Here is a 72,089-nt window from a genome sequence, read left to right on the forward strand (position 1 = left end):
TAGAGAGAGAAAGTCCAATTTCAGAGAGAGAAAGTCAGAGTTCAGACTGAAAAGAAGAGAGAGAAGAGAGAGAAACTCTCTCTCTCATCAATTTCAATTTTTCTTTATTTATTTATTTATTTATTTATTTATTTACTTACTTATTTATTCATATATATATATATAAATATATATATATATATATATTTTATTATTATTATTATTATTATTATTTTCTTTTCTTTTCTTTTCTTTTCCTTTTTTTTTTCTCTTTTCTTTTTCTTCTTTTTTCTTCTTTTTCTTCTTTTCTTTTCTTTTTCTTTTTCTTCTTCTTCTCGGTTCTTCCCGCGCCGGAACAGGGGACCCGCGTCCCCTCGGCCTTGACCGGCCGTTCGGGCCACGGCCGCCACGACGGAGGCCGGCGGCCGACGGGGGCCACTCCCCCGGTCACGAAGGAGCGGTGGCCGGCGATCAATTTCGATCGCCGGCGCCGGAAAAATCCAAGGAAAATGCCCAAAAACAGGATTTCTTTTCCGATCGAAAATCGGTGACTTTCATCGCCGGCAGCCGCGCACAATGCACGGAGAGGAAGGAGAAGAAAGAGGGGAAGAAGAGGGAAACTTACCTCAGCCTCCGGAGACCTCGTCGGCGGCGATCACGGCGAGAAATCAAAACGGTGACCGCGGCTTTATTTCGGGAAACTCAAAGGAAAGGAGAGGGAGAAGAGGCCGATGATCGGTCTCAAGGGGAAGGGGTCTTCTTATAGAGCACCCTAGGACTCCGAGGGGTCCTAGGAGTCCTAATTTCCATGGATTTCGTCGGAGAAGAAGACTCCTACCGGGAGTCTTCTTCCCGGTTTGCTCTGTTTTTTTTTTTTTTTTTTGGTTTTTGTGGGCTTGATTTGGTTAGGCTATCACATATTTATTGAGCACAAATCCTCTACAATGCATGTATGGCACCATAGAATATAATCATTTATGGATGATCACCATCAGAGGTTGGACACCTACCAAACAACGAGTGCATGGATATGGACCATGCGATGCATATAGTCTTCATTATTTGATAGTTATCTATTTTCTGATGGCGGCGATCTATAATCAACTATGCGACCACACGCGCATTACAAAGGATCCCTGGGGCCAACAAAGGATCCCTGGGGCCATTTATGAAGTTCCTTCCAATATGGTGGGCTGGAGTTGCACAAGGGCGGCAACCCATTTGGTTTGTTTTCGTCACCATTTAATAATTGCATGTATTTTGTGATGACCGTGGCTTGGAACGGTGATTTTGACTCGAGGCAGACCGGAAAGAGCGGTCCACCGCCCGAAGGCAAAAGGTCCCATCCGTACAAAAAACCATGTTTGCGGGTGGGGTCGCAATCAAAGGCTATGTGCTGTATGCTTCACGTTAACTTTTCAGTGCTTCGCTTGCTCTGCTGTCTCACTCCATGCGGTGTGACGCACCGCTGACACATTGGTTTGCTAGATTTGAAAGTGCTATGTAGCAAACAACCCAATAAAATAATTTTTTTAAAAAAATATTTTTTAAATAAAAAGAGCACCACTTAGAGATGAGGTTTTAATTCCTAGTTGTGATTATTGAAGAACTAATCATGTTTTTTTAGGGTTGTTTCTAGAAGTCATATGCATTGTTTTGCCATTTTCTTTGTGTCACCACATCTGACCATTAATTGTTATTTGAGCTTAGGTTTCCCATTTAATTGGAACGAAATTGTGGAAATGCAAACATGCCTTATATTGTTTGAAAAAAAATGTGATGGGAACTTTACCGTCAGGATTCAGAGTTCAAACTTTAAAACTACATGAGGAAATCCTACGAGGCAATTAGGTTGATATGCGGGGAACATGGGTTGTATTATGAGAAGAACATAAACAGAGAGGGGGGAAGCTCCAAATTAAAATTTCAAAATGTAATTACCAATCAATTGATGTGGAGTTTTAATGTGAGTGTGCATATGAAAAGAACCAAGGTCCTTCAAGGATTAGATTCCCTATTTTTAACTTCCTCTTTTGACTTGCCTATTTTGATTAGTTCTTTTAATTAGAAATAAGTTATATTAGGACTCCTTTTAATAGATGCATGGCTTAATATTGCATATGTTGTAGTTTTGGTTTGTCATTGAACTTGCTAGTCCTTCCTTTCTATTCTTCTTTAATTGGAGGCGAAGTTCCCTCGAATTGACCGAATTTTTAGAGAAAATTAATGATTCTGCTTCTGGATATGGGGAAATTGTATCATCTAATAACTAAGGTTGAGTTTAAGTAGACCAAGGTACCCTCAACAATAGCACTGTTGTTCTCACTGATTTTAAAGAGTTGATTACTATAATGGATATTAAATATAATTCTTGAGCATCAATATTCTTGGTGGAGTCCAAGGTACCCTCAACAATAGCATCCCTGTTATCACCGATTTTAAGGAGTTGATTACTATAATAGATATTAAATATAATTCTCGAGCATCAATATTTTTGGTGGAGTCATTTGGGATCAATTTTAATCTAAATCCTATAAATCCTTCCAACTCCTCCGTAGAAAGATTGTATATTTCATATATGGTGCCTAAAGCCTTGGTGCAACTTTGTGTTACATGATTGGAATATACTTATTGATGATAAAATTCGACGTAGTGTGTATATTGAGCTGAGTAAATTTTTAAATTTAATACAGTGCCTTAGACCCAAAAGGTTTAGATCATTTTTTTTCAAATAAAAAAAGAGACTCTATTAGACCGGTATAACCGTCCGTTTGTAGTCAAAAAAAAAAAAGAAAAAAAAAAAGAAGAAGAAGGCTCTCCAATGATACCAATGGTTGAAGAAAAACTATAAAATGATCTCGTCAGAGAACTACACTAGGTTCTGTATTTGATTTGATCCAAGTTTATATGAGGGATTTATGGGAGAACCAACAAAGCTTCACGAAAGCCCTTCTTGATTTGTCCAAGTATGAAGTTCGCTAACAATAGCTTGCCAATTATTCTATAAATTTGAGGGCTTTTTGTTAATTATTTTATTAATAATCTCAAATGGGGGTTCACGCATAAATTTCAAGTCTTTTATCGGAGTTTGATAATAATCGCAATCGGTCTCACTCACCAATAATGGGTCAAGTTTTGCTTGGTCAACAAATACAACAAGAGAATTTCATTATTCTTTTCTTTGCTCTTTTCTATTAAAGTAGGGAATTGAATTAAGAATTCTTTTTCAAGTCACTGTCGATTCTATTTTATCATCAATCAAACCATTAATTGTTCATCTTTTTTTTTTTCTTATCTAGATCTCTTTATTTTTAGGACTTTGATGTCTCATAGTTATCTAGATTTTTTTTTGTATGAGCTGCTAAAAAGGTAAGAGAAGAAGAGATCTACCGTACATCAAAAAGATAAAGATGAAATTAAGTAACTAATGCGCTTGTTTGAAGAGGTACCACACATGAAGAGGATTCCATGTATCGAAATGATGCTCCTTCGATTTTGAATGATATTGTTTAGGTTGATGTAATGGATTTACATGTAAGGGAGCTTTAGTCTCCTTATAAATTTATTATTGGTTATTCAAGTCTTTCTTTTATAGCAATACCTGGAATTTATATTTTGGATTCCTAAAAGTTAAGTTTTTAAGGAAAAGTGCCAATTAATTGAGTTAATAGTTATCAAAATTACCACCCATTACACAAAATCTAATAAAAAAATTCAATACAATAAAATAAATAAACCAAAGAATTTATTATTTTAAAGAGTTATATTCTATTTGATCATTCTTCTCCTTTCAATTCTCCTAATATGCATTTTTCAGGGAGCAGCAGTACTTAGAGGGAAATCAACAGAGTTTCTAGATGCCGAGAATCTTGGTGTACAAGATATACTGGCTGCCATTTAGTTTGTGATCTCCTTGTCAAGTCCTTGTGATTTGGCTTCTCTATGCCAAGTTCAATGTTTAGAAAGCTATATGATTTGTATCATCTTTCTTTAATATTTCTTTCGCCTATCTCCACGGAGGAAAATGCTAGCCTAATGCGTAGAGATCAGGCCTATATAAAATAATATGTTTCACTAGTTCAACATATTTAAATAATTTACGGGCTTCCAAATGACGTTATGCGGATGAAAAAAGGCATTAGCTACGTATACATATAAAAAAAAATAATATTTCTCATTGGCTCTACATATTTAAATAATTTATGGGCTTTCAAATGACGTTATGCCGATGAAAAGAGGCATTAGCTACGTGTATATGTATATATAAAAGAGGCATTAGCTATCACAATATGCCAATCCCTCACATAAAGTCCAGCTAAGCACTCAACTCTCCATCAGTGTGCTCAAAACTGAGGACCAATTTTTCATCAGAAACAACTTTCTAATGCAAAACTATGGACTTGATGTAAGCTATCAGAACACTGAAGTGAGCAACCACGCTTTGTACCTTTGAAAAGTTTTGACTTCAAAAGGCATAAAACTGACATGCGCACCCAAATATATTACTTAATAAAGCAACCACTTGGCCCTAAGGTTCTTTTATTGTGCTCAAAAGAAGGCACTAGCCTGCGTTGCACCATGCCCACCCTGGCCTGTAGGGCCCATTGATCCAGCGTAGGTGTAGCTCCCATGCAGGGTATTGTTACGTCATGGAGTTTCTACTACTTCCAATTCCTAGTGGGTGGTAGATGCACAGATTTCATGCGTCCGGTCTTACAGATGAGTTTGGGTGCGAGCCTGTCCGACCCAGCGGCCGCTGGCGGCGGCGCTGCGTCTCCGTCCCAAGAAACGGCCTTTGGGGGAGGGGGTGTCCGTTTGTTTGTTTGTTTGTTTTTTCTTCTTTAAACCAGGTTTACCGCTGTGTCCATGCAGCAGCAGCCTCCATATGATTCGTAGTATTGGCTTGATACCATGTACAAGATCTTGTTCTCGAGTGTTCAAACCGCCCTGGTGCCAGGAGAAGCTATAGATCGTCCTTGTTTGAGAGGCAGATGAGAGGTGGGCTGATAGAATTGGGATACATTTGGTTCAGGGCGAGAATTAGAATCAGAATATATTAAAATAAAAATTGAAATGATCATGTTTTCTATTGTGCTTGTTCATGTCTAAAATTGAAATGATACTAGATGAGAATCTAGATTGAATTTTTGGACACTCTTGCTCTCTCTGAAATTGGAATGCAAATGGAGCTCTCTCCAACCAATCGATTAGAACGAGAGTCGCTCATTTTTATTCTATTTCAAAGCTCAACTCCTTTCAACTAGATATGCCCCAAGCGATGGACAATCTATTTTGATCCATGAAACCGCCACCACCAATGACAGATCAATCAAATTGGGAATAAATTGGGATTAGTGGTTCCTCAGGTCCAGTGGAACTTAGGTTATCTCAAAGCTCTGTTTCCCATGCCCCTTCATGAAATGACCAAAATGTTTCTTAAGCAACAAAAAGTAACCACAAAGTAGACCGTTGTTTAATCATTTCGCCCAAATTTTTTTACGGTTAAGCAAGCTGGGGAAGGTAGGCATGCTAGAGCCTTGCTATTGACAGACCGATCCAAGTGGCAGCCCAAAGGGTACCTCCATGCTTCAAGACTACGTTAGTTTCTTATGATTTGTGAGTGAGGCTTGCACGATATTTTGGAGGGCGTGCAGCTTACAGCAGGTGTAAGCTCCCTGACAGCTAAGGTAACAACTGGGTCCAATTTAATTATGCACAACCAATATACAAAATTTGGGTCCATGCCTGGGTATGAGTCCTAAACTAGCATGCTGCGAGAATTGGTTATGAATTCAATAGAAACATCAACGTCTCTTACACCATTTCGTTTGACAGCACCACAGTTAAAGGCATGAGGAGGTAAGGATCTCATGTCATAAGAAAAGCCTGGTCAAGCGTCGTCCAGCAGCTCTTCAATTGTGCAACTCGCGTGCCTCAACCGATGTACATATCCTTATTATTTTTGTTTCCGTATTTTCTTTTCTTGTCATCCATTCTATCATTAACCATCATTTTGAATCAGCAAAAATTCCACTCTCATTGTCATCTATAATCTCCTTTAAATCACCAAAAGTTTTATCGGCACCTATAAAATCCAATGCCAATTCAACACCCAAACTGGAAAGGGCAAGGGGAAATATAATGTGGACAACCAATCGCTAAAAGAAGCTCAAGCTATTTCGGGTGAATGCTAATTCGACGTTCTAAAGGGAGAGCACAGAAAGAAAAACGACGGTCCCTCCTGGTTTCTTCCTGATTATTTCCTTTATTAAGGAGCACCAATACCCCAGCCTGTCTCTCATATCTGAATATTTGACATTGGGGTGAAATTTCGTGGGGTGTGGTGCATTTTGCACTCCAAATTCCAATCTATAAACTGGAGTTCATGCTGATAATTGATTCTTGGGGTATGCAACGGGCGCAGCACATCATTATTCTTCCTAACAACATTATCATCCCAAGTCCATAGCATGAATGTCAATCTGCTTGACTATGCTGCAAGTAGATCACCCTCTGTTCCCTTCTTTTTTTTCTTTTTTTTTTTTCCTCCTAAAAAAGCTTAGAGTACCGTTTCCTCGTACCAATTGATGTAAACGTTACATAAAAATTTAAATCACATCAAAATATAACCTCTTTGCAGATAGTGAGAAACAAGAATTCAGATTTAGTGAGATATCCCACGAGACATCGGGATGAGATACCATCCCATATATTGCGACAAGACCATCGCACTAACATTTTAGTATTTCGATTGGGACGCTTTGGAACATCCTCTGTTCTAAGTGCTGGAATGGAATGAAACGACGGTGTATCTCATTTTATGAAAAAATTGAGATAATCTTATCTTACGGGATTTAAAATCTTGACGAGAAACTAAAGAAAAACATGAAAGGAGAAGAAGAGCTTTGCTCCAGCACATAACCAGGAGAAATATGGAATCCATGGAATTCAAGATACACCAAAGGCATAATTTTTCGAATGTGTCGTCACCTCCTTCCAGTTAAACATCCGAAAACAAATGTATAGCGTAAAAATTTCCCTACCATTCTATTATAGAACTCAAGCATAATTGAAACTTAGAATCCTACCAAATTTGTGTTAATACAAACAATGTAATTCCAGCAAGCCAAACTCCAAGACTCACCTTTAACCACCGAATATCTCTAACATAAAATATTTAATAAATTTCTGACTTGTCAAATCTGTTTGCTCATTTTAATATCAGGCGCAGCAATGTCAGTAGTGATTCACCCTCGATTTACTGGCCTTTGCACGTAAGATTTGTTTGGATCTTCTGTTTTGAGCTTCGGTGGTCGGGTCTCTCCTTTTTTACCCTATAGAACAAGATGCCAGGTATCATTTTCACAGTTTTCACCCAAAGACTGTCCCGGATTTATCTACAGTTAATATGCATAATCTTCTTACCTTCTTTCCAGTCTTCATGAAATCTCTCCAGCTGGAAACCTGCGAATACAACTAAAACAGGTAAACAAGAAGCATACGTTTCCAATTGCCAACATAACAATCTTCGAGTAGGTAAAGCGCACGTTCCACTTTACCAGCTTTCATGTTCAAATTTAAATAGAATGCAATGAAAGAATCAAGGAAAACAGAAATATGATAACCAACAAAAGAAATGTAATAACCACAATTTGCAAACTTGGTTGACATAATGGGGGGAAAAAACAATGATAACGTGTATTAAGAAGATTAGAATATGCAGTTGACTAAACATCTCAGAATTGCCATAATTTAAGCTCAGAAAATGTGACACTTTGTAAATCAACTACTCAACCACGAGGTGGCAACATAATTTTGTGCATGCCACAAGCCGTGATTTGGTGAAAATCCATTTAGTGCATTGTATGGCAGGGTTTAGGAAAGTGCATTATAACAAGACTTCGTGAATTTAGAACACTGTGTTATGTTGATCTTGTCATCCCACCTTTCTGTCATGAGGAAGAGCAACTTACCAGACCCATTGAACATGAGTGTGCTACATTATTTTCAGACATATCAATGGACTTAAAAGGTTAACCTGAGAAGACAGCCTGTGTAATGCAGGGCCAAGGATATCTTACCACCGCACACTATTGCGTCACGATTAAAAGTAACAAGCGTTATTTTATGCATCTAAAGCTTAGTTCCATTCCTATCAATGCACCGACCAGCAAACATGCACTTTTTCTTGAGCTTCAATCAGAACCATTATTCAAATTGTTATCAAACATTTTCTTTATCCATGATCTCCTAGGAATGCCTCCTCTAGTCTAGTTTGCAAACATCAATTCCATCTCAATCAGTAGTCCATTTATATTGGTTGAACCTACAACCTTCATCTATGCTCTAATTGCTAATGAAGCTCTTTGTAGGCATACAGGTGGTTAATAAATTCATCATTACAATGTTTATCATATGTGCTTGAACTCCCATTCAACATTTTGCCAAAAACAAGTAAATTCTACATTCTCATTTTGTTGATTCCATATAGTTTTTAAATTGATGTTCAATATACCATCCCCCCTCTTTGTGACAATTATTTTGATGCATTTGCAGTGCCTTGCAACTCTACAATCAAATTCTATCAATAAGATAGCCTCTTGTAACAAAAATCTGTATATGGTGTATGGATATTTCCTTCGTACTACCGGCATTCAATTCTTTATACATGGACATTCAATATCATGGCTCCAACTACTGATCCCTTTCCCATTTAGTGACACTAACAACATAACAGCTGCAAGACCAACAATCCTTGCAAGAAGATTTACATTAATCAGTCACCCTTTAACAGGGGATCAGCTGTTATGACAGCACATAATGAGGTGTAAGTAAAACTTGGCTGATATAGCATTACTCTTGATAGGCTTTTTAACATTTAAATGCTTTCATATCTTTTAATTTATAAAATGGACCATTAATGTCACTCGCTTGAATAAATGCATTCAAGAAATACTATTTAAGGATTACATGTCACAACAATAAAAAGACAAATATCCATAAAAGGAGCCTCATCCATTTAAAAGTCATGTTATTCAAGATTCTCTCATTCTCTAGTAACAGCTTTCTTTTAATATTCACCCTAAAGCCATGCACACACTGCAACTAACATATTAAAATAGATTTTTTTAGCTGATATGAAGGATCTATGCAGCTCGTGCTTCTTAAAATGCCACATACTTCTCTGCCCTTTATTTGCTACTGGTTTAACCTCCAACCACAGATAATATAGATTGAAAAAAAAGCTCATTTAGTGACAGCCCTTGGGATGCCCACTGCTGCCCTTTTATGTTGCTTCCCATAAGTAATTTTTCATAAATCCTCCAAGTGCAGAAAGTTATCCTTTAAAAAATTAAAGGAAGAGAGCTTTGAATATGCATTGAACAGAAGATTCAACCATATATTTATGCTATTTCCTATTGAAGGCATCCCTCATATCGCTAAGTGCAATCATATATAAATAACCAAAACAGCACTTATGAAAGCAATAATATCCAGGAAAAAGTAATATTTTACATGTTGACGATGCAGAATTGTTCTATTAAAAGGATAATAAATGAATTCTCATACACTATAAGATGTAGTATTCACTTCTGATTTTGTATATTGTAGCTTTAACACTTAGTTAACTGTGTGCATTTATATTTTAGTATTAACGGAAAAATGAAATTGATCAATATAGGAACTAATAAGTAGTCACTATAAGCTGACAAAGCGGGCCCTGGGATTCTCATTGCATCAGATGTTGCAGGATAAGAAGTGGGACGGAAAAGATAGACACACTTAAAAGAGATCATAGAGGCAGTGCCTCCCAAAAATGTGTTTACAATTTTAGACTGAATGAAAGAAGTAAATATATGATAGACATAGTCAATATTTGAATAATTATGTTTGAGCTTGAAAGCAAATCAAGGACAACATAAACCAGTTCAGTGAAGGCTACTCTGCTGTCACCGTAGTGATACTCAGCACTTAGGTTGTAACTTTCCTACAACTATAACAAGCATGAGCATTAGAATATCATTTAGAATCATAAATTTGTAAGCTTCTGATTCTATTGATTGCAGGATCAAACTAGCATTACAAGAACAATCTTGTTGAAGTAAAAAAAAAAATAGAAAGCAAACATACTCGCTGATCTCTTGTTTCTTCCCACTGTTCCTCGTGCTCACGCTTCCTTTTCCACATTTCCTTGGTCTCTTCTTCATCCTTCTTCAGTCTTCCTTCCTCTTCTGATATCTATTCAATGAAAAATTGTAATCATCCATTAACTATCATCAGTCATTAACTAAAACCAAAAAAATATATACTGAAACAAGGATTTAGCAGACCCTCATTTGCATTTTTCTCCGACGCCACTCTTGCTGAGTTAAAATTTCACGCACTTTCATTTTCAATTGCTGCTGGAATTCTTCTGATTGCTCATACTGCCGCTCACATTTTCCCTATATATAGAAGTCAGATATTTCTTTGGGTCAGAATTTAATACCTTTCAAAAGTAATATTTGGAGGAAAAGAATATGCAAGCTTAAATGTTAACGATCGAAAACACATTTTATTTATTTATATCCTCAGCATGTAAAAACTTCAACTTAGTTCAGAGATAACCATATGCGAAGAGGAAGAGAAAAAGACAGTGAAAAGAACAAGAAAACAATAATGGCAAAATGGAAATGCCATCACTAACATCATTAAGTTTACACAGATACTTCCTATAATTCAACACTCAGTGGCATTGATTCTCTCTTGATATGTTGCAAATTCAACCTGTCATAGCCTCATATAAAGTACAGCTGTAGGCTGTGGAACTCCAATGTAACATGAGAAACAATACTTCAAAACTTAAAAAATAACAAATGCACACCATAGAGAATGTACGCAACTTATATGCAACTTAAATATTACAGAAATGTCATATATAGCATACATAAATATTCCCAAGTGCAAATTAATTTATGAGCACTTTAGATAATTATAGTCTTGTTGATGATGATTATTTTGGGGAAGCAATGCACATGCTGTAACAATAGAGCTAGTTGCAAATGTGTTCACACAAAATTCAATTGTATCCTCTACGTGGTAGTCAAATAGCTCAGTCAACCCCAGGTGATAGTCCCAAGCAGTTACCTAAGTGCCCAGATGATGGACTTAATACAGTCAATCAATTAGTTTTTAGCACAAGTACTTCATTGATACTATCAGATTAGTGTACCATCTTAAAAATTAAGAATTTTGCAAACCTTAATGCATGCAGAATGTCTTAGCTCAAGTGATAGAGATTGTTGAGCTCATTCAGCTGTCCATCTTGCTGGAGGCTGGCACTCAAGTCTGGGGTTTTTAATGAAAGATCTATTTCAGTCTATTTATTATCACTTACATTAGTTTCTTAGTACAAACTGGTTGTCCCTCGAAGTTAGACTCTTTCAAAAATGTCAAAAATAACTTCATATTCAATCTTACAAAGCTACTTAAAGTCAAAAAACCAATGCTACAAAATGGAAAATGCAGATTAAGAAATAAAGGTTCCCAAAAATCATAAAGCATCTGTTTCTTATGTTCACATAACAAATAATTATACATATAGAGTAGTCATGAGGTGAAACAATGAACAAATGGCTTTATTCTATATTACATTCTAAACAACAAGTGGGTTGTTTTAAAAATTAAGTACCATGACATTCAATCAGTAAATGGGTCAAACATATTTTAATTTCTATCTGAGGGTGAACACTTAAACAACCTATGACAAGAAGCAAAATTTTCAAGCTTGAAGATCAGATACATAAACAATGGAGGGACAAAATATTTGGCAAAAACAATGGCCGATATAAATGCCCTAGCTCAAAGGTATGACAGAAAATGAATGAAACACCTCACTTTACCTCATCAACTAGTGCTTTTATTTTGGAAGCATTATCTTTCTTCAACTGTTTCTTCCTCTGCATCCTTAGCTCTTCTGCAGCTCATAACCAAAAAGAACAAATTGTTTCATCTGTTAGAATATCGTGCAAATCCAGTTGTTCCAGCAACATAGAAGAAAACAAACAGAGCACTCCTAAAATCAATTCCCAAAACAGTAATGAAGAACAAAAAGTTCAAAAGCAACCATACCTAATCATTTGCTGCTAAAACATCGCAGCACCTCACAAAAATGATAAGAAGCATCTTTAAAAGACAAATTCTAAACCACAGATCTGTGGGGCACAATATGACAAGCACCGAAAAATGGTCTTTGATAGGGATAAGTCGCTCTTTTTTCTATCTCAAGCATCTTAAGTGTAGCACAGATATCAAACAAGAAAATGAAGGTTCATTGGCCTAAAGGCAAAAATAAATTTTATCCATTGTTGTATGCAATTATGAATGGAAATTTAATACATCAGCAGAGTCAACACAGAAATAAGAATTTCACGTCTCATAGAAGACATGACATTTATAAGAAAACTATCCAATGTCCAGACCATCATAGAAGAATGCACAGAAATTGTTTGAATAAAGATAATAGATAAAGGATAAGAAGGAAGCACAAACATATAGACTTATGTGCGCACCTTTTGCAGCATTTAATTGAGTAAGAAGGTATTCCCTTTCCTGCGAATCGAGTAGTAACTGCTGGGCTTTTGCCAATGCTGTTAGAAGCAAAATTTAATCATCAGTAACACCTCAAAACAAGATAAATAGAAATAAAAGGCAGCAAAGGTTGCATAAAGATATTAAATAATTTGGGGAGGAAAAACATATCAGCCATCACTATGGAGGGAAAAAAACACATCAGCCATCACATATTTGCATCTTAGCAAGCCATATATGTCAGGATACAGCGTCGTTTGATGAAGAAAGTTGAAAATTCTGGCATTGTAGCGGCAGATTTCTAATGCTTTATTAAAAGTACCAAAATTAAGTGGCAGGAGGAAAAAAAGATTGCATGTTTCATGCTTTGAAAGAAAAGATAAACAAGCTTCAAGCAAATGTCATTAGTATTAAATATAGACATATTATGCTTTACTCAATCAACAGTAAACTGCTAATACAAGTGCAGATGAAGAGAGTATCTAGTAATAGTAATGGTTGACAAAAATAAGGATGTGCTTAGCACTTGTTCATAACAAGAAAAAAAAATGGGGGAAGGAACAAGGAAGCATCTTTGGGCGGGCATAGTTTAATACGTAGAACTTTTAAGGGCTGATTGATTGTTTGTGACTTTCAGTGAACAGGAAACCATAAAACATGATTCTACGCAAGGTCTTAAAAAATAGCAGCAGTATGATGGCAGCAGGGGTACTGCACAGCACAAATGTGGCATGTGGGTGCATATTTGGGCAATATATAAAGTTGGTACTTTGGAAATATCTTCTTCAAAAATAAAACACACATAACTAGATAAAACTAGAAATTCAGAATTAAATAAGTAGAAAATCCAAGAAAAAAGACCTTCAGACTTATTTAAGACCCTATTTCAGCGGAAACTAACATGTTAACCTATAAAACTAACATGATCTGATGAACCACAATCAAATATCAAGTAAGCCAATGCAATGAACAAATCGATTACTAAATGATGCACAATCAGAATACAAGTATGAAGAAGCACGGCCTATAACTAACTTTAAAGTATCTATCTAATCAACAAAGCATATAGTATTTAATCTACAAGTCTTCAAAAAGAAGCTCAAAAATCAATCTGGAAGTGACTTATCAAGCAATGATTGATCATCATCACAAATCATAAACATCTGGGTTCCACATGCATGCTGCCTTGACCTACATTTGTGGCTGTTGACTGCATGGACTGTATTTAAACATTGATTATCTGCCAAACAGTTATAAAATATAGGGTAGGACCAGTTTTTCTGTAATGTTATTTTTTTAGGTTTTCTGACCAGCCAGATGTTAAAATTATGTTCTAAAACCAATCGTGTGACGATTGAGTTCCTCTTTGTATATGAGTTATTGATTAATGAATAAAAATTATTCTGATATTTTTCATCACAAAGTAACATCTTCCTTAAACTCTTGTGCTGTGATGAAGTCCTTAGAATTATGCTAGTGTGCGATAAAGAGAGGATTTATCGTATATTTCTTAAATATGTTCGCGATCAAATGATACGTCATTATAAGATGATGACGTTTATCGAGTGGAAGTCGTTGTGTGTCATATGGGTTGGTTGTCCTCTTAACCAAGGAGTGTAGTGACACTGATATGGCATACAGATGAGATATAGGGGTACATCGTCATTGAACAAGTGACTCACCTGCTGAGCATTCTGCTGTCAAGAGCTGCTCGCGAAACACATGGATTTAAGTGTTCTTCAGATTGAGATCACCATAGTAACTTGCAAGCAACTCACTGTGCTTTGGTACCGGACTATCTAGATTTCTAATGCAGTGATGGAAGGCTACTGGGTACAGTCAAGTATTTGCGAAGTCTGTGTGTGGATCAAGATGGGATTGACCCCTTCGGATTATTGGAGTTGATATATTGCTGTATTTGAATTTAGTAAAACCTTGACCAGAGTAATCCATGAGATGGATTTGAAAGGTTGAAATATCATGTGGATGAAGCAATCTCGGTTGACAGTTAACCTGAGACCATCCTAGAGCATTCAGGATCAAAAGGATGAATTATGCGGTAACCATATGTATGGGTTCTGAAATATTCTTTTGCGATAATTCGACCTATCTGGACGTCAGGAACCATTGCTAGATGGTATCTCGATTAGTGCAAGAACTGATTCTTGTGCTACCGACTTAGTATTTGAACCTACGGAGTCACGCACACAAGTCAGACAAAATAGAAATAATTGACCTATATTTATATGTCCAATTTGAAGTACTTGACTTGATTAAACATATAAGCTAACTTGATTGAGAATTAAATTATGGGTCAAACGGGATTGAAGAGTTGACTATGTCTAGCTAGCACTACACATGAGGTTCAGGTTCGATTCCAGAGATGAACAGTTTCTGATCTATGATCTATGGAGCATATGAAAGATTGGATTTAAATGACTAATTAATTTCAGATTAGATTTGAATTAATTGGGTATAATTGGATCCAAAATCCAAATTAAACTTGGTACAAAAATCTTAAAGAGTTTGAGATTGACAGCTTTTAGAAATTATTTCGAACCAACTTCGAATTAGATTCGAATCGAATCCATTTTTGATGAGATATGAAAAATCTTTCTTGCACTGAGATTCTCCTCTCATGTGGGCCAACCAACACCTGGAATGGTGCTGGTTTGGGGCGTCCCATTTGGGTGAGGGATTGGGTGTAAAGTAGTTGTCATATGTGATGACAATTCTATCTCATGTAGGAATCCTTCTTTCATGAGTATTGGACTGATTCAAATCAAATTTGAGTTAGGACTCCTATACTTATTGAGTCATGAGATTCATCTATAAATAGAGAGGGTCTCTACCTATGGATGCATAGCAAACAAATCAGATTGAGAGAAGAGAAAGAGGCGTGAGAAGAGAGAAGCCCTTCTTCTCCTTAGCCTCTCCCCTTTTGGTGCCGCCCCTCTTCTCTTGGGCGTGGGCCCTCCTTGGGCGTCTCACTTGCTAGTGTGAGGTGTCACACCAGCACATCTCCTCCCCCATTTGATTGGGTTACGAAGGTGATTCGATCGAAATTCATCCTGCTTTCTTGCGGCGTCTGGCGTGCATGCGAAGTATAGGATCTGCACTTCCAAGCCTCCGCGAAGGTTTAATTCAAATTATTTGAGATTTGATCTCTGATTCTGCTGCTAATCAGGTAAGAATTTGATCCTTATTTACGTAGGTTAATAGAAAAACTTTTAGATGCAACCTGAGTCATCCGAAGAGAAACAGTTTTTCTTTCCTTCAATTGGTATCAAAGCAGGTCTGAAATACATGCATGCATAACTAAATTTTTTGAGATTAATTACATAAGATGTAATTGAGATTTTTTGTGAGACATTAAATTTGATTTAAATCTGTTTGTATAAAATTTCTGATCTGATTTTGATTGGATTAGATGAGCCTAATCAATTGTTGATTAAGGTTGTTATAAGTTTGTTATAACAGAATTTTGCTGTTGCTGAATTTTTGATGGAATAACAATGTGAATTAAAATCTGTTTTAAATTTATTTTAACAGAATTTTAATATTGTTATTTTTATTATGAAGTGGGGTTTATTTCAGATCTGAATTGGATCCATTTTGATGGATATTTAGATATGAATCCTATCAGAATTCAGTACTGCGCGAAAACAGATTTTATCAGAAATTTATTCCTTATGCATTCATGTTTGCATCTAATTAATTTTCTATATGATATCAAATCTAAAATTGATGTTTTATAATCAGTATAAGACGTGTTTCAGATCTGATATGATGTATATGATGCATCAAATCTAATTAGATTAAATGAAGAACATAATTGATAAGATTAAGGATATGTTCATGATATAAATAGTTTTGTCAATAATTGCATGTTGATGTGATTATATATGAAATTAGATTTCAGATCTTAGTAGCCTAGTACTGGGATTGATGAGATCATCGGACCGTCCGATCATAGGAGATTGAAAAGATTAATCTTTCTTTTGCCTATTCGATGGGTTCTCTTATGACGTATAAGGGTGTCATTGTGATTCGATTTCATGAAGAAGAAAAGCAAACAGATTTTCATGAATTATTTTGATCATATATATGTTTAAATTAGATCTAAAGTGATTTATGATTTATTACAATAAGATAAAATTCAGATATAAAATTATTTTAGATCTGAATTGCATGTTACATAAGATGTAATTGGTATTGATCTAAAAATTATCATGATGCATGAGATGTATGTATGAAGCTTAAATCATACCTATGTATGTTTAATTGTTAAACATATTATGAAAATTTGTTTTCATGAGTTGAAACATATGGTATGCTTCACTTGAAATCCTGGTAGAATAATTCTACAGATTGAAACACACATTTCACACACTTAATTATGAATTAAGCTTTAAATGATCTAGATTTGAGAATTGAAGATCATTAAGACACCACATAAAATGATGGACAATGAGTTAGCTCGAATTAGGTCCTTCTAATGGGTTAGACCTAGGGTTAGAAATACATATGGACCAAGTAGAGAAATTGATTAAATCTAATCAAGTGTTGAATTAGATTAGATCAGAATTTCTCTAGATCAATCTCAATAGTTGAAGTTTGATTAAGTCCATGTGTTTGACCCTAATAAATGGACCATGATCATGGCTCCGTGATTGAGTCTGAATCTTTTAGTAGATTAAATCGAAACTAATTAACCAGTTAGTGTCTCTGGTAAGCTTGGCAGATTTGATCAAGCGGTTTTTAATTGAGAGCTATTCACCTAAATGCATCTACGGTGAGTTAAGGGCACATCCCTCCCACTGATCTCACTTACCTGACCGAAATGGTAGATTATGTTTTGATTAGGTCACTAATCAATTCGTGCAGACCCATGCCATTAACGTGAATCAGTATGACTGATTTAGGTGTCTTTAGACCAGCTTGTGTCTAATCCTTTACATGATTTGGTGAAGTCAGTGGGAGGATTTGCAACTTGCAGGTCGACTTCTTCTCTTATTCTCAGATCAATGAAATCAAATCCTCTAAATTATTAAATCCATAAAATGATAAAGTTATAGAATAACTTGATCATAGCCTTCCATTAAGATACGTGATAATGAGTCCAATATTCTAAATAAGCATTGGAGGTGCCGCACGCCTGATGTCTATTACGATTGAAATTATCATTCATCATACGACTATCATGATGTACTTTTAGATCAATGCTCATGTTGGCCGAGCCACACTCGGATTTGGACATCTGTTTGTTGGATGCACTTGGTGTATCATGTTAATGGTTAGACCTAATCAGAATTTTCAATAGAGGTGCCACACGCCTGTTGAAGGGATACCTGAGGCAAAACCCAATTGCTAGAAATTGTTTGGAGAAACAATTGGTTATGAACCTACTCATGGATGCACTAGGATTGGTCGAGCCACACTCAAGCCCGAATGCAGTCCATGTGGATTCTAGTACTCACTAAGGAATTAGTGTAATTCCTCGAGTTGGAAGTAGAGGCTACCAATTCGTAAAAGTAGTGGAAGGACTTTTAGACTAAAGTCCATATTTTCAGGATTAAAAATAATTCATATACTAATAGACTAATATTTTTTTTTCAGTTATAGCTAACACACTATCCCTTCGTACGCTGTTGCACAGCGACAAGCTCGCCGAACCCAACTTCGATAGTTGGTATCGAAACTTGAAGATCGTTTTGGAGCATTAGAGAATTTTATATGTCCTTACGGATGAGGCACCTAAAAAACCTGCAGCCAATGCTCCTTGTGCCGCGAGAGACACTTACATGAAGTGGCTCAATGACCGCACGACTGTGCATTGCGTGATGAGGGCAGCTATGAACGACGAACTTAGCCGTAAGTTCGAGGATACGCAGCCAGAGGAGATCATTCAAATGTTGAATGAGTCATTCGGCATTCCTGAGAATGCAGAGAGACACAAAACTTCCTGTGCAATGTTCAATGCCCATATGCGAGAGGAGGCTTCAATCACCGATCATGTATTGTACATGATTGAGCAGATTGAACATCTTAGCAAACTTGACTTTCTGTTGCATGAACAGTTAGACAAAGATGCTATCCTCAATTCGCTATCGAAATCCTACCTATCCTTTCTCAGTCATTATAGAATGACGAAGCCTGCGGTGAACTACTATGATTTGCTAGAGTTACTGCAGACTTTTAAGAAGGATCACCAGCTCCAGAAGGAGCCAGTGAATTTAGTGGGAGGTTCATCTGTAGGGTGTCGATCCTCTAGGAGAGGAAAGAAAAGGAAGGTGCAGAAATCCCATGCCGTCGATCCGAAGCAGAGCAAACCGTCAAAAGTTGACAAGAGCCAAGCAGAATGCTTCTTCTGCAAGAAGTAGGGTCATTGAAAAAGGAATTGTCCTGCTTACATAACCACCCTTGACCCAAACAGGCCTAAGAATAAGAGAAAGAAGCAAACGGTTGCTTCACAAGATACTTATATGATAACTCCTTGTAATTTCTCTGTTTATGATACTACTGCGTGGGTATTGGATACCGAAAGTCCTATTAATATATGCAATTCGTTGCAGGGACTGCAGATAAGTAAGAAATTTCGAGAGGGCGAGCGGTTCTTTAACATTGGAGATGGAAGTCTTGTTCTAGTTCTGGCATTGAAAACTTTGCAGCTTGTCTTCGAGTCCAGTAGTGTCATGTTAGATGATTGCCACTATTATCCCTCTTTTATGATGAATGTCATCTCTATAGGTCTTTTGGTCAAACTTGGTTATAAGTTTATAATAAAGGATGATTTTTGTGATATCATTATGAATGATACTGCAATTATGCATGGACAATTAAAACATGGCATATACATAATATTACGATCTGTTAGTGTAATGTATACAGCCAGCAAACGTCCTAGATTAGATAATATCAGTGAATCCTACCTTTGGCATTGTAGGCTTTGTCATGTGAACAAGAATATGATTGACAGGTTCATCAAAGAACGTGTCCTTGAAATAGATGATTGTGAATCATTACCGACCTGTGAATCCTGTCTACTTGGTAAGATGACTAAGTCAGCTTTTAAGAAAAAAGGTGAAAGAACCAGTGATATCCTAGGTCTAATACATACTGACGTATGCGGATCTATGAACATAAGTGCCAGAGAATACTACTACTTCATTACGTTCATAGATGACCTATCGAGGTATGGGTATGTCTATCTTATGAAGCATAAGTCAGAATCATTTGAAATATTCAAACAATTTCATGCTGAAGTAGAGAAACAGAGTGGAAAGAGTATTAAGACTCTTCGATCAGACTGAGATGGTGAATACCTCACCAATGAATTCCTAACATATCTGGAAGAGAATGAGATTCTCTCACAGTGGACCCCTCCTGGAACACCACAATATAACGAGGTGTCAGAGAAGAGAAATCGAACATTGTTAGATATGATCCGATCCGTGATGGGCTTTGCGAGTCTGTCAATCTTCTTCTGGGAATATGCTCTAGAAACTGCCTGCTACATTTTGAATAAGGTGTCCAGCAAGTCTGTCGATAAAACTCCATATGAGATATGGACTGGGCGTAAGCTGATGCTCTCACACCATAGGATCTGGAGGTGTCCAGCTTATGTCAAGCATTTAAAAACAGATAAGCTTGGACCAAAGTCCGACAAATGCTTATTCGTAGGGTACCTAAAGAAAACTAAAGGATACTACTTCTACTTCGTTGCAGAACAAAAGGTGTTTGTCAGCAGCCGGACAGTCTTTTTGAAAAAGGAGTTCCTTGGTGAAGGAGCTAATGCCTGTAAAATTGAACTTGATGAAGTTCATGAGGTGGAAGGACCGACATACATAGAATTGCATTTGATTGGTGAGTCAAATCCGGAGCTAGTAGAGGCACCATTAAGAAGATCCGGTAGAGTATCACGTCAGCCGGACAGATACTATGATTTTCTGATCCAGAATGGTGACCCCATCAAACTTGATAAAAACGATGAGGATCTAATCACCTATATGGAGGCCATGCAAAGGCCCGACTCCCAGAAATGGCTTGAGGCCATGAAGTTCGAGATGGAGTTTATAAAGATCAATGGTGTATGGACACTAGTTGATCCATCCGAAGGGATAAAACCCAAGGGTATAAATGAATTTTCAAGAGGAAAAGAGGAGTGGACGGAAAGGTAGAGATCTATAAAGTCCGTTTAGTTGCCAAAGATTACTGTCAGCGTTATGGTATTGACTATGACGAGACATTTTCTCCTATGGCAATGCTCAAATCCATCCGGATTATGCTTGCTATCGCTGCACACTTAGATTATGAGATCTGATAGATGGATGTCAAAACCACTTTCTTTAACGAAGAACTGAAAGAAGAAGTGTATATGATACAACTTGAAGGGTTCATATCCACAGATGAGTCGAAAGTGTGCAAGCTGAAAAGATTTATTTATGGACTTAAGCAAACATCTAGGAGTTGGAACATGCGTTTTGATAAAATGATCAAAATGTATGACTTCGTTAGGAATGGAGAAGAGCCTTGCATCTACAAGTGAGCTTTAGATTCTGTAGTCATTTTTCTTGTGCTGTATGTGGATGACATACTGTTACTAGAAAATGACATTCCGACTTTGCAGAGTGTGAAGCTGTGGTTATCATCACAGTTCTCCATGAAGGATTTAGAAGAAGCATCCTACATCCTAAAGATGAAGATCTATAGAGATAGATCTAAAAGGTTGCTTGGATTGTCCCAATCCACGTACATCGATACCTTGTTGAAGCGGTTCAACGAGAATAATTTCAAGAAAGACTATCTTCCGATAGGTCGTAGAATTACTCTTTTCAAGAAAGATTGTCCGACAACTGCTGAAGAGAGAGTATATAAGTAGAATAGCATATGCTTCGGCAGTGGGATATATCATGTATGCTATGACATGTACGAGACCGGATGTGACTTATTCACTAGAGATAGTGAGTAGGTACCAGTCTGATCTGGGTGAGAAGCATTGAAAAATTGCGAAAGCAATTCTTAAGTATTTGAGAAATATTAAAGACCAATAGCTTATCTATGCAGACACTGACCTGAAACTTGTGAGATATATTGATTCCAGTTTTCAGTCAGATTGTGATGACAGCAGAAGCGTGTCGGATTACGTATTTACCTTGAATGGAGGAGCTGTTTGCTAGAAGAATTCCAAGCAACATACTGTGGCTGATTTTGTATGTGAAGCGAAATACATTGCTGTATCAGACGCTGCAACATATTCTGCACCGCTATCACCTGATATGAGAGATCGTGAACCAAGATGACGTTGAGCTTCAGAAGATCGACAGAAAGGAGAACTTAGCCGACCCCTTCACTAAAACTCTCGAGATTAAAGAGTTCGATAATTTCAAATAGAAGATGGGTATAAGATACTGTCCTGATTGGCTTTAGTCTGAATGAAAGTTGTTGGAAATTGTGTCCTAAAATCAATCATGTGACGATTGAGTTTCTCTTTGTATATGAGTTATTGATTAATGAATAAAAATTATTCTGATATTTTTCATCACAAAATAACATCTTCCTTGAACTCTTGTGTTGTGATGAAATCTTTAGAACTATATTAGCATGCGATAAAGAGAGGATTCATCGTATAGTTTTTAAACATATTCACGATCAAATGATATGTGATTAAGGATGATAACGTTTATCGAGTGGAGGTCATTGTGTGCCATATGGGTTGGTTGTCCTCTTAATCAAGGAGTATGTTGACTTGGTATAACATACAGATGAGATATAGGAGTACATCATCACTGAACAAGTGACTTACCTGCTGAGCGTTCTACTGTCAAGAGCTGCTCGCAAAACACATGGGTATAAGTATCCTTCAAACCTGAGATCACCATAGTGACTTGCAAGCAACTCACTGTGCTTTGGTGCTGGACTATCTAAATTTCTAATGCAGTGATAGAAGGCTACTGAGTACAATCAAGTACTTGCGAAATCTGTGTGTGGATCAAGATGGGATTGACCCCTCCGAATTATTGGAGTTGATGTATTGCTGTATTTCAATTTAGTAAAACCTTGGCCAAGGTAATCTATGAGATGGATTTGAAAGGTTGAAATATCATGTGGATGAAGCAATCTCGATTGACAGTTAACCTGAGACCATCCTAGAGCATTCAAAATCAAAAAGATGAATTATGCGGCAACCATGTGTATGGGTTCTGGAATATTCTTTTACGATAATTCGACCTATCTGGACGTCGGAAACCATTGCTAGATGGTATTTCGATTAGTACAGAAATTGATTCCTATGCTATCGATTTAGTGTTTGAACCTATGGAGTCACGTACACAAGTCAGACAAAGTAGGAAGGAATTGACTTATGTTTATATGTCCAATTTGGAAGTACTTGACTTGATTGAACATATAAGCTAATTTGATTGAGAATTAAGTTATGGGTCAAACGGGATTGAAGAGTTGACTATGTCTAGCTAGCACTACACATGAGGTTCAGATTCGATCCTAGGGATGAACAATTTCTGATCTATGATCCATGAAGTATATGAAAGATTGGATTTAAATGACTAATTAATTTTAGATTAGATCTGAATTAATTAAGCCTAATTGGGTCCAAAATTCAAGTTAGACTTGGTACAAAAGTCTTAAAGAGTTTGAGATTGACAGTCTTTCGAAATTGTTTCGAACCAGCTTCGAATTGGATTCGAATCGTACCCGTTTTAGATGAGATATGAGAAATCATTCTTGCATTGGGATTCTCCTCTCATGTGGACCAACCAACACCTGGAATGGTGCTGGTTTGGAGCGTCCCATGTAGATGAGAGATTGGATGCAAAATGATTGTCATATGTGATGGTAATTCTATCTCACGTAGAAATTCTTCTTTTATAAGTATTGGACTGATTCAAATCAAATTTGAGTTAGGACTCCTATACTTATTGGGTCATGAGATTCATTTATAAATAGAGAGGGTCTCTACCTATGGGTGCATAGCAAACAAATCAGATTGAGAGAAGAGAGAAAAAGAGAGAGGCGTGAGAAGAGAGAAGCCCTTCTTCTTCTCCTTAGCCTCTCCCCTTTTGGTGCCGCCCCTCTTCCCTTGGGCGTGGGCCCTCCTTGGACGTCCCACCTACTGGTGTGAGGTGTCACACCAGCACATCTCCTCCCTCATTTGATTGGGTTGCGAAGGTGATTCGATCGGAGTTCATCTTGCTTTTCTATGGCATCTGGCGTGCATGCGAAGTAGAGGGTCTGCACTTTCAGGCCTCCGCGAAGATTTAATTCAGATTATTTGAGATTTGATCTCTGGTTCTACAGCTAATTAGGTAAGGATTTGATCCTTATTCATGTAGATTAATAGAAAAATTTTTAGATGCAACTTGGATCATTCGAAGAGAAATAGTTTCCCTTCCCTTCATCAGGATTTCTAAAACAGATCCAAGCAACCAAACATAAAATTTTATAAGACTCATTATTTTAAGTTTCGCATAGATCCATTTTAATAAACATTGACAAACAAATATCCCTTAAAAGTTAAAACGAATATTTACATGTGGTGACATACATGTCATATGTTGAGAGAACCAAAGAGAAGATCAAAAGGTACACAGTGAACATGGATTTGGATATAGGAATGCTCTGAAGGATTCAATATTTTAGTTCCCAGGGACCTATTATCTAGCATTGTCAAATAATTCTTCTAAGAATACGGGCACTCTGGAGGGTGGATTGAATGTGCCAGATATTCTCTGCATAAGAAAAGATACATAACATAAAAAGTTTCCAAGGCGATTTTCAGAGAATAGCTAGCCACACAATATACTGTAGTTGCAAATGCATATATTAGGATCAAAAGAAGAGATGAAACCATAAAACGACCTAGCATGTGATGGAGAAATATAAAAAGAAAAAATGAATTGTTTACCAGAGAATAAATATTGAAACAGGGGAACAAAATTTGACATCTAAAACATGAATGCTGTCTACATGAGAGGCAAAGTAGCAAAGAGATGGAGAAGCCTCAAAGATAGCTCACTTCTGCAAAGAAGAGGCGAGAAGAAGATAAAGGGGGCATGACCAAGGTAGAAGAAAGGTAAGAAAGAAAGAAACCAACAGAGGAAGGGATATGGGTGTTGGACTTGTCATGTAGTCAATACCATGAACTTCAACACTAATTTTTCCCATTTTCTTTTATGTGCACATAGACGCCCAATTTGTTGATGTTATTATACTTCAAATCCCCATGCATTGTATTTGTTTGACTGAGGGGTGAGCAGCAGTGTACAATTTCAGGCTGTCCGTATTCCTCAGTTCAAGTGGTCATGTGACAGGTACATGACTTAAGTGCAGTCTACCAGTGGTATTCAAAATATCAAGTCTAACATAGGAATTAGAGAAGTTATATGAACGAGTTGAAAAAAAAAAAATACTCTATTGAAATAACTTCCAAATGCTAAGATAAAATTGTGGGATCTAAATTATAAATCTGTCTAATCCAGATGAATAAACATACATAGTCCTGAGGGAAAAGGAATAAGGAGGAAATTAAGCATATAAAACAACACATCTCATGATAGAAGCTCAAGAGGAAATTTTTAATGTTAAGCTTTACACTAACTCAATTATCAAAAGGGCAAACAACAACAAAAAAAGCTTTGGGATAGCAAAAACAGGAAAGAGTTATAAGAGGGGGAAATACTATGGAAGACAACAGATTGAAGAAGTGATTGGTCTGAAAAAATAAACAGAGGACGAAAGAGATACCTACCAATGAAGAAGATTGCAGACATCAAACTCGATTTTTATCCAGTTAAAAAGAGACATAGAAAGATGATAAACTTTGAAGTTTGCTCAAGATATCATCTCAAAGAGTTTTAAGACTTGCTACAATTTAAGGCCTACTAATTTAATCTTGCACCTAAGGAAGATTTACACTTTAACTCTTCAAATAAATATCTCTAATTCCTACTACAGACTCATGTTTAAGTTCACAAAACCAGTGATTACATTAGTTGTCCGATGCCCACTGCATGACCATTAAGTGACAGTTTTGGGGGACTCCAACATCTTAGGCTAACATTCACCCCCCACCCCCACTTAATAAAACAATACATGACTATGCTACCTGGAAGATTTAAGAAGGAACCTAAATGAGCCGGAGAGCTTGCTAACTCCTAAATGCTCATGTATACTATTTTTTGTGAGTAAGAATGCCCAAATCTCAAGCATGATTATCCTTTTTTATCATAAAGAAAAGTTTTCTAGACCAAAAAGACAAGGGGTTTGAGCAAGGACCTTTTTCTCATAAGGAAGCATAAGCATCTAAAACAAAAGCTTGAGTCACAAACTCACAAGCGCCTGACCATTAATATTACAGTGGGTTCACATATATTGCTTGTTAGCATCAACATTTTAAGTCTTGGTACTAGACCGTATACATGTAACAGTTTGTGTAGCTCAGGTCACTTCAATATACCCCCGTACCAACATATGATACATTGTTAGAGTTGGCACAGTAATTGTACCATGTTTCGATATGAGGGCAATATTGAACCCCCATATTGTACTGATAATGTATCAACTCAGTACAATATGCCTTGTACCTAGCTGGTATATGTCAGTACTCAACATCATGATGCCTTAAAATGGAAACCACCATATCAACATTTGAAAAGATGGTTTTAAAGGAGCAGCTAGAAAGAGGATAGGTTTGGTTAGAAGAATGTGTGGGTCAATGGATGCGGTTGGGGTTCAGAGATGAGGGATGGGATGGGTGAGAATTTAAGTGGGAAGGGACCTTGGATCACATTTCATAATACTAAAATGAATTAAATGGAGGCATTCAAGTCAAGTTGCTAGGCATGGCTTAACAATTTGGATAGCGTGGTGATGACCAATAAAGATGGCATGGATGAAGTTTGGATCCTTAGGCAAGATGTGAAAGTGGTGATGAGGGGATCCAAGGCATGATAAATCCATGTGCTTAAGAAACAAGGTTCAATGCTTGAGAAACTAAAGGAAAAAACTGAGACTGTCAAGATCTCAGATTCACATATTGAATGAAGAAAGTCATGGCACAAGCAGGTAGCAAAAGCGAAGCTCTATATACATGGGTTTTTGGAGACTAGGTGTCATAGGAATTTCAGGATGCCAAGGAGTTAGAAAACTTCCTCAGCAAGTGGATAGGTATATAAAGATATTAGTCACCAACTCTCCATTCTCCAATGTAGAAGTAATTCCTAGGACTTCTAAAACCACTTTTTTTAGAAAAAGAAAACTATATAATTCTTCATATGAATCTAGAGCTAGAAAATCTAATCAGACAGAATTTTGAATCAAAAAACCAAATGTTGATTTCTCTTGTGACAAACTCTAAAAGCTTCAAAACTTAACTTATCAAGACCACTACTAGTGATATTTAACGGATATTACACGGCCTCAGTTTTTGATTCCTGACAATTCTTGTTTATTCTCATACCATAATCAAGAAACTGTAGACAAATATGCTTGACAGAGGGATGGATGCAATAGTGCATTATTGAACACAGCATAGAGAAAATATGTTTCAATTCACTCCGCTATCCAACATAGAAGAAGCATATTTAATTTAGAACACCTGAAAAAGCCTCCTTTGCTTCTGGATGCTTGCACTTGTCAGGGTGAACCAGCAAAGACAACTACAAAACTCAGCAAATTTAAATAAGGTCAGATATCAAAAGGAATCCCAATAATAGACAGAGAATCTGCTTATCAAATTCAACTATGTAATTTTACCTTTCGATATTGCTTCTTCACATCATCAGTTGATGAATCAAATGGTAAGTTTAGATGCTCAAACGGATTCAACTTGAAGCATGAAAGTATCCTGAGAAGTTTCATAGTTGCTCACAGAGCGAACAAAATATGCAATAGCAAGGCAAAATGAGATAATTAAACATCCACCAGACACCACTTTAGAGTTGTGCCCGAGCCAGCCACATGTTGACGAGATAAGGTGATTGTCACAAAGCAAAAAAATTGGCGAAATATATTGGCAGATTGAGATTCTCCAAATCATGCATCTATATTGCATCTGTTGATTCACTTTGCACCAAATTTTGCAATATGAATTCACTGATTATTTGCAAAGTGCATATTGAATTTGGGCCTAATTGCAAATTTATTGAGGCAAAGCATAAAAGATTATGTACAAATGGGCTATATCATATGGTGACCCTCTATGGTGCTACCATATTGTACACATATTATACTTGTATTTTTTGTAGATCAATTAGTGTAACATTAGTTAAAGTAAATTACATATCTAGTATAATCTAATTATAATAATTAAAGCTGAATCAACCTAAGATTAAAATAGATAATTATTACTTATATATCACTTAAAACTTGAGAAGGACTTAAGCATGATTCACTTTTGCTTGACTATCTCTTTGTTAATGAAAATTTCCCCTAACTACTCTTTGGACTTTTTCTTGGAAGTTTTCTCTTTTCATATCATTTTTATGTCGGCAGCTAGTCTTCAATTATCCTAATAATCTTTCATTTAGTTCTGCATTCAGCTGCCAACTACTATCTCATGACTCCAGGAAAATTTGGAAAAAGAAAAAGATGCCCAGCTGCTGTATACTATAGAAACACCTCCCTATATTCTCTAAATTTGCAGGTTTTCTCATCCTACGTTTCTGCTTCCTTCCATCTTGTGTTAATTAATTACTGACCCGTCCATCCTAAAACTCCAGAAATTTCTTAAAGTTGACGTTTCAAAGAATGTCAATTATTTAATTCAACCTGGTGCAAGAAAAAAGAAAATTCCTAATAATCTCCTAGTGCACCAGACTTAACTCTCTCCCTATCAAACAGCTAAACAATCAAAGCATTCTTACCCCATGTCCTTTCTCCATCAGATATCCTAACCTCCACGGTCGAAACCAAATTATTATTTCTGAAAAAGAATATGAATCCGAAGATATAATTCCTCCACGATCGATGAAAACCTTGAATGATATCTTTCCTTCAAGCCCTCATCAATTAAAATTTATTCAATACTTTAGTTAAAAATTTCGAGTCGAAAGCGATAAATAGGTACCAGTTATGGATTGAGCTAAACCGGAGGTGATATAGAGACAAAACAAGAAAGGAAAAGGGATTGAGACCTGACGACCTCGTTGTCTCTCTCGACTTCGCTGACCTCGGCCAGAAAGCTTTTGAGGAGCAGATCCTCCTCCTTCTCGGCGGCCATCGGAATCGCGAGCTCTGGCTTCTTGGCCTTCTCTGCGTGCGCTCCGATGGGAACCCGAGGGCCAGAGGCCTCTATTTTTCTGTGAACAAACGACCGATGCTCCTGACGCACGGAAACGGGTTCCGGAAAGGCCTCAATGGGTTTGGGTTTCCGTCACTGTTCTCGGGTGCGCAACCGCCCAATCCCGTGAGTCCCATCCACCATCCGCTGTTGTTTCAAGATTCGCGGAGCAAAAATGTGTGCTTGGTATTTGGGAATCACCATTGCATGACGATTCGCACAAACAAGGTTTTCATTTCGGCCGATATATCATTCTGTATTAGTTTCGATCACTCATTTGTTCAATACATTCAAGATATCATTTCGTTATCTTTATTCTTTATATCACTACGTCCAGAAATATCTATTATCAACTATGAGAATTTTTTGTTCATCAATGACCATTTAAAATTATTTTTAATTATCTAATTTTAAATCAGAATATTAAAACAATAAATAACTTTTATCTTATCATACAGACTAAGATATCGTTACCTCTCCTCAAAAAATATCGGCGGACACCTGAGATTCCGTCCACATCTGTAATGCATCCACTCATTTAGATGTTTGTTTCCTTCAATCACAGCCGTCAATTTCTCGCACAGCATGATTCGAGAAGCTCGAACCCCACGGATCTCCCAAGTCCCCATTCCACGTGGTATAAAGAACTTCTCGTACGATGATCTATTCTGCGCCCGGTATATCGTTCTTTCCCGTGGTTTAAGACACGCTTCCATCACGATTTTTCGTCCAACCAAGCTTCCATCGATTTCTAATTCCCGCCCCCGGGCCATTGAGAGGAGGAGGTGAACTGGTGAAGCGCGTACAGCGTACGCAAAAGGGACCGCCTGGCGGTTCCCATTGCGAAGGGCGGCGGCAGAAGGATGTTCCGGAACAAGATCCTGGTGCGGTTCGCTCCGCCCGACCCACTTTCCTCCTCTCCCTTCCTCCTCCTCCCTCTCTCCATCTCCCTCCCTTCCTCTCCTCCATCGCCCTCCCTCTCCGTCGAGCTCGAAACCCTCTGCTGGAAGCTCTCCCGGCGGTGGCATCTCGCTTGCCTCCCCCAAACATCCGAGATCTTCATCGTCCATCAGGTGGGAATCCGGATCCCGACTTTTACTTATTCTCTTGCTCGCTTTCTCTCGATCCTAAAGTCCATCCATTGATCGCAGAGAGGTCAATCCGAGTCCGTTGCTGAAGTCATTAAAGCGCTCGCCGAGGCTGTGCCCGTTTCCAATGTGAGTTCACTGCCGTATCTCCCCGTTAGCTTGTCGTCAAGCCCCAAAATGGGGTGTTGTTTTAAATTGGTGATAGAATAGATGAAGAATTGTTGGAATGAAAGAATGCATCGGTGTGTATTTTAATGATGGAGGAGGCTGACAGTGAGATTTGGCTGCGAGGATAAAGGTAGGGGTGGAAGAAGATGTGAGGTCAGCCTCGGTGATTGCCAAAGCGGTGGAGTGTGGTTTTAAGTCTTTTATGATCGATCATGGGTGGAGATGTGTCGGCGACAACATTTTTGTGGACTCTACTTTTGCTTGCAGCGAGGAGAGGACTCATTTGTGCGCCGTTAATGTGGTAGTGAATCTCGAACTATTTGATTTTGTCATCTCTGGCCTTTAAGTTCTTGAATTTCGCATGATCGCCACTTTTTCTTTTTCAATGCATGTACACTTCCTTTGTTTAACAAAAAAAGAAATTTTTTTAAGTATATGATGAAGTTATATTGGTAATGACTTGGTTTTCATCAGCCTTAACAATTTAGATTTCTCAATTTTCTGGTGAATGTTTATGGTGCATGCATCCTTGCATACCTGCATTATTCTCATATGCATGGTCGTTTTTAAAATTTTCTTGTTTTGTGTTCTGTTATGAATGGGAGATCTAGAGTTCCACTGGTTTTAAATCAATTCCTCTTAGACTCAATTGTTTAGGTCGTGATGCTTCTTGGCTGATAAGCATGTATTTGCCAATGCCAAGACGGGATGTAGACAGAGGAACTGGGCTATGAACTTGTTCGCATTTTTTATGCAAATAAACTCATGCTGGATCATTTCTTGGAAGTTGGAACCCATGGTGATGCATACATTGCAAGAGACTAGCATCATGTTTCCATGGAAAATATGGAAGAAACGTGTGAGAAAGAAACCAATGTTGTAGCAGGCAATGTCTCACATGACAGTAAGAACAAGGATGGAAAAAGAGTACAAGTCAGTCCTTAAAAATGTAAATTTTGTTTCAAATAGAATGGTGGGATTCTTCCATGCAAAACCAATTAGTTTGTGAGTCTGATTAGTGCAAAAGGATATTTCTATCTTTTACATAGTGACTTAGTGGATGGAAACAGAAAATAAATAAATATATTACCATACTAATGCTGCAGATCAAAACTGAAAATGGAACTGGGATAATAGTGCATGCATAAATTGAGGATACAAATATATAACTAATAAGACTGATTGCTGTACTATGCTTATAAAAGAATTTACTAGATATAAATATAGAATTTGGTATACAACTTAATTATGAGGTATTAGAAAATGAATATTTTTTTTTCCTAAGGTGACCTTTTGATTCCAGCTAGGTTTTTAACCGGGTTATTTAAACAAGAGGAATATTTTGGGAGTGAAAATGGAGATGCAAAGCTGAATAAGGCTGCATAAAACTCTTCTACCATTTTGATCAAATATTTTTATTCAAGTTCAGGTGGAATATGTACTTAAATGTGCTTTTCAGCTTTTCTGAAATCCCAAAAATATGCTTCATTTAACCTGCTTTGTTCTGGTGTCAAAAAGGTTGCTTGGCTGAATAAGTGAGCATTATTCCTATTTATTCAGAAATTAAGAGGGCCTAAGACTTCAATACATGGGTATGATATTAACATTCTAATAAACCCAAAACAGAGCTTGATTTGTAGTAAGATACTGCATATGGTGATTTTTCTATTATCAAATTAATGAAGGGGTAAGAGTGTGAGACAATGGACATGTTGAATAAGAAATTTTTATAATCAAATGAGCCGAGCTCGAACAGATTTCAGAGCTTGGCTCATGAACAAGCTAAGCCTGACACAAGTGGATCAGAAATAAGGGAACACTCAGCTTGGCTCGCTAAAAGCTCAGGTCAGAACTTATATGACCGAGCTTGAGCAGCCTGATTTTTGGCTTGCTTGGCTTGTTTGCCCTAAAGAAAGCAGTGGTTTGAGATGTTAATCCACTCCCACAAGCTAAATGGAAAAAGGTGATGAGTTAAATTTTCAACTTCCTCTTCTCTTATATTGTAATTTGTTGGAAATCCAAGGGACTCTACGAGTGGTTTTTGTGCACAACTGTTCTTCAAGAACTGCATAATAATTATGATTATTGATTTTCACCTGACTTTGGGCTATTATGCTGAGATTTTAACTTTTTGCAGTTTTCATTATTTTCTGTAATCACAGCAAGTACAATCAGAAATAGATGATGGTTTTGTTTTCCTTGTTTCTCCTGATGCATTTCGATTTAGCAGACATAAGGTATCTTTTTCTATCTTTCTTTCTGTCTTTCTTTTTTCAGTTTTTCCTCAAGATTAAGTGCCTATTTGGCTGCTTGCATTGGTAATCTAGAGGATGAACCCAAAATGGGCTACTTTGAGAGGGAGGTAAATGGTGGGAAAGGAGGAAATCTTGTAATTGGAGAAACCAAGGAATGGGTGGTCTCGAAATACTGCAATACTGGAAACCCCCTTTCCAATATGATCGGTCATCCCTGGTTTTTCAGGATAGTCCACTCCAAGGCTTTTCGCTTTTCCCACCATCGACACATATTGAGTTTATCCACTGGACAGGATCTGCAGTCATCCAAACAGACCCTAAATTATAATAGGGCATCATTTCAACATGTGATTGTACTTTATCTCAGATCTCGGATTTTATTAGCTCCAAAATGTTGAAAAGGTTTGACAATGGTAAGGAAATTGTTTTGGAGGACTACAACATCTGCACCGCTTGCACTATTCTTCCTTCGCTGTGTGAAGGACATGTGATAGGTTAAATAAAACCCATATTTCCATCATGTCATCACCCAAATTTTCATCTATTTGCCTGACATAAAAAATATCAACTGGGATTTATTGTGGTGTCAGGAATAAGCAAACTACTCCCTGCTGGAGAAGATTTTGAAAGACTGGAAGAGCTTTGGTCATTCAAGGTGATAAGCTTTTGTGTGAAGCTTCTTTTTCTTTTTAATTCTTTTTTCTGATTATCTTTTTGCACTTTCTGATCATCTTCATGTTTCTTTTATTTTCACTTAAGTTTAATCAAAATCCCCAATCTGCAGCATGGTCTAGCATTGCACAGCAATTACTTCGTTGCGGTTCAGTTTTCTTATGGAGGTCACATGGACAAACAATGGTTGTTTGCTTTTCAAAAGACGAGCAGTTTTCAACTTTTCGCACAGTAGCCATATCTATTTTCATAGCCTATTTCAATTTTCCTTGTCTGCTGAATCTAGATTGCAAATTCTTTTATGTCCTTTATCTAAATGTATAGAATTTAGGTTCCCATCTGCTTTCATCCTTCGAGGTTCAGGATTGGCTCCAACTCCACAAACAATTAGACACTCAAAGGCTGTGCATGCTTTCGAGTCTTTTATAAAAATAGTTGGAGGTCAGGCAAATTCTGTTCTCATTTATTATCTACCTCTATATGAATGTAAAATTATTTTATTTATGCAGATATGAATGAAAAACCTTTATATCAATAATTGGGTGTATATATCTATGTAAATTTGTATTACTTGTTCTCTTAATATTCTATGTTGGTTTTACTATGAAATATTTGTTTGATTGTTTTTCTTCTTGGTGCAGCTTGGAATTTCTTCGATCAAGGTCTAGTGAAACTTAAGGTATGTACCATATGTCTTTATGGTTGTTCAAGAAGAATTTTTATATCTGTCTCCTTTCGCTTCCAGTTTGATTATTGATCTAATGTCCAACATGATCCATTAGAAATAGTTAGGTAATCTTCCTTGATTTGGATCTGTTCCAGACATTTCTTTTTCAAATCCCAGTGCAGGAATGTTGAACACTCTTTGAAATACTTTTTGACAAACTTGTATACTGATATTTTCTCACTATGGTGAGAGAGATTTCATCTGATGTTGACATACATACATATGTGTCTGTGTCTACACACACACACACATGTATGTATAAATATATGTATATGTGTATATATAATAAAAAAAGCTAGTTTTCAGAGAGAATTACTGCTACTGACTTGGTTTATAGCTGGAAGAATGAAGAGAAAAACATGCACGTTCTTTTACTTTATAATATCTTGGGCATCTAATGCATCTATAATTATAGGACATAGGAGATGCCTTTAACATTTCAAGATTATCACCTTGCTTCTTGATGTTCAGGAAGTATCTTCACTTGGTATTAGGACGACACTACCTGTCTGGAACAAAGCTACAAATAGCTTTCCACTGTGCATCACAAGAGATAAAAGCAGTCCTCATAATGAAGACTCTTCGAATGAAACATATTTCTTTTCCAAAGACCTGATGTTAGCTTTAGGTATTTTTACGTAAGACAGAGAGTGGCGTTTCCCTAGTTTATGTTATTTTCATCAGCATAACTCTTTCCTTTATGTCTTGGTGGCTAGACTATCGCACTCCAAAGCCAGCCTTGAAGTATAGTTTTGGTAGCAGAATATTTGATAGTACTGAAATATTGGAAAATACTGTACCTTCGTGCAAGAATAATGCCAATAATAGTGCAGATGGTATCCATAATGGTGAAAACATGAATTCAAATATTGAATCTCAATCACCTATGAAGTTTCTACCTGTTACAAAAAGCATTCATTCAGGTAATCATCTGTGGTGTCTGTTAAGAATTGTAAACAGAATTGAAACTAAAATAAGAGCTTGCCAGTTGACCTGGTGGGTGAGCTTTGGGAAAGTGCATTATAATGGCTGGAATCCACTAATTTGGCAAAACTCATGTTGCAGATCTCAAAGTAGATCAGACTCAAGTACCTTCCTTTACCAAAAAGAAAATTGAGGATTTTTGCAGAGGCAAGACTCCTAGTAAATTACAGCTATCAAATCTATAATTTTCACCCATAATTATACTTTTTATCTTACCTACTGTCTGGGCAAATTCAGGAATTTCAAATGATCAAGGTCTCACTAAAGAGAAGGAAATGTATGGTGAATCTTACATGAAGGAAGTAAGTTGGCTTGCTGGAAAATTTTGCAAATTGATAACTTAAGCAACACAAAAGTATCCCTACTACTTAGGATAAATCAAGGTTCACAACCTAAAGGGAATTCTCTTGGGCTGTTGTTCATTTGTTGTGGTCAGTTGACTCAGATCACTTGCTACGGCATTGCTACCTATAAGATACTAAGTGATTTACATGACTGAGTTAGTTTTTTTTTTTTCTTTTACTCGAACAGAATCAGCTTGAACCTGTGGATGGCATCTCAATGCAATTGGATAGGTCCAGTTTGCATTCTGTAAGACATGGAAATCTTGATTTAAAAGATGACTCTTTAATTCTTAGTTAACATTGAGCCTTGCAGAAAAAGATAATCTAGATTCCTTTCCAGAGTGCCAAAGGTTCAGAAAAGAAGGAAATGACTGATGCTTTTCTTGGTGGCAATTGTTTACCAAGTCCTGGAGAAGGTTACCTCTCTCTTAAATATGATGCACAATCTTGTCCATATCACTAGTACATATTGCAGTTTTTAACCTAAAGTTTTTGTACAGTCCCACAGAAAGATGCTTGGGGAAAGAGGACCTTGAACAGCGAAAAGAAGATAAGTACCCATTCTATCTATGTATATGTCTCAGCACATGGTTCACTTGTTTTCTTTAGTGAATTATATTTGTTTTAGATGCAGACACTGGGTAAAGTCACTAAAGACATGATATTCTGATATCAAACAGTCTGAAAGAAAGAAAGATTTCCAAGCAGATTGGATAAAAGGAGAGCGTAACTGAGGTAATTGGAAGGATAGGGAGGGCTAGGAAGAAAATATGGAAAAATTCCACTTAAAAACACTAATTTTGTTTAATATTCAGCTCTTGGTGTTCAACCAGACAACATAAAAATCTGCAACAATGGACGTTATACTGAAGATGCACCTTTTCGGCAAAGACTTGTGCCATTTCTAATCAGTTATTAATATTTGATGTTTCTCAAAATGTGAAATGATGTGGACTCTATGAGAAAATCTTGATTTGTCCACTTCTAAAGGTGTGGTTTGTATCAAAAAAAGCTGAAAATAGAGACGATTTATTTGAAGCATGTATATATTCTAGGTAAATCAGGGAGTGCAAGTTTGTGAAAAGAAGTCATTTTTTGCATTTGTCATAACTACTTATAAACTTAATGAGTTATGAATAGAGCAGTATCTGTTAAATGATGAGCATTGAAAATCATAAATTGATAAACTCTTAGCTTATTAAATGATATTTTGCTGCCTTTCAGCTAGGTAATCTACATATAGAAAATTCCACTCTCAGGTAATAACACAAATTTTGTTTAATATTCAGGTCTTGGTGTTCAATCGGACAACATAAGTATCTGCAGTAATGGAGGTTATACTGAAGATGCACCTTTTCACCAAAGACTCATACCATTTCTAATCAGTTATTAATATTTGATATTTCTCAAAAAGTGAAATGATGTGGACTCATTGAGAAAATCTTGATTTGTCCACTTCTAAAGCTGTGGTTTGTACTAACGAAAGCTTAAAATAGAAAGACAATTTATGTGAAGCACCCATATATTCTAGGTAAACCAGAGACTGCAAGTTTGTGAAAAGAAGTCATTTTTTGCATTTGTCATAACTACTTATAAAATTAATGACTTATGAATAGAGTAGCATCTGTTAAATGATGAGCATTGAAAATCATAAATTAATAAACTCTTAGCTTATTGAATGATATTTTCTTTCCTTTTGGCTAGATAATCTACATATAGAAAATTCCACTCTTAGGTAATAACACGCCATCTAATCTCACCAAATCTACACTACCACAAAGCTTGAGTTGACATAACAGCTCACTCATATATTTAGGAAGCACCTTTTCTTTTATTCATGTCAAGGTTTGCTATACTAGTTTCCATACTTGTATCGCTACTCAATAGCATGTTGCAACAATGTTGGTATAGGTCGGTTTCGCATATTGACACCAGATACGCCCCCCATTCTGAGTAGTAGTTCGATATGCTCAATATGGGGTGGCATGCACCAGTACAATGAATGTTGGTTCATATATTTCCTAGACAACCCTGCTTTGACTCATTATTCTGCTTAAAAACAGAAATCAAGGTGAACCATGTTATGTTAATTTCTTTATCTCATAATCATTTTAAATTTTGCATTTCAAAAGAGGGAGGCTTATTACTTGAGGCCTTGATGTTAGGTCGAAGTTTGTCAAGCTTTCTTAATAAATTAATGAAATGGTTATGGAGTGAGGATTGCAAAAGAAGAGTCTCAAAACTAATTTATGGTTGACTTGATTGTCTTCAGAACTATGACAGGGTGCTGCAGTAAATGAGTCGTGTTGCTTTCCCTCTCTTTGTGAAATCATCTTGAAGCAATATTGATCTACTCATGAATCTTAAGTAGAATGAAGGAAACCTTTGATGGTGCTGACTGCCAACTTCCTTGCGATTGACATTAGAGCTGATGCTTTCAAAAGGAATGGTGCTTCATAAGTTACAGTGGTTAAAATGGGTAACTTGGTGGTCTTTTAAGGGGGTCTCTTGAAGATTTTAGTTGGGTAGGCAAGCTTGGAGAAAGTAGCTCCATTTCTGCAACTTGCACCAGTCACAATATTGTCACAATGATGGAGGTCACATAGATGAAATGGTATGCTAAAGTGGAAGTTTTTAGAAGTAAATTGGCTAGGTAAGGGAAGGAAAACTATCAATCGGTTGGGGTGTAAATGTGGTAGGGACTTGTGGCATTGGTTAGGCATGTAGTTTGTGGATTTGTTTAAGAGAGCCATGGGATGTATTTTGGCCCTTGGAAAGTTAGCATTTGCTAATTATGGAGGAATACTCAGCTTACGGATCAGCCATAAAGGCTTAGTGCTGATCTTAAGGGGCTGAAAACCCATCCTTCAAATTTTGACTCCTAATGGACTTCTTTCCTCTCCTTTAGAGAAGTTTTTTCTTTGTAATAATTTGGTGATTAATAGGATACATGTCCAGATTTTGCCTAGGAGCCAATCCATAAGGTCATCTCAATGTGTACATACCTCTGAGTTGATGATTGTTTTGATAGATCTTATGGATTACATTTCACCATGAAGATCTTCATGTGGACATTTTGTCATAGTTTGATGCTTAATTGCCAAAATAGTAGCAAGTCAAGGAGCAGATGTGGGTGTAGGAAAGTGGAAACTTAGAAAACACTTGAAGGAAGTGCTTAGAATCGTGTGCTGGTTCGAGTTGTTGAGGACTTTTCAAAGTATGTCCATTGTTCTAGGTAGAAGTTTTCTGCTAGTAAGGTTTGATGCAAAAGCAACGTTTTTTGTCTCCATGATAGTTTGTATTGTATTAGAAGTCTGTAGGACGATGAATATGCTACTTGTATTTTTCCCAATCAAGGTAGGATTTCTACTCAAGACAAGGATCCTTGTCCTTGATAAATGAGGAGTCATATGATGATTTCCTTGATGTTGCATAATTTATGGTTTGTAGGCCTTTCACATTTGTTTGTTGGGGAAATTTCAAGTCAATGAACTTGAGCTTTGTTGTACTTGATCTTAAGGAGACTTAGAATGTCTTTGCAAAAGAAGAAAAGAAAAAAGAACAAGCACTCCTTAGGATTTCAAAGTGCCATCTTTTGCTGATGAAAATCTCAAACTGATGCAGGCATTGTTCTCCTATTTTTGAGAGACAATTATGCCCTTCACACCCCCCCCCACCAAAAAAAAACCATCACCCCACCCAAAAAAAAAAAAAACAATCCCTGGCATTCCTGTTGTCTCCTAATCAACCCACCCTTGAAAGCTCATCTACTTTGAGATTTGTTCTGCTAGATCTCCATGCCACATTACTGCCTTCGACAACTACTTCCAATATTTGCAATCGTTTGTGAAATATCTATTTTTCCCTCTACAATTACAGGATCCTTTATTGAATGCCGGTGGCACCTGGTTCTTCACCCTCGATCTTTTTAGTTTCCTTAAGTGGTAAAGTCAGGTCTTCTAATCGGGAAACTATAGGGCTTGACCCGTTTAGTGTGATATGAGGAGCAAACACTCCTTAAAATTCTACAAGCTCAGAGCCTCTACCATGCGATAATTTGTCAGGGAATCAAGTAGGAACCAACTTGGTTCCTTGATTTACAGTTAAAACTCTCTAATAGCAACACTAAATAATATATTTCGAATTTTTATATATTATCAAACATATAGACAAGGCTTTGTGGTCTTTTTAAGTAATTACAAGTGAGGGATGCTGAGATTATAATTTGTTTTATTGTGTCAGGACAAAGTGCTGCCTTGTGCTGTCATTTTTTGGAACAGTAACTTATTACACATTATAACATTCTTAAGCATTAATTAAGATATTTTCTATTGGGGCTTCTATCCACTGATGTCTGATTTAGAAGGGATTATGTCTAGGTTATCAATGAGGCAAAATGGAACTTGTAAGATATAGGTACCACCCACCAACCGGAAAGGGGTTATTTTTGTAAAAAAACAGGTGGTAGTAATTAATAAACCTGCCATTAATTGTCAATCTGTTCCATTCTCCATGATTTACTAAGATAATCAACTCACAAACTCTTTCTTACAAAGTTACCAGAGAATCCATGGGAAATGCTTGCTCTTGATTTGCTGTAGAAGAGCAACAATACAAGGTTTAAGGAGTTGCTAGACCAAGGATCACTGTACCGGTACCGGATGCCGTACTGATGGCGGACCGATACGGTACGGTACCGGTACCATACCATACCGACACACGGTACGTCTTGGCGTACCGGTTCGGTATCGGTACAATTTTTTTTTGTTTGTGTTTTATTTTTTTTTGTGGGTGTTTAAATTATTAATTCATAAATACAACCCCAAAAGTATATTATATTGCATATTATTGACATATTTGGATTCAAATTTTGAGTTAGGTAACGGTACAAAGACTCTTGATTTAAAATTTCAAATATATATTTATTTACATTATATTACAACTATATCATTCTAAAATTAAAGAAAAAATATATAAAATATGCATTAAAATGTATCTAAATATTTAAAGTACAAAGCACAACAACTGATATACTAATCTCAAGATCTACTCTGCATTTAATTTCTCGTCGAGTGTCTATGATGCTCGTAGATATCTGGATCATTAACATAATCTGGAGGAATATCAGTCTAACTTTCTAATCAAGCTGCACCGTACTCTTGAATATTCATCTCATAAGGCATCCTCTCTGGATTGTAAGACATCTCAGATCTCTCACTCAAACTCTGGCTCTGAGAAGTATCTTCGGAATGATGGTATGGCTGTGGAAGAGCCCATCCAAATATGTCGGTAGCAAAATCTGATCCGTAAGATGCTCCAAGCTACATAGGGTAGTAACCACTAGAAGACGATGCCTCGGATGCACCATATCCATATGGATCATAAGGTGGCTGCGATAATAGGATCCATAATGCAAGGATGATCCAGATACATCCAAGTTAGATTCAAATATTTCAATTGCTTGAATCATTCTAAACATTATTCTCAATTTCAAAAAAAAACTCTGATTTTTTATTTTTTTATTTATTTTTTAAAATTTTTTGTATAAATAAATATATGTTAAAAATATATAATTAATTAAAGTCAATGAACGTCATGCTCTAAATTTTTTTCTTATAAATATCTGCAAGTATAACAAAACATGATAGTTTAATGATAATTAAAAAAATTATATATAAATTTAAAATAATTTCAATAATAATTTTAAAACTTATAAATTCAAAATAAATATGTTATATGCTTCAAATAATATTTTTGAATTGACTAAAATATAACACTATTTTTACATATTTTTTATTTTATAATATTTTTTTATTATTTAAATAATTATAAAAATATTTTTAAATTTTAAATATTTTAAAAAAAATTCGAGGTTAGATTTAAATAGCTTGAATCATTCTAAACATAATTCTAAAACTCTGATTTTTTATTTTTTTAAATTTATTTTTTTAATATTTTTTTATGAATAAATATATATAAATATTTTAAAAATATATCATTAATAAAAATTAATAATTTTAGTGTCATCATGTAGATCTTTCAAAGATCTATCACATATAATTAAATCATACCAAAATCACAAAATTTTGGCATGATTTTCTCTTATTTTCATACTTCCTCGTTCTTATCCTATTTTTAACAACAAAAATAAAATAAATAAAATATTTATTAAAAAAATAACATATTACTTTACTTCCAGCCGAAATTCAGCGTCTCCTCGAATCAGTGCTGCAATTTGACGGAATTTTTCTTTTTTTTTCTTATTTTTTTGACGTCTCAATGGTTTCGTTGAGACTTAAAGGCTTCGGGAGTTCTCTGAGAGCTCTCGAGCTTCTCAGAGAATCCATTCACCTGGGCTGCCACTAAAAGACAGCCCAGGTCCCACCCCCCTCCCCCCTTTTCCTATGTGCACATGTCGGTATGGTTCGGTTCACGCCGAATCGGACCGTACTGGTCCATACTGCCTGGTTTTGGACGGTATGGACGTCCGATTCGGTACGGTTCGGAAGGATTTTTCAGAAAAAATCTCCGAACCGGATTGGCTGGTCGCCAGTCTGGTTCGGTACGCCCTGTACCGGGCGGTTCGGCTTGATACGGCTAACCCTGCAGCTAGACAGTAAGTTACTATAAAGAAAACCTACCACTGCTACGATTCAGGTTTGCTGACTTGCCAATATTGTGATGATGTATGAAATAGCTGCATTGATAGCTTTTTTTTTTGTTTTTGTTTTTGTTTTTGTTTTTGTTTTTGTTTGCATGGACATAAGATACTCCACACAGCACTAGTGATGTGCTATCAAATGGAAAAGTTTGAAGTTGGATGAAAACAGATTGAACCTTTTGCAATATTGGCAGTGGAGCACAATTAGTTTTCTACTCTTTTGTTTGGTTTGTTGGTGTATATCTGATAATAATGCATCATCATGGACTTGTAGGATTTTGCCACTTCTAATCTCCATCAGGGTCTTTATTTGGATATAAAATGCCATGAGCAATAGAGGGCCAATCGATCTGTTCTTGAGGTGCATCTTCAAGGAACTTTGGATTACTTGGAATGTATCACTTCTCAATATAGTCCTTAGGGATATATTGTAAACTATGAAGTAAGATTTCAGAACAGCATAAAATCTTTACTGGCTATAATAGTGTATGTCTAATGTGGTTTGCTGCCCTGTTTGATCCTTAAGAGCTTCTAACAGTTTGAATTTTGGCAAGAGAGATAAGATTTATTCAGCAGTTTAAGGTGTCATTGCCCCCTTTATGTGGAAAAACAGAGAGCATTGTTAACGAAAAGTTTAACACAGGCATCCGTTGTGAAATTGCATGGTTTGATATCAATACATGACCTTGAAATCATTGTTCACTCGCACACTTGGCATGGGACTGGAGTCTATTGAAGACGCCAATAATCTTAGGGAAATACTGGTTGGAAGCCAATCTTTCATATCAGAGATGTAACTGCTCTTAAGGCTTCAGGAGTAGAGGCACGGATGGTAACTAGAATGACATCAAGAGCATGACGGTAACACGTGGTATCATTTTGTGGTTGCAGTAAATTTATTTTTTGGTGCCTCATGTCTATTATCCTTTGCTGCCACAAGTAGAGTGTGTAGTTTGTATGAGCAGGAATTGAAGCTTGATAGAAAATAGGGATCTGCAGTGGGATGTTAAATACTTAAAATCAAAGGATATTACCTTCAGCATAGCAACTAGCCAGGGGGTGGCTATGAACAAGAAAATAAATTCAAGAGCATTACTCATGATGAGGTATGCATAAAGAGCTGCCACATCACAAAGGAGGAAGGCCACATATGTACATCCTGTGTTCTCATTCTGATGACCGAGCCTGCAAGAGCGCTCAATTTCGCAGGAGAATATTTATACATTTGGTTTGGTCTGCATTCTTTAGGATATCCCGTATGCTAGTTTTTTACATATTGATTAAAGTTGATTGTTCGCTTTATATATGAAATGCCTTAATGTAAAAGCAAGGTAGAACTGTCTTATCCTTTGAGTCTTGTTATACATCTCTTTTGTACTTCACATCAGAGAAAATGTAGCAAAGAGCTCCAAAAGGATGAGGGCAAAGCAATCCGTTGACCAATCTGACGTAACTGCGAAGGTATAGTTTCTGTTAACATTATTTATTGATATCTTTTCACAGATAGTAGTACAAAATGACTCTTTTTCAGGTTAAGAGTCACCATAAGCGAGGGGAGCTGCACTCCCTTACCATCGCAGATCTCAAGTGTTTCCTGGCTACTAAAAATGCAAAGGTAGGAGGAAAGAAAGATGAACTTATCCAACGAATAACTGCCTTGCTTGCCTGATCCAGTTCACCTTTATCCATGTTTACCGATGTTCTTATTTTTTTTGTCTTGTATGGTATTATACCAGAATTTCAAAATTCCTTCCTAAGAATCAGTTACGGCATAAGCTTTAGTTATTATTGCACAAGTATTCGTCATCTATCGGTAATGTTTTCTTAGGAAATAAAACTAATCAATAACTCAATGATCATTTGGTCGGTAGCTTTTCAATGAATTCTTTTTCTCCCACTGCCTAACTATTTGTGTTTGTAATGCATCTTATCTGTCTTTGCTAGATGCTGCTATGGTATACTGTTGAGGACAGCAGGGATGTGGCAAACTTTACTGTGATAGGCAGGTTTATCAAACCTATCTTTCGAACAAATTTCTGTTAAGTATTATGCAGTGAAATGCATCATAAAAGGGAACACGAGAAAAGGGAAAATGTGTTCGCTAGGATGGACATTGTATGTCCAGGAATCGGCTTGATAATAACGTTGGCCAAGTGATTAGGGAAAATTTAATGAGAAAAGTGATTAATACGCGCGCCTTGTAGTGCATTTTGAGTTGTGATATGAATCTTTAGGAACATCTAAAGAAAGAAGCCCAAGTGATGGACCTACTAAAAGTTTTAAAAGTTAACGCTAGCCAGGAAAATTTAAGTTCTTGCAAATCTTGGCTAGATATAGTAGGAAGAATATCATCAATATGTATATATAGCGAGAAAATTTACGTGAAGCCTTACATACGTTGCAACAATGTCATCAGCCTGAGAAAGCGGGCTTACATCAATAGGATAGTTGCTCATCAATTCATCTCTTATCATGTCTGAAAACTGCTGCTATAGTAGTAAATCCGTGGGGTTTTTTTGATAATGTCTCATTTTTCTGATTTTATTGAAATTGTTAAAACCCAAGAAACATGCATTATAGGCATAGAGAGGCCAATGCAGAGACCCATGAGTCGAAAACCTTTGGTCCTAATTTAGTTCGAGAGATCTTGTTTATTCTTTATTGCGAAACAGAAATCTTAGTTTGTTTTTAGTATTATTTATACTTGTTTTCAGGATTCGAGAGATCCAGTCTTTCAATTACGGTGGCAGTGATTGTACGGGACAGCTATATATAAGATTCTTGGTACCACGCCCATGAAGGCAAACAGGGGCCGCCTTGAAAGATAGCCCCTCTAGACTTATAGATCATTTATTAAGTTCAGCATTCTGTAGCTAAGACTAGGTACAGAGGCCGTACGCAAGTAGAAGCCTTCTAGGGATTCTGGACAAGGCCGTTGTGCGGTAGCTATTTACACCATTTGTGCAAAATAGATTTAACCCAATTCATTCAGAAATTAGGCGTCTGACCAATGTAAGCATAAAATTGCTAGTTATAATTACGTATACATCTCTTCTAACGCCAAGTCTTTGGGGTACCTAGAAATCTTCTTGATGCCATGTCATTGACCAGCCGCTCAAATCACAACCTGACATGGCGTCCAAATGAATGGATCAACCCCCTTTTGGATCGCACGAGCACCATGGGAATCAAATCAATTTCCTTGCGCCACAAGGAACACTGAATCAAGCGATGCATAGAGACACTTCATGGCATCACACTGGTGATTAATTTAGCTCCGTCATTCTCTTTGACCGAGCAAGAAAATGGAAGAACAGTAAGTGTGAATGTTTTCATCCATGTAATGTCAATTTTAAGAAATATCGTTAAATCTAGAAGCGGGAGCATTACGTAAAAAGCAGTGCCGGTGCGGCCTATCGTATCCTGTCCCACGACCTCGCAGACTCATCCATTATAATATTTTATTACTTCAATACCTGTAAGCGGGAAAATCTTCGTTCTCGTCCAATCACATAACAGCGACTGACGTGGGGATCTGTTCATATAATCCCATACATTATAATGATTAAAAAAACGAAATGATGAACTTGTGTAAGAAAAAGCACTCGCTACTCCCAGCTCTCTGGCACTTTAACTGGGACCCACATGTTACTGTAGTGTGGTGGTTTTCCAAAGCTGCGAGGGTGCCTAAAGTGCCACTAGCTGTCTCGAGTACTAATCGTTAGACCTGTCACTAAATATATCATTTAATTGGAAGGAACTACGATGCACGACGACCAACATTACTCATTGCACGTTTTGTACGTGCTACAAACTTTTGATTAAATTCAACCGAAAATCCAAATTTTTTCTCTGCAACCAAGCACTGTGTGCGTTCGATGCATCACACGCCATACGCGGGCTCCTGTACGAAATCCGGGGATGGTGATGCGTGATGGGATGTGTCCTGATGTGGAGACCAGGGATCACAGAGGATGGCGTTGTGTACGCGAGGGTGGCACGGCAGATCCCTTTTGGGCGCTAACGGCGCCTGGGTTCGTGGTCTCCAGGGCCATTTTTTTGGGATATCCCTTGCTCCTGTTATTGGGTCGGTGTCTGAAACGACCATAGCAGGTGTTCCTTATATTCTTTAATTTCATATTATTATGGCTGCTCATAATATTCACAGCGCTTGACTTTATCTTTTGTGTTCTGTCTCTGAATTAAAAGGCTGTGACAAAGTGTCTTGCTGGCTGGCCTACATAGGCCCTATCCATCCCTTCGAGTCCTGGAGATTGAGAAGACCAATAACTGTTCTACCTTACAATTGTGTAGCGATAAATAACACTGCTCCATATGTTGTTATTTAACTGAGTCTTAAGACTAAGATGATTCAACAACAACAAAAAAAAAAAGAAAAAAAAAAGGGAGAGATGAGAGATAACTAGCTAAGCATTCACGGGGTCGCCGCTGCTTTGTAACAATGAAGGCAGTGGGCTGTCTTCTCCCTCCGTTTTCTACCTGTATGGCTCTTTTTTTGTTCTTTTTGGTTTCATTCATCTGGAAGAATATGCTGACTGATTTATACGTCTGCATTGAAGGGCTTGATGGGATCGGAGCAGTGTGGCACGACATGGATATATGCACATGAAGTGTTGGGATATTGTCCAGTGGGATCACCTTGGTAGTCTGCTGCTCTCACTAACGATAGACCTAGGCTCTGAATTTGCCTGGTGCTGCTACTTTATTCACCGTTTGGTATCAAGCTGATATGTTGCAGATGCTTTATATTTTTCCTTGCCGATGTGCACATAATTCTCATGCGTATGTACGTGTGCCGCTGGTGTCGTCATCTGATGCTTGTTTGAGTTTCTCATCACTTGCTTATTTATATGCTTAGCTGCCATACTAGCTGCGCTATATAGCTCTTCTCTTTTCCCTTCATATTGGTTACAAGATTTCAAAGACATTCTTTTAATTATGATATAGATTACAAAGACATTCAAAAATAGTTCCTTGCTTTCTAGGTCTAGCGTCGTCTATGATCTCTTTCAGTGTTTTTGGTTTTTGAAAATTTCGTGTCAAGCCATTGATATTGTTTTTTAAGGAATGTCAAGCCGTTCACCTTCCTAACGCAATTTGTTTGCAATTTTATAGTCTTGATATTCAGTGGAAAGAATGAGACAATCAGTTCAGAAATATATCCCGTGAGAATACTACCTTTTCCTAATATCATGATTAATTAAGAATATATTAGATGAGGTTTAAGCATTTTTTTTATATTTTTTAACTGATGACGTCTCTAACATTAGTTATCATACAATTGTAGATAACAAGAAAGAAATGGGATCTTGACTCAATTTGTTCCGAACTTTTTAACCTATAAACTAGCAATTAAAGATCTTTGCGAATATACCGCTGACAAAATTGGTATGTATTTGTCTATAAAGAAGGATCTCTTCGATTTAGAAATGAGAAGTAATGAGTGGGTGAAAGCTAGAGATCTCTCCGTCAAGGTATATGGTATAGCTCTTCTTGGTGACTTTTCAACTACTAATCCAAGGCTGATAAGGTAATGATCTTGACTTCAAGGATTGATGAAGAATTATGGGGGTTGGAACATAATCTAACATCTTCTAGAATTTTCTTAGCCATGCAAAACAAAAGAAGCTCTCAAGGCAAATTGGGTTGTGGCCTGATGGTTGCACCCTTCATTTGTAAGAGGTCCAATGTTCGCATCTCATCATTTCATTGAAATTTTTGGTGGCTCTCCTATGGATATTCTCAGAAAGAATAAAGCTCATTTAGATCTCAATTTAAAATTAATCGAATGAGAAGCGTCAATTGCATATGATATAGATGATGGATTCGTAACCGGCAGTGAAGCAGCCACATGCAATAGGACAACTCCTGTCATCGAACTGCATATAACATTTCAATGGTCCAGACTTTGGATAAGAGGTGTATTCAATATGAAGTTTCTATTTGCGGGAGAGAATTTGCCGACGCTTAAGGTTGTGTGCTTTTTGCAGTATTGCGCTTCTGTGGGGTGATCCACGGAGTACCTAAGGCCTAGATCCATTTAGTTAGTCCAATAGAAGTCCTATAACTATTAAAAAATCTAGTTCCCAGACTTCACCTTGTTGGCGAGATATATTAGCTATAATTCTATAATGCGACCTTCTGGTGAGGGCGAAATCTTTCTTCCATGAGCGCAGTCAAAATCAAACTTGGGGATGCGTAATGGAATCGTGCGAGTGTTACTAAACTTAGCCTTCAGTCTCAGGTTCCACAGTGCATGACCTGGTTTTTTTGTTGGTTGGGGGGGGTTGGGGGGTATGGGTTGTTGTTGTGTGTGTATGTGTGGAGGGGAGGGGAGGGAGAAGGATGCCATCAAAAAGGGAAGAGCAACTGTGGCCAAAATTTCGGCAGAACGACAAACCGTACTTGGAAACCATGTCCTATCTGACAGTCCTATGTATTCTACTTTAAGCTTTTGAATCTCTTTACGTTCTCTCTTGTTTTTTTTTTTTGGGTTAGAACTGTACATTCTCTTTAAATTCAAAAAGAAACAAGGAAAAGAAAAGCAAAGAAAAGGAACCGAATCTATTAATATTTTTCGTAGCATTGGCACGGATGCCCTATTCCTAAGTGTAATGGCCAACTATTCAGATCTCCGTGGTACAACACAAGCACGATCAGAGATTTTGTCTTTTTTTTTTTTTTTTCGGTGGAGGTACGCGACCAAGGTCTGTAGGTTTTAGGAATTAAAGTTCTGCATAAGGTTAGCTTGAACAAAGTCACCCTGTGCACACGGGCGTGTGATACTTATTTCAGGCTCCTTTGTTATCAAACTCTCTGCTGGCAACACTTTCAGTAGTGACAGGAGTGTGTCGAAAGCTAAAACCAACAATAATTCGTGGAAAAGCTTGTGTGCACCGCCCTAGCTTTGTTGTTTGCATTTAAAATTATTTGCTGGTTAGCTGTATATTATACCATACTTAGATCCACCTCCATTATCCGTGGAAAGCATGGATTGGAAGATAATTAATGTTGTAATTGGTCATCATATTTAATTGTCATTACCATGATTTACTCGTCAGCTTGATGTCCCTGGTGCTAAATTCCTGACACTAACCTGCTGTCAGCTTGATGCCATTGGTGTTAAATTCCTGACAAAGGCAAACTTAAACAAGGGAGGGTCCTGCTGTGGAAGCTGTACACATGGCCAATTGGCAGGTACGAGAGATATATCTTATTAATTTCAGCAACAATTATTGCTCTAGTGATCCTAATAATTTGTAATCCATGGAAATTCCACGCTTTGATGTCAAAGTAAATAAAAACGACATCCAAGAAGAGACAAAAGGGAGAAGAAGATCATGGATGACTCAGCCACCAGATAATTCATGACCTTAAACTGAAAACTAAGAACTTCATGTCTAAATATTATATACTGATGATTCTTTGTTGATGCAAATAAAGCCGAAGGAATCCTCTACTTCTTGTGAAGTGAAATTTGCAAGCGAGATAGAAAATGAAAGGCAACAAATGCGAAGAAAAGGCTAGCCATGGAAAAGGAACAATAAAGGATTAAATGAGGATGATGCTTTGCCTCATAAGTAGGATTGGTTCGAGAAGGATGTGCAATGCCATCTGTAAGGTCCCGTATTTATAATACATATCATCTGTATGGGTATCAGAGTACATCCATGCTGGCCTTTGTTTAGTCCTGCGCTGAAAAGATGTTGAATGCTCATATAGAGCTAAGGAACTTGAATACCACTTTTCAACTGGCTTTTCAGGATAAATTTCTATGTTGTTATAAATAATATTAGAATGGTTCCGCCTATGGCCTATGTAGACTAGGTATAGGACTTGAAATAGGAGTATCATGTGACCGTCCGTGCTGATATGTGTCTAGTCCTACATATGTGCATTAATACTTGTATAGAGGCTTGAATAATATCATTCAGCTAGTCTTCTTTGGTGAGATCCTCCTATATTGTTACACTAAGGGCGAGGGATGTACACTGATTTAAAAATTGCATCTATATCGGGTATTCTACTGAAAAAAAGTATTGGTATTATGCATATAGTATAAATGGGCTGGGTGTTACCTCATAATTAATGGTTAATTAGATTTAGAGATCTTTAGTAGTTAATCTTTCCTTAAATTTGGAACCAAATGGACCAATCTTCCGTGATCTCTGATTGACTTCGATGCAGCCATTTGCAGCCAACAATATTGGCATGTGGGGCGATGGAACTGATGACCAATTGTTTAAAAGGCATGAAACTCTGGTGCCATGGCTTGGCACATTTGGATCCTTAGAGGCCGCCGAACATGCCGTTGATCCAGAACATATGTTGGCTTGAGAAATTTGAAAATGATACGCTCCTATAGGATACCGAGTGGCAAGAAAAGTCTTAGGCTAGCTTTAGAGGACCATCTTTATTTTATTTTACCACGGGATGATGCGACATGGAAGGAAGTTGACGGGATTAGAGACAAGAAGTAGGTTCAAAAGGTGAATGCGAATCTTGTGAAATGGATGCATGAGCAGTGCAAGTGGATCATGTGGTGAATTGGGTGAAATAGGCAGTGGTGAGTGAAGCGATGTAATAGGCATTTGAAGTGGTGGTGGGTGATTGGGAAAGGGCGACATGATGCCTCAAGGTGAGTTCAATAAAGAAGCATGATCCATGTCAGTGAAGGGAAAGTGTAATTCATCAAAGTTTACATGATGCAAAACGAACAACCTTGATGAATTATTGAGTAATATATCCTAAGAAAACACAGGGAGATTAATCTTGTAAGTTAGCAAAACGTATACATCCAAAAAAACTAGATGGGGATAATCTGGACGAGGACGAAATAAAACTTCAAAAGGGGATTTATCATGCAAACGAGTACGCAAACGATCGATGAGATAAACACTAGTTAGGAACGTATGTACCCATAATTTTGATGGTGCCTTAGAATGAAACAGAAGAGTGATACCTATTTCAGTTATTTGTTGATGTTTTCTTTCGGAAACACTATTCGATCTGTTCCTATGAAGATATATGGGCATAAGAATGGTCTATAATGCCACAATTGTCTAGGTGCTTTCTAGAAGAATGAGATACGTATTGGACTTACTGCACATAGGACGAAGCCCAACAAATATACTAGAGCTGCCAACAAACATACCATAAAATCAAGAAATTGAAACAGATGTCATGGGTGAAGGTCCCAAACGCCAGTAGGAAAGACACCCAAAGGAGGCGACTCTTATATACTGGATGTAGATGAAGTAATGTGGAGCTAAGCGAGATTGTGGGATGGAAGAGTTAGTGGGAAATGAAGTATATATGATAGGAAAGAGATGTGGGCGGACTAGTTCTACAAAGTACATGGGATGGCGGGTGTTTAGAGAAAGAAGGATGAAGTGGGTTTCAACGGGAAAAGGAATGGTACAAAAAACCGTAGAGGAGTCCTTATCCTTTACAATGATAATTGTTAAGATAAAGATCGCCTATGGCTTAGCTCCATGATCCACTTGACCAACTCCTTAATATCATGACCTTTTCTTAGATTGATCTCAAAAATCAAATCTTAATTAAACTCCATGTATATGTTAAAAGTGTACTTTGAATAAGAGATGTCACTTACATGGGAAACTGTTCGTGTCAATTATGTAATAGATGACAAGGACTCAAAAGAGCATATGAAGTATCTCCACCTACTCATCCAAGCCATTAAGAAACAAAAAAAAAAAAAAAAAAAATCAAAAGCATAAGAAATGTGACATTTAAGAGCTTGACTTGTTTGGGTCACATGATTTTGATTATCAATTATAGATTTGATTTAAGAGGATATCTGGACTCGATGTGGACGAATTTTTGACCATTATAAATAAGGCTAGATAAGATTCGGGAGTAAAATCTATCACATAAAAAAGTCGAATCATTTCAGGAAGTCGTAACATGGTCATATGATGTCCAATTGATATGATCTTTTGTTTTTTGAGATTTACGTATTTTGGCCTAATCCTCTAGGGGGTTGAATCAGATTGAAATTTCGTCATCTGGGCTACAAAACAGATTAGTCAATCTAAACCTTTTTTAGAAAAGATTTTGACCGGAGGTTTTGTTCCATCCGTGAAGAATTAGATAGAGTAGTAGAAAATAGAGTTGATGTATAAGCTGAGACCTATCTTCTATAAGATTTTAGTATTTTTCATGATTTTTATATTAGTTAATTATTTTAGAGATCTAGTTTTACCCTAATTAGGAGAGAAATTCTACTCAAATTGTGCAAGGAAGGGCATAACTAGGATTATAAGTGGAGACTATGTAACTCATTGATGAGATGCAGAGAATCAATAAAAAAAAAGAAGATTTAAGCCAACTTTTGAAATTCTTTCTTCTTCAAGTTTTATTTTTTGACAAACTTGAGTTGATAGATTGAAGAAAATCTTCCTTCTCTCTGACCAAATCAAGTTGGTATCAAAATGTTAGCCCTTGATATTTATGGGGGCCTTAGTTTATGATCCATATATGCAGGTAATGCAACAATCAGGAGAAGGGCTATACGTACTTCAAGTATATCGAAGGTCAAAGATGAGTCTAATACAAGTTCTTCCTCGATGAATGAATGATGAAATGAAGGTATGTCTCGCACAACTAAATAAGAAGATTGTCCGACTCAATGAGATCATCTCTAGCTTGGCAATATCTTCAATAGAAGAATCAGTAACTCTTATTGCAAAGTTATCTCTATATCTAAAGATGAAGATCCTCTATCTAATGAGGAGGATGAGTGATCTATAGGCATCCCAAAATCTCTTTTTCAATTATTTAAAGTTGAAGCTCAAATTGAGATTGCTGCATACGATGGAACTATTGATGAAAAAAAGTTAGATAATCAGCTAGACCAGTTAGAGATCTATTTATTATCTATGAATATTTTATTACACAAAAAGTAGCTTTTGTTCGTCTCAAGCTTTTCAATCATGCTCTGGCTTGGTGATGATATTCATATATGAGAAAAAAAATATTTTTAATTCGATATAGAGAAAATTTAAGAGTCTAATCAAGAAGTAATTCTACCTAATCGACTACAAAGAAGATCGATCGATCAAGTGGCATTATGTTTGCTTAGAAATATAATCAATTTATCTAGGACTACATCATTGAGTTCCGCAAGCAAGCAATCTTCCTCTGAATCTCCATTGATGATCAGATAATTTTCATGAAGTATATCAGAGATCTCCATAAGAGCATCATATAGGAGTTGAAACTCTTCAAAGTTAAAGATATCAACAAAGCCAACAAGAAGGTTATGGAGATTGAGGAGAAAAATTGGCCTATGAAAGGCAAGAAGGATGATGAATTTGCAAGATAGCAAAATATCAAGCCAAAAAGCCAAAAAGGGAGTACGCAAGAAGTAGGTCAACACAAGTCAGAAAACTTAATGTGGTCATTGCAACCTTCATAGACACACTAAGAAGTATTAGAAGCTTCACCCTAATGATGTCGAAGGATGACAATTGCAAGAAGAAGGGTAAGAAATCCTTAACACCATAGTAGTTGAGGAGAGGCCTAAGTAAGAGCAAATAGACTCCAAATTAAGGTTGATGGTGAAAAATTATGAGGCAGCAATTGAGGTAAATTAAGGGCGTGAGAGGAAATCTCCATTTGAAGATCCAAGTGAAGCAAAACATCATCAAGACTATTTTAGATCTTGAAAATCAAAAGAATCTCATCTTTAATAATCTAATTTAGAAGCTAAGATTGCAAACCAAGCCTTATCTATATCATTATCCTCTTAATTAAATTCAGAAGGACATTGAGTTGAAGATCACCAAGCAGTGTACCTTCGAGTTTACCATATTTGAGAGGTATATTGATGAAGTTACTTGTGAAATAGTTCTTTTGAATGTTTGCTAGGCTATGTTGGGAGCTCATATTTTCAGGATCGAGATGCAACCTTCCACAAGCAATAGAGAAAATACCATCTCATAAAAGATGGGAAGAAGCCCATGATCAATGCCTCTAAAATCTAACAAAATATAGATCTTGTGACTGTTGTCTAAGCGACATGATTTGCTAATGCCTGCAATAAGTTCATGTTGATAGTACGAGAAGCTGATACTACTCATAAGGGGTCAAGGTTTTGTCTCTTAGTTCTAGTGATCAAAATCGAGATCAAGATCGAGATCACGGTACTTATTATTGACAAGGATAGTAAAATGCATCCCTATTATGAAATTTAGATGCAGTATAAAATCAATTAATTTATTGAAATCCGAAAGCAAGGAAGAACAAGGGCAGAAACTATCTTCGAGCAAAATCAAGTGGTTCAACTGTGAGATAGGGAAGAAGGCATTTCTTTATTTTTAGTTCTAATTTAGTAGGAGATAGATCCCATAAATAAGGAGAGTCTTGATCTAAGAGGATCATCAATCGATGTAGATTACTTTGACCATTATGAATAGGACTGGATAAGATCCAAGTGCAATATCTATTATATTAAAAAAATAAATCATGGGTCAAACTTCAAAAAGCCATAACTTGATCATACGATGTCTAATTGAGATAATTTTTTTTAAAAAAATTATCTTCAAATGTATAAAAGACTATGTGGAGTGATAGCAAACAAAGTTGATATACAAGATAAGATTTATCTACTATAGGATTTTTTTTAACAATTTTTTATATAAGTTATTTTTTTAAAAAAATTAGTTCTACTCGAACTAGGATATAAATCTTATTCAAATTATGCAAAGGAGTTTCACTAGTATTAGAAATAAGGACCACGTATCTCAGTTTAAAATATATGGAGAATTAATGAAAGAAAAAGAGAATTAAGTCTTACTTTTGAAATTTTTTATCTTCTTCTAGTTTTTTTTTTGAGAGATTTGAGTTGAGCAGATTGAAAAAAAAAATCTTTCTTCTTTTCGATCAAATCAAGATTAGTTGGAACTAAAGCTATTTTGATTGAAGCCATAAAGCTAATACCTAAAGTAGTGAATTAAATATTTATTATAGGAAAAATTTCTTCAATAAATGCCTACTATAGTCTAAGTAGCTGAGAAGAAATGAAAGGAATGAGAAATGTATCAAAGTGGATCCCCTCTAAATTTTGAGCTGTCATTAGTTGGTCCATCTCAGCATCTCTTAATGACTTTCATCACAATTTAACACCTTCTTTATACTTATCTTAAAATATTTATATGAAGGGTATTTCAATTAGAAGAGGCATAAACAATGTCTAAACTTATAGGAAAGAAGATATAGGAGAATCTAATTCCTGTTCTTCCAAATTTTGTTGATGTTTCTAAAGTAGATTGGTATTCTTCAAATGTGGGAATTGACATATTGCATTATTTTGAAAAAAAACATTATATAATGTACCCAATCGAGATCTAAATAATATGTGATTATTGAGTTTTGAGACTTTCATGACATTACCTCATAGTCAAAGAGTTTTTTTTCTTTTCAAATCATGAAATACATACAAATAACTAAAACAAGATTAATAGACATGAATGCCATTGGGACCATTCAACTGACCCCCAAGTCTGACTCTACATCGGTCCTAAGAATACAGTACTCCGACTAACAATCAGTTTACCGACCGACAGTTGACTATTATCAACCAACAATCGATTAATCTCCAATCGAAGACCATCAGCATATCAGAGTTATCGATCGATGATCATTCGGATCTCCAGGACTACTGACTTACCGCTATTACTAATATATAGTCGGCTTATCTTCTCAACATATTTAACCATTATAAATGGTTATCGACTACATGTCACGGTCATTAATAGGCATAAACAACCCATTAACTCTATGATTATGGTTCGATAATTTAGCACCATAAAAAGTGAGACCATGTGCTCGACGGTCACATCAGAATCATTTATAAAAGAGAGATAAATAAACAGTATGGGAGAAAAAAATTTTGAACTAATATCCTGTCATTTCAATTACTCATTATCTACTGTTCACCAACTCTCTATAAGCATCGGAGGATTTTCGTCGGACAAAATTTCGATCTATGAAAATTTTATTTTGCAGGTGCTTTTCACCGCGACAGACGATAGGAGATTGACCGCAACAGATTGACGCACCAAGTAGAAAAAAAATTACAATCAACCATATCAAAAATTAGATCTCAACATTCGACTAGATCGACGAGGCAATCTTCCCACTGAAAAGATATTCCTCCCTACCTCCAGTGGTAGAGTCCAGTTCTTCGCATCTGTAGTCACCACCGATGACAGATTGCTGCACTCATGCAGTAAATGAAGGTTTTGATAGAGACGATCCAAAGCCTTCAATAGTAGCAAACCCAGCAGCAGCAGCAGCCACCGGTGGAGCAGTCGGTTGCTCAGTCAGTGCCATCTAGGCACAGTCGGTCCATCACGTGCTTCCTCATCTCCAGAGTGGTGACCGTCTCGATATTCTCATCGAGATGAACAATCACATTCTCGGCACTTCCATCGTGCCACTCATCATTCGCGACGTTCTTCCTCTCCTCGTGCATATAGTATCAAGAAGGAAAAATGGCTGCGGACACCTTTTGTTTCTCCCTCTTCGAGCTCTTCAGGGGGTTCCATTCTGGGAGTTTTCAACAATGGTGGCTTGACGACTACGAACATAAGTTCAGGGAGATTGATCGCTAGCTTGCTCGACTTCAGGTGGAAGTCGGAAGTCTTTCAATGACTACCACTTTCGTACTATCCAGCCTCTCTCTCAACGCATCCTGGATGAACTAATTTTTTCTTGATTCAAGATGCTACAGATGGAGTCATACGATAGCTCCACTGATTCGATCGACCACTTGGAGAGCTATAAGGCTCTCATAATGATTCAGAGGGCAACTAACGCCCTCTTATGCATTGGCTTTCCGGCAACACTTCAGAAGGCTGCTCGAACCTGATATTTTGGAATTCAATTGGGAAGCATTAACTCTTTCGAGCAGCTAGAGCATTCTTTCATGACCTACTTCAGCACTAGCCGAAGACCGTCACGATATCAGACAGTCTCTTCTCCATCAACCAAGGTGAGACAGAGATATTGAGAAACTTTGTGGCTCATTTTAATGCAGCCACACTTGAGGTTAGAAATCTTAATAAAGATATGGCCATATCGACTATGAAGAGGGGTCTGAGGGGATCGAGATTCACCTACTCTCTAGATAAGGCTCTCCCTCGACCTATGCTAAACTTCTAGAGTGTGTGTATAAATACATTCGCATGGATGAAGCTGCTTCTGACTGATGCCAGACAGACAAAAAAGGTTAAAAGAAGAAACAAAAGAAAAGTAAAGCTCCAGTCGAATCAAGTAGGCCGACTATCAATAAGCGAGTTTCACCTCGACAATGGAGTCCGAAGCCGAATAACTATGGCAGATATGATTCTCATACTCTTCCTGCTTCCATGCGCAGATCTGATGGAGATCGAAGGAAAGAAGTACTTACGACACCCCCACCAATGAAAACACCATCGGAGCCGAGATAGGAAAAAGTACTGTTGGTTCCATCGTGATCACGATCACGATACCGAACAGTGTATCCAACTCAAGGACGAAATAGAGGTCCTGATTCAACGAGCTACCTCGAGAATTTCGATGAGATCGTTTGACTTAACCTCCCACCGACCAACAACCTCAGCCACAAACTGAGGAGACTCAACAATCGACCAATAGGGGAGTAATCAATATGATCTCCGGATGATAGAAGAACTGAGGGGCAACTTCTGAAGAAGAGTCAGCAAAAAAAATGATGACTCAACAATGTAATTATCTTTTCGAAAGATGTTCGAAAAATATTAACTTTTCATGATGATGCTGTCGTCGTCTCGCAACGATAGCAAATTATGATGTAAAAAAAATTTTAGTGGATAATAGAAGCTCGATGGATTTTTGTTTTACTCGACTTTCTTCCGAATGCAACTATGACTGATCGACTCAGGACATTCTTGATGCTATTAATCGGCTTTACTGGAGATGCAGTTACTGTGAAAGAAAAAATCACTCTCTCATTAACCGAAGAAACTGAATCACAACAGAGTACTGTTCTCATGATATTCATGGTTGTCCAAGTTTCTTCGGCTTATAATGCCATACTCGAACAATCTAAACTTAATGCTCTGAGAGCAGTAGTCTCGACTTATCATCTACTAGTCCGATTCTCGATAAAAAATAAAGTCGGAGAGATGCGTGGAGATCAACAACTTACCCGATGCTGCTTCTTAGTTTTCGCACAAAATAATCAATCTGAAATCTCTTTGTCCATCAATAAATTGGATCAAAGAGAAAATAAAGAGAGGGGTGAACCAGCCGAACAACTGATTTTCGTTCCACTAAAAAAAGATCCTAAGAAGATGGTCTAAGTTGGATCGTAACTGTCTGATCCAAAGCGGCAGCAATTAATAAATCTACTCAGAGCAAGCATCGACATTTTTGCTTGGTCAACTACTGATATGCCAGGTATTCCATTGGAAGTAACAACCCACTGACTAAATATTGATTCAAAGATTAAGCCGGTAAGATAAAAGAAAAATCTTTTACTTCTGAAAGACAGAAGGTCATCGATGAAGAAGTCAACGAGCTACTCACAGTTGGCTTCATCAGAGAATCTACTTATCCGATTGGCTCGCCAATGTAGTGATGGCGAGAAAGATCAATGAAAAATGAAGAATCTACATCGACTATACGAATCTGAATAAAGCTTGTCCAAAGGACAGTTTCTCCTTGTTGAAGATTGATCAACTAGTTGGTGCCACTTCGGCACACCGACTCTTAAGCTTCATGCTTCATGGATATTTTTACAGGCTATAATCAGATTCAGATGGCATCCGAAGAAGAAGAGTATACAGTCTTTATAATCGACAAAGACATCTATTGTTATAAAGTAATGCCTTTCGGTCTAAAAAATATCAGAGCCACATATCAGTGGCTAGTTAACAAAATCTTCAAAGCACAGATCAGGCAAAATATAGAAGTTTATGTGGATGATATACTGATGAAAAATTTTCAAACTGCTGATCATATTCAAAATCTCGAAGAAACCTTCAGCACACTTTGACGACATCAGATGATACTGAATCTGACTAGGTATGCATTCAGAGTAACTTCTGAAAAATTTCTCAAATTTCTCATGTCACAACGGAGAATCAAAGTTAATCTCGAGAAAATAAAAGCTATCATCAATATGAAACATCCAAGCTTCAAGAAAGAGATACAACAACTTAATGGAAGGATCGTTGCACTCAGTCGATTCATATCAAAGTTGGTAGAAAGATGCTTGTCCTTCTTCAAGATCTTGAGACAATCAAACGACTTCATATGGTCAGATGAGTGTCGACAATCCTTCGAAGACCTAAAAAGATATTTGACATCTCCATCACTGTTTACAAAATCAAAGGTCAGAGAAACTTTGTATCTCTATTTGATGATATCAATGGAGGTGGTTAGTTCGGTGCTTGTCTAAAAGGATGAAAATCGAATTCAATGACCAATCTACTATACTAGCAAGGTGCTTCACAATGTCGAAGTAAGATATTCAAGAGCAGAGAAGATGATCTACGCTCTAATCATATCATCACAGTGGCTTTATCCATATTTTCAAGCATATCCTATTATCATCTTGATAGATCAGCCATTGAAGATAATTTTATACTGATCTGATACCTTAGGTCGAATAGTAAAGTGGACAATAAAGCTTGACGAGTTTGATATCCAATATCATCCATGCCCATCGATGAAGCACAAGTTTTGGCCGACTTCATCGTTGAGTGTACAATATCTGATAATAATCTGAGAATGAAGCTAATGACAAAATAAAGGAAGCTACAACTTTCGAGCTCGATTTAACATCGGTATGGTGCTACATATTGATGGAGCATCTAATGTACAGGATAGTGAAGCTGGTCTCATTCTCACCAATTTTGAAAGAATTATAACTGAATATATCCTTTGATTTAACTTTAAAGCTACGAATAATCAAGTCGAATATGAAGCACTTTTATCTGGCTTAAAAATTATCAAAGAGCTTGACATTGACAGTCTGAAGGTCTTTACTGACTCACAGTTGATTACTGGACAGGTAAGGGCGAGTTTGAAGTCTGAGACCCTGTTATGATGAGGTATCTTCAGAAGGTGAAAGATTTTACGTTGACTTTAAAATACTTTAAGATCTTTCACATCCCAAAAATAAAAAATATTCGAGCCGACGTACTTTCATAGCTCGCAACCACTTCTTTCAACTCATTGGGTCGAACATTCATCGAATGTCTTGAACAGCAGAGTATTGATAAAGTCGAAGAAGTGTACAGATTAATGATGAACCAAACTGGATGAATCCGATTATCCAGTATTTGACTGATGGAACTCTACCTGTGATTTCTTAGAAGCCAAACGACTCAATGGATAGCCTCGCAATATATTTTGATGAATGATCAACTATATAAGAGGTCGTTCTCTTTTCTTTACTGAAGTGTTTGGGATCGACAGATGCCGACTATGCACTCAGAGAAGTTCATGAAGAAATTTGTGAAAATCACTTGAGAGAAAATCTTTGGCTTACAAGATCTTACGATAAAAATATTACTGACCCACCATGAAGAAAAATACAGCTGAACTTGTCGACGGTGAAAATCATGTCAGAAATATACAAATGTACAACACCAACTGGTCAGTCAGTTGACATCAATGGTTGCACCATGGCCCTTCGCACAATAAAAAATTGACATATTTGGCCCTTTTCCTCTAGCATCTGGTAGAGAGAGTTCATAATGGTCGCCATTGATTACTTCATCAAATGGATAGAAGTCGAACATCTGACACAAATCACTGAAAGTAAGATGAAAGTCTTCATTCAAAAATCAATCATATGCAGATTCGGTCTACCATACACCATCATCATTGACAATGATTGACAATTGACAATCAAAATTTCAAAGAGTTCTGTATGAATTTTACATTAAGCACAAACTCACATTAGTCGGTCATCCACAATCCAATGGTGAAGTAAAAGTGACAAACCAAACAATCTTGTATGAACTCAAAATCAAACTGAATGAAGCTAAGGGCTTTGGGTGGAAGAGCTATATTCGATTTTATGGGCATATTGAATGACTCCCATATACCAACGGGAGAATCGTTATTCAATCTACTTATGGAACTGAAGCGATGATCTCACTTGACATCGGATTACCATCAGCAAAAATGGAGCAATACAGTGAACCGAGCAATTCAGAATATCGAAGAACCGATCTAGACTTACTTTCAAAAGTCCGACAGCAAGCGCAAGTTCGAATGGGAGTATGTCGGCAAAGAGTGATCCGGTATTATAATTCAAAAGTTAAGCCGAAGGTCTTCCGTCCAGGAGACCTGATCCTAAGAAAAGCAGAAGTTTTAAAACCTTTGGATCAGAAAAAATTATCTCCGAATTGGGAAGGACCTTATAGAATAATCGAGATACTTAGACAGGCACATATCAGTTGAAAATCTTTGAAGGAATAACTATTCCACGAATGTGAAATACTGATAAATTAAAAATGTATTATCAATAAAGTTGTTCATGTGTACAGTTCTCAGAATGAAGTATTGAATTTCAGAATCACAAAAATTTCGACTAACTACAAAGTGATAATAGACCGATAGATGACGGTCAATTTCTATCGACTATATTTTATTTTTCACTGTAAAAACTGACACATCGACTATATCTCAATTTTTACTGTAAAAACTGACATACCAACTGTATCTCGATATCAACTATATTTCAACTTTCCACTATAAAAACAACTCTAGTCGAACGACTATTTATGTTGACTTAGTGTTAACTAAGCGAAATACTATACCAATACGATCCAGGTCGAATTGAAACTATGTCGATTTGACTACGGTCAGTCGAAGGATATTCGACTTGCCATCGTTTATCAGATAACTAGGCATACTGACTCGATCATGGTCGGTCGAAGGATATTCAACTTATTACCATTTATCCTAATACCTAAAAAGTAATTATGTCAATTAATATTTGACTAACAGATGATTCTATAATTACTACCGAATGTTCGATTATCGATCGATATTCAGCTATCCGACTATAATTCTACGATAATGAAAGTATACATAAGGAAAAAAGAATCTGCACTTAGAAAAATTTTCTTCATTGAAAAAAAAATTATAAAATTGGATCAAAGTCCAATTACAAAAATTTTTAATTATAAAAAGAAAGTAAAATGTTACATCGATAACCAGTTGTTGCCTTCATCTCCTTGCTCCAGCGCAGCTTCGGTGACTGGAATAGCTTCTGATGTAGTCAGTGCTTCATCTTCAGTCGGTGCAGTCCCTTCTTTAGCAGCTTCATCTTCCGGGGCAGGAGGAATGATGCTGTTCAAGTTGAGATTTAGATACAACTTTCTGACTGCATCTTGACCGTCCTCATATATGATGCAGTAAAAGGCGAACTCATCTTTGAGGATTTCTTTCTGGAACTCTTTCGAGTTCTGTAAGTTCTCGATGGTTTGGTTCAGAGCTTTCCATGCTGACTCTGCTTCAGCTTTTGCCAATCCGTGTCAGCTCTCGCGGAGGCCGACTCAGCATCGGCCAATGTCAACCTTTTCAGGATGGCTCGATGCCTTCTACGTTCGGCTTCAAGTTCATCAATACACCCATCCCTCTCTTTTCGTAGCCGATGGATGGAGTGCTTCTTGCTCCTTATTTGCGACTCGAGGGATGAGACACTCTGACGAGCCGACTCAAGTTCGACCTTGGAGGATTGAAGTTCAACCATCATTCGGAGATCTTCTCCTGAAGATTCTTCTCCCGTTCAGTCGTCTCCTGAAGTTACTCGATGACGGTATTCTTTTCAGCAGTGAGACCTCCACCTTATCCATCCATGATAAATGGAAGACGGCAATCTTCTGATAGCCGACTTTCAGATCATGCATATTGTGCGCCCACTGAAAACAGAAGATAAATTAAGTCAGACAAAAAAAAAAGAAAAAGAGGTATTGAAAAACTTACGCCAAGTAACATCGGATAAAAGGAAGAAAATATCTTGGCTACTGTCTGATCCTTCCTGTTCTCTCGATCAGTCGAGAGAAGAGTAGTTTGGATGAGCCGCTTGGCCAATGCCGGATTAGCCAAGGCCGACTCACCCTCAGAAATTCTGATGTCAAAAAGAATGGGATGGCCCACCGACGATCCATTGTCTGTCGAAGTCGTCGGTGCCTTCCCTCGATCTCCTATCGGCAGCCCTACGCTTGAAAATGCAGGAAAGTCAGAGCTTGACTACGCTCGAAAATGCTCCACTGTCGAACGACTAGTGCAGCCGTAGACTGTTTTGATTCAGCCACGACTTCCACATCGATCCGAACTTCTGTTGATGGAGCTACCGATGGTACTGTTGCAACTCCGTCTCCTCCTGCCGCCATATCTTCAGCAGAAGGCACCTCAGGGAGCATTGTCGGGGTCGACAACACCAAAACTGGCTCGGTAATCGACTCCGATAGAATGTCGGACTCCCTCGTCGGTGCAGATGGAGTAACTACCCACCTTTTTTCGATGGTCGGGAGGATCCAACTTCAGATGCTGCCTTCTTCTTGATAGCGTGCTGGCGAATATCGACAACCGACACTCGTGACCTCGAATGCATAGCTACAATCAAATAAAAAAATCAGTACAGTCCAAAAACAAACAAAAGTAAAAAAAATAAAATGAAAGTGGTCAACTATGCTATACCCAAGGAGATGATCGAATTAAGACCGGCATCGTAGAGAGCTTGTTCGGTCATCAGCTCTCGTTGCAGTGGAACTGTCATGTCTTTCAGTCGGTGAAAATCTTCTCGATCATCGACCTCCACCCGACTATTCTCATTGGGGCCGGTCCTTGGATCACCCTAGCACGAAGGAAAGCCCAAGAAAAAAAGAAAAAAAAATAAAAAAAATTGATTCTTCCATCCATGAATAGACGATAGAAGATTGGTGATGAAAGAAAGATCTTTTTTCGGATTAAAGAACCCCAATCCTTGGCTTAGGATGAAGATGAAGGATAAAAAAAGTTTGAAATAGAGAAGGACGATGCTCAGTCGGTATGAGCTGACATAACAAAGCAAAACTGATGATCAGCCGACAGAGTTTGGAGCCAGCTAAGCAGGACAAAGACTGTAATAGTGAAGAAGATTTCGGACAAACTCCGAAATCGAAAATCGAAGATCGGCCTGAAGTTTTTCGACATAAAATAGATCTAATCCGAAGAAGGAGAGTTAATCCGACCATCCGTGTCAGAAGCAAAGAGCTGATACTGCTTCGGAATACGATACTGCTTCCGGAGCCGTTCAACATTGGACCCGGATAAAGAAGAAGCCTCCATTTTTGGATCCGATGGTGATTCGTTGGACGGATTCTCCGACTGACTATCTCGAGAAGAAGAAACTCTTCTACTGGCCATCAAAAATGAAAAGCTAGAGAAAAGAAAGACAAGAAAACTTGATCTAAAGCAGAAAAGGCATACCCTGGAGCTCCTAGCACTGGGGCAGCTTTTCGGCAGAACCTTCCGCTACAGAGGATAGTAACAAATGCAAAGTAAAAGTCCAGCTGAAAGCAACTCCATATATATAGGATCTCTCTACGGTTCGGATAAATTCGATCAAATCTGAATCTCATCAGATGACAACATGTGGCAACATCCAGATCGATCATTGATCGGATGATTCGATGCACCTACTCTTGATCGTGCCACCTCACCGTTATTCGTATGAAAAGTTTGACCCAATGGTATTTGGACACGTGGCCAAGATCTACTAGTCAGAATCAAATCATTTGGTACCAAATTATCTTTCTGAAATGACGGCTCCATAATGATTTCACAGCTATCGAAACAACAAAATAGTCGGAGATCTCTCATACTCCGAAAAGTCATTATCATCAGTAGTCGAGTTGGGGCTCGAGACGACACGTGACGACTCTTTTCGTCCAATATGACAGACTACGTGATAATGTACACATCGGATCACCTTGAACTTAAGAGTGGGGGGCAACTGTTGGGACCATTCAACCGACCTCCGACTCCGACTCCACATTGGCTCCGAGAACACATTACTCCGACTAACAATCAGTTTACCGATTGACAATCAGTTATTATCAACCAATAATAGACAACTCGATTAACCTCCGACCACAGATCATCAGCATATCAGAGTTACCGACCGATGGTTATTTGGGTCTCAGGACTACCGACTTACCACTATTATCGATATATAGTCGGCTTATCTCCTCAACATATTTAACCATTATAAACGGTTATTGACTACGTGTCATGGTCATTAGTGGGCATAAACAACCCATTAAATCCATGATCATGGCCCGATAATCTAACGTCATAAAAAGTGAGACCACTTGCTCGACGGTTACATCAGAATCATTTATAAAAAGAAGATAAATGAACAGCACGGGAGGAGAAAATTCTGAAATAATATCTGCATTTCAATTATTCATTATCTACTGTTCACCAACTCTCCGTGATTAAGCATCGGAGGTCTCCGTCGGATATAATTTTGATATGTAAGGATTTTATTTTATAAGTCTCTTCACCGACGACAGACGATAGGGGATTGCCGCAACAAATGCTAAAATATTTTTTTTAAGATTATACTTTCTCAATCGAGCCCAAATCCAACAAGCAAAACATTTTAGTGAAAATATTGAACTATATTTTTTTATTTTTGAGAAAGGAAAATTTATAGACATTATGTTGCTGATGGAACTTTACTAAGATGATTACACACACACAAACGTGCACACACAATCCACGCATATAAAATTTAATAAGGGAGTTAATACAACAAAGGTCCGTATCAAAAATTTTTATCATAAAATGGCTTCATATTAAAGGATATTTTTGTTTGCATTCTTAAGTGCTCACAATGAGAATTTAATATTGAAAAGGCGCACGGTGGTGAATCTAATGGTAAATTTTGGAAAAGATGGGATTAGAGACTACATCTTTCTCTTCAATAATAAAACTTCTATGGCTCTTGCTGTTGGGGATATTTAGTCAGGACACATCTTTCAGGATCTTTTTGATATCGCACATCGCAGCAAGAAGAGAAAAAAAATAAAATAGAAACAATCAAATACGTGGATTAGCCAAAAAAGGACTCATCTCCACGAGCATGTAAGCTTACTATGAGAAAAGAAAAAAAATTATAAGAGGAGATCACACTCTCAACCCTCGTATACCGAATCTCTTCCTCACAGGAAGCTCTCCCTCATAAAAACTCTCTAAAAAGATATCCCTGAACCCCTGAAGCGAATGCTGTCTGCTATCCAACAGTCTGCCTGAAGCCCCTACTCCTACTTCTGTCGATGCTGCACTTCTATTTCCTGGGTTCTCTGCCAAACAAAGCCGCACACCACACCCTTCGTTCTGTGAACAGGCCTTTTAAAGGCTTAAAACCCAGGCTGCATCGGAATCACACTCATGATAGGACCTGTGAAGCTTCTCGACCATCCAATGTGCCTCAGATCAGAAACTGGCCATTGCATTGCATCTTATCATGCCAGATCACACGTCTATTCTCCCAAGGATGGCTCACAACCGTCTGATCGCAACCGCAAACTTCCTAAGCCTTCTGATCGTGCATCGGTCCACAGAATAATTGTAGACCGCAAGAAATAGAGAAGAAACATCTTCCGATCCATGGTGGACTGTGAGAAACCGATGAAAAATGGCTTCTCGATCCATGTGCCAGCCCATGCACCGTCCGATCCATCGTGGATCGGGATATCCGAGCACTTGATCCCACGTGTGCGTGTGGGCTTGGACAGCGCCTGCGCCCGTATGCCTGGACTGAGCCGCACTCCGCGCTCGCACGCACGTGTCCGCACACTGGGCCACGCGCTGTCATGTGGGTAGGGCCGACAGAGCCACGCCACCATTGCTCCGCCAGCTTGCCGCCGGCTTCCATCGCTCCGAATTTGTGCTATCTTCAATCGAGCGTATCTCCTTCATCTAGACTCCATTGAGATGATCTTAGACTCATTGGACTCCGTTCATCATCACGGACCTCACTATGACTCAATATGGTCCAAATCTTAAGACATCAAATCTTAACAATCTCCATGTCGGCTCTACATTTGGTCTCTTTCTAACTCTGAGAATTTCTGGATCTTCTCACCCCCATGCCCTGGGACAATCGCCTATTGATCTTGGATGGACAAACATGGAAGTCAAGCCAGGCTGCTCGATCCCATCTCCGTTGTATGCTGTGAGACCTGCTTGGAGTATTATCCTACGATAATAAGAATTTTATCTTGCGATATCATCTCTCATCCTCTCGAATCTCGCGTCTCGTGCCCGATCCACCTCCACCTGGAGCTCTACCTCGCTCTGGGCTTCTCTTGGCTCCTGAAGCTCTACCTCGCACTAGGCTCTCTGTCAGATAGTAATGTTCTCTCATCCTCTTCTTTCTTCCAGAACAATCCTATCATCAGGCAACACCTTCAGAATTCTTCACCAGCTACCATCCTGTAGCCTCTTGAATTCTGTCTGCTCAGTGAGATAAGATTTCATCTAAAATTGGATATATATCGGACCTCCCTCAATCTTCTCACTACACCATCATATGTCCTCCAGTTGACTGTATCATACCTCTGATCACACAACTCGATCCATTCGACAGATAAACAATGCCCTCACTGTTCTTTAGAGAGTCGAACTGCTCCTCTCTGCAACATACATGATAGGTGCATGCAGAATCTAAAATTCATTGTTGAAAGAAGTAGATATCTCGTCAGATATCTCCAGGGCATCATCCTCTGAATCGCTACTGGCCGTCACTGCAGTAGTCCTCGTCCGATCTTTGAGTTGATAGCAATATCTGACTATATGTCCCAACTCGTCACATCGGTAGCATCTGGTTTTGCTCAAGTCCCTCGATCTGAATTTGGACCACCCTCATCGCGATCTCCTGTCACTCCGTCTACCGCCTCATGCTCCTTCAGAAATCATCAAAACTGAGCTGCCGCCACCTAAGCTTGAAGCTGAGTTCTTCTTCCTGAGGACCTCATTCTATAGAATCACTGTGTGACCTCGTCCATCTTGATGGTGCTCTTCACTAGAAGAGCAGTCATCAAGGACTCGTATGAAGAGAAAGCGACGTTAGCAAGACTAGCACATTGGTCTTCTCAACTTTATCGCCAATGCTGAGGAGGTCGGTGAGGATCTTCTGAAAGTGGCTGAGATGCTCCTGCAGGCTTTGTCCCTCAGTCATCCACAGCTGGTAGAACTGCCTCCAGAGAAAAAAGATGTTGGTGAGAGACTTTCCATGCACAACTCATCGAGTTTCGATCATAGCATCGTCGGAGAAGTCTCGCCAAGCACATGAATCACCACTTCATCCACTAGGTACATGCAGATGGTACTCACCATCTGCATCTGGAGCCGCCTCCAATCCTGCACCTCTATAGTGGTTGGCTTCTCCTCGCATAAGAGAACAGTGATCAACCCTTGGTGGATAAGCACATCCTTCACCCTTGTCTGCCACAAGGAGAAATTGATCTTTCTATCTTGTTGATCTCCATCTTGATTGATCCTATCTTCTCCATCTTCAATCTTGCTCACCACTGCTGCAATCTGCGTCCTGGTTCGCCTCGCTCTGATATCACTTGTTGGGAATGTCTGGCCAGGACACCACCTTTCAGGATCTTTTTGATACCACACGTCGCAGTAGAAAAAAGAAGAAATAAAATAGAAATAATCAAATATGTGGATCAGCCAAAAAAAGGCTCGCCTCCACGAGGTATGTAAACTTCACTATGAGAAAAAGAAAAAATTATAAGAGGAGATCACACCCTTAACCTTGTACACCTAATATCTTCCTCACAGGAAGCCCTCCCTCATAAAAACTCTCTCTAGAAAGACCCCCTGAACTCCTGAAGCGACTGCTGTCCGCTGTCCAACAATCTTCCTGAAGCTCCTGCTCTTGCTTTTATCGGTGTTATGTTTCTGTTCCCTTGGTTCTCTGCCGAACAAAGCCGCACACCACACCCTTCGTTCTATGAATAAGGCCTTTTAAAGGCTTAAAACCCTGGCAGTATCGGAATCACACTCATGATGGGACCTGTGAAGCTTCTCAGCCATCCGATCATGCTCAGATCAAAACTGACTGTTGGATTGTGTTCGATCATGTCAAATCATGCATCTATTCTCTCAAGGATGGCTCACAGCCGTCCGATCATGACCACGAACTTCCTAAGCCATCCGATTGTGCATCGGTCCACGGAATAACCCGTAGACTGTGAGAAACGGAGAAGAAACATCATCCAGTCCATGGTGGACCGCAAGAAATCGATGGGAAATGACTTCTCAATCCATGCGCTGGCCCATACACCACTCAGTCCACCATGGATCGGGATATCCGAGTGCCTGATCCCGTGCGCACGTGCGCATGGGCCTAGGCCGCGCCCGCACCCGCGCGCCAGGCTGGGCCACACTCCGCGCGTCCGCCTACGGGCGCACGCTCGCACTCGAGCCGCGCATGGCATGCCACCATTGCTTTGCCGGCCCATCGCCGGTCTCCATCGCTTCGAATTTTGTGCCATATTCAATCGAGCGTGTCTCCTTCATCCGAATTTCGTTTAAGGTGTTCTTGGGTTCGTTGGACTCCATTCATCGTCGCGGACCTCGCTGTGGACTCAATATGGATCGAATCTCGAGACATCAAATCCTAACACTTGCATGCATCGAGATATTGGTCAAATGAAGTAGGGCCTCAAGTTGTGCAAAGAGAGCTTGTTATTATAAATTTTCAGCTTGTGATAAAAACCCTTCAAAAGATGTAAACCTATGCTTATCTTCAACACAACTTATGCTTTAAAGAGCAATCACTTAAACATGGTAGTTGTAATCTATATTTTAAATTGTCAGATCCTGTCTTGTAGCAAAAGCAAAATGTTAGATGCTTTTGACGTGGAATGGAGAGATGCATATCTCATGATTCATTCCTAAGACATGTTGGTATGAGCCGCCCTCGGTTAATGTTTGAAAAAAAAAAGAGGCCTTGAGCGGACGATAAAAGCAAAAATGTACTGTTCAAGCTTAAAGAAAAGTTTTCGTAGGATCAAGAGATATGTAAAAAAAAAGAAATAAATAACTTGAAGGTCCGTGCCTGGGGCTTGGAACATATTGGAACAACCATGTTGTTGGTGATGGAACATGTGGTGATATTTGATGAGCTTAAATTTTGCGGTGTTAATTATGAGAAAATGTATCCACCTAACAGCAACTTGAAGCTTTAATGAAATATATAAAGAAATTTGTTTTGAGAATACTTCCGTCATATCAAGTATGGCTTAGAGCTTTCCAACACATCTTAAATCATATGAATTGGAGTCCAAATGAGGAAGACATGGCCAAGATTGTTTTAAGAGTTATAGTGCCAAAAGTTATGAACAAACTGGCTGATGATTATAATTTTGCTATTTCATGGCTAGTTTGACCTAGTAACAAATTTATGCTACTTCAGAATCTATTGTTTTTTCTGTTTTAAATTAATATAGATCAGCTAAGAAGTCCTTTCAGTCATGGAAAAAATATATTTGTTTATTTTTCTCATCATTATTATTAAGTCATAGTAGTAGACTTAGACATAATGATTTTATATGAACTATTCCCAAGGGTTTGAAGAGGAACCCTTTAGTATAATACCCTTTTATTGTACTCATATCAGACATAGTGAAAACTTTAAAGACGAAGTCTACACTATGAATATCCTCTAATTGTGCTCAAATTACATGAAAATTCGTCTATTAAGTGGAAATTCAGTATTTTCCTCTGCATGGTAGATCTTTCATGTTTGTTGATGGATTCGAAAATAGCCCTAGTTGTTTCCGTGAATAATTCAATGATGAGCTAATAGATTCCAAGTAGTCAGAAATAATCTTTGAAAATCTTGGTTGATTTCAGATGTTGGTGAAGACCTTCAGTGGCATGGTAAAGCTGCTAGTTATCTTAAATTTTTTTCTTCTAATTTTCTTCTTAGCATGCTTTTTTTTGTTTTAAAAATATTAGACTAATAACAAAATCATATTTCAATCATCTTATCCGCTCCGAGCTATGGACTTGCAGAGTTCTTTTGGCACCTGAGCACTATACTTATAATCTTAGTTTATTACATGTCTGTAGGCACCCTAAGTCCTATATTCACAACCTTTCTTTATCACAAAAGCCTGCTTCCGTGGTATAGTTGATCTTTCGTAGTGCCATCAAGTCCATGGTGGTGCCATGCAAACTTTTTGTGGGGTCATCCATTTCTTTTAGGTAATTCTTGAAGTAGATGGCAATTCTAAGACAAAAATCTGTAGATGCACTGATAAGTTCAATAATAATTTTTAGCGAATATTTTATAGGAGATTTAACACAACCCGCCAATTTAACTCTTGTCAGCCCAAAATAGATGGCCAAATGGATTCCACATAGTGCAGCGTGGGTGATCGATTTAATGGAGTTAGATCCATAATGATCTTACCTTGGCTGAATCTAAACTTATATTATATTGGTAGTAGCAGGCAAAGCTGTTTTACAGCAAGGGCCAAAACGTACAGCAAAATTTTATTGAAAGTAACAGAGTGAGAAAAAATTAAATAAGGTTAATGGAACCCTGCAAGGAATTATAAGGTTTATTATCCAAGGTATTGATACTTGGAATAAATTATGCCTTTGTGTGTCTACGAATCTCTAACTTTTATTGTCAGTCTTCTTCAGGTTTTGCATTGAAGAAGCAAGGGCTCTCACCAAGTTTCCAACAAGTTGTAGCATTTATCACATATCTGCATGGCATCACCATGAAAGACACAGAAATTCACTAAATATTTTTGTGAAATATGGTGGATGCCAATGCTGGTGTTTAAACCCTGGAACTCACCCAATTGAGGGGGGATGAGACAACTGAGGCTAGTTGGCAAGAAATTCACTAATTGACTGTGTATTAAGAGAGGATTACAAGATGTATCATATAGGTTTTGAGAACCTCGCTACTAGGATTAGTCAGACTTAATCAGAATGAGAAAACAGAAAAAGATATAATAAAGACCCTTTCTGTCTTATATAAAGGACTCCTGGCTTAAGAGATAATCTTTTTTTTATTTTGTAAGACAAGAAATAGCACTGAAACTAGTCATATTTTTCAATAAGCAACTGTCCCTAACTTCCAGCAAGAGAACCTTCAATAAGTGGGATAACATTGCCATCATCATTCGTACTTTAATTAATGTGATTCTTGATGCTTCGAGAAGAGCTTTTCTTTTTTCTTTTTTTTTTTTTTTTTTTTTTTTTTTTTTTTTTTTGAGAAC

General features: G+C 37.6%; 2 protein-coding genes across 7 annotated transcripts; one reads left to right on the forward strand and one right to left on the reverse strand.

The window, feature by feature from the left end:
• Positions 1-6,933: 6,933 nt before the first annotated feature.
• On the reverse strand, positions 6,934-29,075 carry LOC105048732 (J domain-containing protein spf31). The gene is given in 11 exon segments (XM_010928164.4): positions 6,934-7,313; positions 7,405-7,443; positions 10,111-10,218; positions 10,311-10,424; positions 11,862-11,935; positions 12,531-12,608; positions 27,164-27,224; positions 27,322-27,412; positions 28,701-28,878; positions 28,881-28,951; positions 28,953-29,075. Coding segments are annotated over 11 exon segments (999 nt in total). The 5' UTR covers positions 29,051-29,075; the 3' UTR covers positions 6,934-7,226.
• Positions 29,076-29,550: 475 nt separating this feature from the next.
• On the forward strand, positions 29,551-43,624 carry LOC105048733 (uncharacterized). Of its 6 annotated transcripts, none has more exons than XM_073261425.1 (18): positions 29,559-29,919; positions 29,998-30,063; positions 30,233-30,403; positions 32,265-32,339; positions 32,725-32,851; positions 32,948-33,012; positions 33,142-33,260; positions 33,361-33,470; positions 33,671-33,708; positions 34,228-34,384; positions 34,473-34,679; positions 34,822-34,887; positions 34,978-35,042; positions 35,272-35,331; positions 35,413-35,500; positions 35,585-35,634; positions 43,129-43,206; positions 43,277-43,624. In XM_073261425.1, exons 1-18 carry the CDS (start codon positions 29,710-29,712, stop codon positions 43,412-43,414), a joined length of 1,890 nt encoding a protein of 629 aa, XP_073117526.1. In that variant the 5' UTR covers positions 29,559-29,709; the 3' UTR covers positions 43,415-43,624. The 6 variants fall into 6 exon arrangements, 4 of the variants coding, with proteins under 4 accessions (XP_073117526.1, XP_073117529.1, XP_073117528.1 ...); XM_073261428.1 differs by having other exon boundaries at positions 33,142-33,215; XM_073261427.1 differs by having other exon boundaries at positions 29,566-29,919; positions 35,425-35,500.
• Positions 43,625-72,089: the final 28,465 nt, after the last annotated feature.

This window comes from Elaeis guineensis, chromosome 7 (genome assembly GCF_000442705.2).
Source record: "Elaeis guineensis isolate ETL-2024a chromosome 7, EG11, whole genome shotgun sequence".
Classification (NCBI taxonomy): domain Eukaryota; kingdom Viridiplantae; phylum Streptophyta; class Magnoliopsida; order Arecales; family Arecaceae; genus Elaeis; species Elaeis guineensis.

Coding starts and splice junctions, on each gene's coding strand:
- LOC105048733 (XM_073261425.1), top strand. CDS start 29,710: ATGTTCCGGAACAAGATCCTGGTGCGGTTCGCTCCGCCCGACCCACTT. Junction 30,064..30,232: donor AGGCTGTGCCCGTTTCCAAT/GTGAGTTCACTG, acceptor GCGAGGATAAAG/GTAGGGGTGGAAGAAGATGT. Junction 34,680..34,821: donor TACAAAAAGCATTCATTCAG/GTAATCATCTGT, acceptor CTCATGTTGCAG/ATCTCAAAGTAGATCAGACT.